Source organism: Pinus tabuliformis, chromosome 4_1, assembly GCF_031772625.1.
Source record: "Pinus tabuliformis cultivar Carrire ecotype Pingquan chromosome 4_1, CPIR1, whole genome shotgun sequence".
Classification (NCBI taxonomy): domain Eukaryota; kingdom Viridiplantae; phylum Streptophyta; class Pinopsida; order Pinales; family Pinaceae; genus Pinus; species Pinus tabuliformis.
In genome coordinates, this window is record NC_142303.1 from 359,166,975 (window position 1) to 359,239,063 (window position 72,089).

General features: G+C 39.5%; 2 pseudogenes; both read right to left on the minus strand.

Moving 5' to 3' along the window:
* Window positions 1–23,781: 23,781 nt before the first annotated feature.
* On the minus strand, window positions 23,782–24,469 carry LOC149175767 (long chain base biosynthesis protein 1 pseudogene; annotated as a pseudogene).
* Window positions 24,470–24,844: 375 nt separating this feature from the next.
* Window positions 24,845–25,744, minus strand: LOC149175768 (ATP-dependent 6-phosphofructokinase 3 pseudogene; annotated as a pseudogene).
* Between the last annotated feature and the right edge of the window lie 46,345 nt (window positions 25,745–72,089).

Here is a 72,089-nt window from a genome sequence, read left to right on the forward strand (position 1 = left end):
TTGTAGAGTGGCCCAGGGTGATATGAAACTTATAACAGAAACGGATCATCTTTTTGGACTTAAAGGCAGTGGCGTTGTCAATGATGATTTTCTCAGGGCAGCCAAATCTGGAAAGAATGTTGCATTCAAGGAATTGGATAATGATGGTATCATTGGCTTGTCTACAAGGAATGGCTTCAACCCACTTGGTGAAATAATCGATGGCTGTTAGGATCCATTTGTGCTGGCCTGAGGAAGAGGGATGAATTTCTCCAATGAAGTCAAGACCCCATTGTTGAAAAGGTCTTTCGGTGGAGATGGGTTTAAGGGGCAGGGGCAACAATTTTCTCTTGCCTTCAAAAATTTGGCACTTGTGACATGTCGTGGAAAACTTTTTTACATCTGCAAAAAGAGTGGGCCAGTAGAAACCAGCCCTCAGGATTTTGCTTGCTGTGGACTTCCAGTAGAGATGTCCTCCACAATCACCTGCATGGAATTCTTTCATGACATTGTTAGTTTCATTCATGGTTAAACAATTTAATAATATACCTTCATGATTTCTCCAAAATAATGCACCATCTATAACACAAAATCGCAAAGCCTTCATTTTTAAAAATCTTTTCTTTGTTCTGGACAATCCTGGGGGAGCACACAGAATACAAAGCAAATATCAGTGTACCAGGGGCATTGCAGAAATATTCCACTGATCTGTGGAGTCGCCAGCTCCGGTTCATTGTCCAGCTGGTTAATGTCTAAGGCCTGAAAGTTTGTTTCGGACATCAGCTTGGCTAAACCTTGTCCCTTTATCATCTTGGTTGGTTTTATTTCAATGTCATATTCGAGGATACTTGCAATCCACTTACCTCTTTTTCCCTCTAATCCGTCTTGAGTCAATATATCTTTAACAGCAGCGTGTGGGACATAGGCAGTCACGTGTGAATATAAAATGTACACTCTGAAATCCTTGATGGCCTTAACAAGTGTGTAGGCCTGCTTTTCCATTGTTGGGTACTTCAGAGGGGCGTCTCTTAAGGCTCGGCTAAAAAAAGCAATTGGCTTTTCAGCTCCCAGATCATCCTTTTGCAACAGGACAACAGCGATTATGTGGTCTGATGCAAACGAAATATGATAAAATCCTTGTCAAACTGTGGACTGGTTAGAACAGGAGTTTGGGTTAATGCAGTTTTGATAATCTCGAATGCCTGCTTGGCCTCAAGGGACCATCTTACCTTGGCATCCTTCTTTAGCATGTTGCTTAACAGTCTTATTACTTTAGCTAAATTTGGAATAAATCTTCTCAAAAAGTTAATTTTCCCAAGGAATGCTTGTAGCTCTTTTATGTTTCTCGGATGTGGAATTTGGAGGATGGCCTGTATTATTTCAGGATCAATTCTGATCCCATCCTTTGATATAATGTGGCCAAGTAATTTTCCTTCTTCCAAGCCAAATAAGGACTTCTTTGGATTCAGGGAAATGCCATATTTCCTGCATGTCATGAAAATTTGTCTGAGATGCTTGAGATGTTCCTTATCAGATTTGGAAAATGGGGTTAAATCATCAAGGTACACAACTAGGAAGTCATGTAATTCTTTGGCGAATGCAATGTCCATTGCTCGTTGAAAGGTAGCACCAGCGTTTTTAAGTCCAAATGGCATCTTTACATATTTAAATGTTCCCCAGGGTGTGGTAAAGGCAGTTTTGTCTTGGTCGTCTAGGTGAACAAGTATCTGGTTAAAACCTGAAAAACCATCTAGTAGGGAAATTCTAGATGCTCCCACTACTCTCTGCAATATGTGGTCCATTTTGGGTAGGGGATAGTGGTCTTTTAAGGAGACTTGATTTAAATTTCTGAGATCTACACAAAGTCTGATTTCGCCTATCTTTTTTCTTGTAGGCACTAGGTTGGACACCCACTCAGAGAATCTGATAGGGGCTATAATGCATGCTTCCCACATCCTTTTTACTTCTTTTTCAATCGGGGGAAGTAGCATAGGGTTGATTCTTCTCAATTTCTATTTGAAGGGCTTCTGATTGGGCTTCAATGGGATCATGTGCTGAATCACTGATGTATCACAGGATTTCAAATCCTCATAGCTCCAAGCAAATACATCTTGAAATTCTTTGAATAAGTCAATGTACTTGGGATTTTGATCAGGTGGCAAATTTTTGGACAGCTTGATCATTTTTGGGTTCTCTGGTGTCCCAATGTTGTGTTCTTCGATTTCTGTGTTTATTGGTTGCAGTTTTGGTTTTCTGGGAACGTCGTTAGAGTCAAACATGCCTTCTAGCGGAGTTAATCCAGCAGGCAAAAAATTATCTTTCAAGTCAATGACCTCTGCCTCTGTTCTGTCTACTTCTTCTGCCTGTGTCTATTTCAGCTGTTCAATGTTTTCATTGTCAAAAATGGTTGGCTTCAGAATCTGTTTCGCTGTTGCAGCGGTTAGAACTTGCTGACTTTCATTTCTCTGCTGTTCAGAATCTGTCATGGCATCCATGTCAATGTTAATATTTGAAAATTCATGCTCGAGGGTAAGGAAATTATTAATCTGAGCATCATTCTTGAATACTTGCCAATCTCTGACATTATTTGGGACGGTGGGCCTATGTTTTATTTCAACTGTGAAGTGATGATTCGGGTCAAAAGGGAGCTTGCATGTACTCGCGAAGGTGGCTAGGCTGTGTGCATGAATGTTGTGATTTCTGGAAATCTTGTCAAGCTTGAATTCAGTGAATGCCTGGAGTATGTTAGTAGCAGCAGTTCTGTAGGCTCTCATTCTGTTGTCATTGGTAAAAAAATTACCTTTCATCTGTTGAATAACTAGATCAGAGTCACCTAAGATAGACACTTTTACATCACCTAGAGTTTTCAGCAGTTTAAGGCCTAACAACAGAGCCTCATACTCTACCATGTTATTTGTGCATTTGAAATTCAGTCTATAGGCATGTCCTTCTGCATGATTATCGTGTGTATTGTGAATCCAGACACCTGCCCCTGCTCCTAACTTGTTGACAGAACCGTCAAACTCTAAGAACCATGTGATTTCTTGCTTATTGACAATGCTAGGAGTGTTATTCGAATCAGGGTTGGGAAGATTTAAAATTTCTGTTTGGGGAGGTTCTTGTAACATGCTGGTTGCATTTACTGTTTTGACAATTTCTTTATTATGGGCAACCGTTTCTTCATTGATGTGCACTTGTTGTTCTAGAGCCATAGGCTCCTTATTAGTGGGCAGATTTGAATCATCATTGAATAAAATGAAAGAATCCATATCGGAATGAATTGAATAAATGGGAAACTTTTCAGGCTTGCTTTCACTACTTATTACATATTTCATCAGCATTTCTCTGTACAGTCTCTTTGGTTGCCCAAAGACTGAAATGGTAGCGTAGGAAAGGTCTAATTGAAGGGATCCTTGGAGCTTTGCTCCCCATGATCTCGAGAGGAGCATACCATACTTTGGTGGGATGTCAGCCACTACTACATCCATGAGGATGGTCTTGTTGGGATATTGGACTAAGGAGACACATAGATCTTTAATGAGACCTAAACATTTCACTTGACTGGAGTCAAATGAGTATAAATCTTTGTAAGGTCTTGTGATGTCGAGATTCAGCTTTTCCATAACTGCTTTGGGCATAAGATTGTGCGATGCCCCTGAGTCAAACATAGTGTTGTGTAAAACTTTGTCATGTATATGCAGACTGACATAAAAGAGTGGGACAGGTCCTTGTGTTGACTTTCCATTAACTTCTGGTCCAAACAATAGTTCAGGGGAATCATCCAAAACATTTACATCATCTTTGTTTTCTGGGAGTTGAAGTGACCTTTGAATCTGTTGCCTATATACATCGTGTTTAGCCAATTCTGAAAGAGGAATGGCTATCTTGAGTTTTCCAATCTCTGTTTCTAAACTAAAAGGCTTCTCCAATGGAGTCTTAGTATTGGCATTGGAAATTTTTTCCTTTTCATTTGAATTTTCAGCGACCTGCTCTTGTTTATCAGTGCTATGGGGAGTATTTGCTTGCAGCTTTGCAACTTCAGGAGTACTTTTTGGGACGCTGTTTGAATTTTCTTTTGAGAAAAGAGGAGGCAAAGGCTGATCTTTGGAAGGCTGTATTTCTGTTATATCCTCTACAGTCACTTGATGTGGGCTTGGGACAGTCATATCAGCTGGTTCTGTTACAACAACTTTGTGTTTAATCTTGTTGGGCTGTTTACTTTCCTTTGTCTTGCTAGGCTCAGAGATGTCAATGGTCCTAGTTCTGAGCTTATACTGTTTGTGTACTTCATACACAGTAGTATCATAACCTTGTTTAAAATCAAAAGACTCACCAGATTTAGTCTGAAATTGATTGCAGTCATGCTCATTTTGGTCTTCTTGTGTCAGGAAAGTTTGATGTTCACCCTTTAGATCCATTAAATTCATATGATCGTCTTCTATGGGTTGACTAGAAGTAGATCCTTCTACATAGTTATCTTGAAAAGGGGGTCTTATATCATGGTCTTGGTTAGACCTACCAGCATTTATGTTCTGCGTTTTTCTGAAATTTGGGTTTCTTATGGGATTAGACTGTTGTCCTTCCCATGATGCCTTTCTCTCAACATTTTCTACCCTCTCTCCTAGTCTTTGCAGGCCATTGATGATAGCATCAAGCTTTTGGTCGAAGGCTGAGGGTTCTTCCTTAAAGGTGGTTCTCTTTTCCATTCGGGCTCTATTTCTTTTGGCAATTAAGTTGGCTTCTACCGTGATAGCAACCTTTTGCGCGTCTTCAAGGGTTTCAGGAGCTCTTTCTTTCAACTGATATGCCATATCAGGGTCAAAGCCATCAGGAAATTTGTACAAGGCAAGGTCGGGTGGAGGCCTTAAGTTCTGTGGTATCGCATTATATACATTGTTGAATCTTGCACAGTATTCTAAAACGGTCTCTTGAGGACCTCGTTTAATTGTATCATATTCAGCTAGTATGTGCAAGGGATCTTTCTTTTTCTCCCATCTGTTGATAAAGGATAGGTAAAGCTCATCAGGAGTGGTTATGGAATTTGCAGCGAGTGATCTGAACCAAGTTCTCACATCACCTGTTAGACTCTGAACAAAAATTCTCATTCTCACACTGTCATCATCTATTTCATAGTTTTCAAAATAGTCTTGCATCTTTTTGGCATGCTGAATGGTTGTGAAAGGACCAGTGGAATGAAAATATGTAATTTTCGATTGGTAATCTTGGGGTAAAGCCGCAGCGTTAGCAGGTAATTGCATGGGTGCATATCTATTAGCCATATTAGCTGGTATAAGTGGAACAACGGGGATGAATGGGACAACGGGGATAACAGGGATAACAATAGTGGTAATGGGAATATGTGCAGTGAATGAAGGTGTGGAAGGAGTGCTATGAGATTTGGATGACGAACAAGGGGAAGCAGGGGTAGACCGGAATAAAACCTTGACAGGGGTTGGAACAGAGCTAGGGTAAGCTGTTTCAGGGGTTTTATCAGCAAAATTTTCTTGTCTTTGTTGCTTCCTAAGGATTTTAGGGATTATGTTAGGGTTTTCAAAAATAGCTGGAGGATCTGGGTCTGGGTTTGACCTTGTATATCGTGAACTTTTCTTGGGAGCCAGCTTCCGAACTTGATTTTTTTTTTTTATTTATTTTTTGGAATATTTTTTGTATTCACAAGGGCCAAATAAGATTTTGGAATGGCTGTGTATATCTTAAAACTAGCATGAAGATTGACTGAAGCAGATTTTATCTAAACCTGTTAATGTAAAACAAAAATAGTTTCAAAGGCTTCCTCGCTGACATTCAGGCTTCATCTGTCGTTTTAAGAAGTATACAGCAATTAGAAAATCGATTTCTACAGGGGATTTTTAACCTTCTTCGTGAAACTTTATAAAATTAACTGAGGAAAGTCCCCAGTGGAGTCACCATTATGTTATCACTCAGGTTGTCCCTGAAGGTTAAGAAAGGGATACGGCCGAGGTAACCACAAACCAACTTTGGACTGCAGGTTCTAGCCAACCTGCAATCAGAGAGGGCTCTCTCTTTTAGATTTAGCTTTGTTTGAAAGGATTTTAGGCTAGGTCTTGGGTACAGCGGGTTTTTGTTTTGTTTTGGTGGGAAAATTGACACTTTCAGGTAGAGAGGCAGAGTATAGTCTGAATGTTTCAAACCATTGGGCGTGGAGTCGAGGAGGGGAACTGCTGGTACGTTTCCTTAATAACAGTGAGGGAACATGGAGCAAGATAGCTTAGCTCGAAGCAATTTTCAGGTTTAAAGGATGAAATGAATGCTAAAGAAATAGAGGCAGTTAAGAATCTCTCCAACAGATTAGCAGAGAAAGTAACAGGGCGCTACCTAGGGGCAGTTAAGAATCCCTAGATAATTGGCCAACACATGTGAATTGGGGTAAACATGAGCCAAAAGGAATTCAATATTCATAACCAATTCATTCAGAGGAAAACATCAAGAAACAACAGAAATTGAGCATAGAGAGTATTTAAACTAATTCTATGCTATTCTTTTTTCCTGCTATTTAGATAATGGCAAACACATAAACAGAGATAAGAGGCACTTATTGCTTCAGGCCGCAGCACAAGAATTCCATCTTCAGTCTCTAAAGCATTTATCAACCACAGTCAGTTCGCTCTCCAAGCTTTCGGCAATCTTTGATTACAGAAAAATTCAGGTATACACAGTGAGTCTCTAGTGAAAAAATCTCAATTTACCAACCCTTAAAACTATACAGAGGGTGGTATATATAGGGAAAAACTTTCTATCTACTGCTTTTATTACATATTGACCTAATCAGGTCATAAAAAATAATTTATTGACCTACTCCTATCTGAAATAAATGCATGAAAATTCTCAGGCTGTACTGGGGCGGCCGTAAAAAGAAAATGAATAAATGATGTAGTCCTGGGTGCCTTGGGGCAATGTCTTCTGAAATAAATATGCATGGGTTTCTACTTCCTTGCTGTCCTGGTGCTTTGAATGCCTTAATGGTGATTTGAAGGCAAGGATGGGCTGATGCTTATTGATTTGACTTTCTGGGGGCTTCATCAATGTTCAGGTGCTTCGAGCCCCTAAACAAATCTTTGCTGATACTCTTTGGCGTCTTTTCTTCCACTGATACTCTTTGACAAAATCTGGACTGCTGATTCGATGTGTCGTGGGTTTAATCACCAGTAAATGGCCACTGTTCGGCCTCTGTATCATCTGGAATTGTCTTCTGCTCCTTCTGGTATGCTCTGTGAAGAAAACGGATCATTTTTGCGCCTTTTCGGGCTTCCTGGGGCCGCATGATGAGAAGATTCCCTAAAGATTCCCTGAAGATTCTCCATTTCGGCCTAAAAAATCCTGCGATGCGCAAATCGCTCATCAAAAACTGCCTCAGAATTGGATTCTGGGGCTCCGAAGTGCGACTTTCGCGCCTCTGCGCCCAAAAAGTGTTGATGACGTCAGCATGATGTGACATTGTACGGCGGGTGACGTCAGCAAGGTGACGTGGTGGGATGACGTCATCACGTACGGATGATGACGTGGTAGGTACGGTGGCAGGGACACGTGGTAGTGACGTGGCAGTAGGCCACGCAGGCAGGTGACTCATCGGGTGATTTGGACAAAGGGGTGACGTAAGCAAGGACTGTGTAGGGGGTGACATGCGGTATGATGTCACGGGTGGTAAGTAGTTTTGTGGCGCACCGCTTATGGGCAAAGGCGGTCTTGGGGGAGGGTGCTCCGCCACAGTCCAACGCCTGACACGTGGCGGGAGTACGACGGCAAAACCGCCGAACTCCCGGACGCTAAAGCCCGGGCGTGTTGCATATAGAAAAGCCTGCCCACCGTAGATCTGTGGCGGGCCAGATCTAACGGCTGGCAATAGATGGGTAGTGACAGCGGGTTAGTGGGTGGGGATATTCGCGGGAATATTCCCTTTTTAATATATCGCGGCGGTGGGTTTAAACATAGTTGATGGCGGGATTTGCGTGTTGTATGAATATTATGAGCGTGGGTTGGCATATTTACACTTGGGTTTTAGGGATAGGGGCGAGATATGGGTTTTTTGCCAAGCGGGATTAGTGTTTTATGCACAGAACTTGGGCAAAAGGTGCAAGAATGGGTTTTTTGAAGGTTTTTGAGGGTTTTTAGGGCTAGGGAAGCGGTTACTAGCTGACCTGATGTCAGACTAGCTCCTTAACGACTCGGATGGGCTAAAGACAGCCCCAGATGGACTGTGATTTCCTGGACTTATAGTAAATATGGCTATATTGCCAGGGAGGGGTATTTACATAGGGGAGTTTTATATACATTATTTTAATAGGGGAAGGGGAAAATTGTTAGGGAGTTATATAATAAAGTTAATAGTTAATATGGAGATGAAAAGAGGGCGCTAAGGTATGAGACCTTAGGCTTTGTTGGGGAAAAGAAGGCTCACAGATGATGAGTGAGTAATCCTTGAGTGAAGTAGATCCTCATCAAAGCGAATGTCATGGAAATGATGAAACTGAGAGGCTCAAGCAGACCTTGACCCCTTGGGGGATGTTAGTAAGTGACTTGGGGGAGATGAGAAGAAGGGGAGGTTAGTGAGTTCTGGCTTGAGTACCTCCTTTGAATGAAAAACTACCTGATAACTATGATCTGAAAGGATAAGACATTATGAGATACAAAATTGATTATCAATTATCATTCTGCCACCAAACAGTTACCTACCCAGCCTACTGTCCTAACATTTTTTCTTCCTTTTGTTTCGGGTGCACTTAGACTTGCAGACCCATGTTTGCAGATTTTTTATTTTTTATTTTATTATTATTTTTTTTTTATTTCTATCTAAATCTACACTTATTTCTGCCAGGGCCTAGATTAAACGGTTGGGTCCCTTAGTTTCTCTACCTATCTACAAATCTGCCAAGCTTAGACTGTTTGGACAGACATCATTCTCTATATTCTACAACAGGAAATTGAAACCTAGGGAGACCAGGATTAGACTGTTTGGACCTCCCTTTAAAAAATTCTTCAAAATTGGAACAACTCATCAAAATGGAATGCAGCAGTGGCATTTGGATCAACACACTTCATGGCTTCTTCTTTGGTCTCTTCTGGAAATATGGAACACTGCAGCTTGCAAAGTATGACATATTTGGCATGTAAAAATGTCAATCATGAAAGATGATACCCTGTTGCAACAGGAGGCTAACACCTGCTCCCAATTTATCAGATTCTTGTTCATAAAGCAAGACCAAGTCACCTTCTGAGAAGACACGGGGTTTGACATTTTTGTCGAACTGCGCTTTGACTCATTTCTTATGGGCTTCGTTAGCCAAAGCGACGTCACGATGGGTTTCATCCAATTGGATTAGTTCTAGGAAACGAGCTTCTTCTTCTGAAGTTCTGGGGAGGAGATCAATTGCGAGTTTGAGGGACGAGATTTCACACTGGATTGGTAAGACTGCTTCCAGGCCATATACCAGTTGGAAAGGTGTAAACCTGGTTGCATTCCTTACTGAAGTTCGGTAAGCCCACAAGGCTGAGTACATGATTAGGTGCCACCTTCTTTTGTGAACTCCAATCATCCTTTGCAGCATGCGCTTCAGGACCTTGTTGATTGCTTCAACTTGTCCGTTGGCTTGCGGGTAATATGGAGTACAGCTGTCGTGAGACAACCCTAGTTTGGCAGCTAATTCGACCATCATGTGATTACGAAAATGCGATCCATGATTTGTGACTATAGCTTGTGGGACGCCGAACTAGCTGGTGACTACATGATTGAAAAAGAAGAGGGCAGCTGTTTCACTAGTATTATCTAATGTAGGCATCGCCTCAGCCCATTTGGTAAAATAGTCAACTGCGACTATGATATACCCATGCCCCCCGGTCAAGGTGGGGTTACATGTCATGAAATCGATGCCCCATTTGGCGAATGGCCCGACAGCAACTATTGGCTGCAGAGGTGCGGGTGGTCTTCTGGTTTTGCTATCGAAAATTTGACAAGCATGGAAACTTCTGACTGCGTTTATGCAATCTTTAAAAATTGTTGGCCAGAAGTATCCTGCTCGTAAGATTTTTTGCACTGTAGCATAACCAGATTGATTCCCCGCACACGCACCTGAATGGTAATCATTCAGGACTTTTTCGGCCTCCTCATGCGTGAGGCACCTTCTCAGAACTGTATCGATACCGCGATGGTAAAGTGTATCACCGACGATCATGTAGTCTTTTGCTTGGTATCGAATACGTTTTCGTTCGAAGCGAGAGGTATTTGGCCTATATTTTTTGGTTTGGAGATAAATGATTATATCCCCATACCATTGATTGCTTGAAGATATCAGAAACAAAATTTCGTCCACGATCGTTTCTTCAGATGTTTCATCGTTGGACGACGATGGGAGATCGCATAATAATTCTGTGAAAACCAGAGCTTACTTTGACTTGGATTTTACAAATTCCAGATCAAACTCTTGTAGGATTGCTATCCATTTTGAATATTTTCCCCCCAGCAACTGTCGCGACAATATATAAGTCATGGGGTTGCAATATGACAGAATGGTAGTTTTTTGAAAGAGGACATAGTGTCGAAATCTCTGTATCGCTTGAACAACTACGAGCGCTAGCTTTTCAACATAAGAATATTTTCTTTCTGTATCATTTAAGTTCTTACTTAAATAATATATAGGATGTTCGATTTCGTCGTCTTCTTGAACTAAAACCATTGCGATGGTCGTATCCACTACAGCCAGATACAGGTTAAAATCTTTTTGATAATCAGGAGCGTACATTAATGATGCTTTCATTAGGGATTCTTTTAAAGCATCAAAGGAAGCTTGCGCAACCTGATCCCAGACAAAGGGTATTTCCTTTTTCAAAAGACGCGTATAACCTTTAGCAAGTTCGACATAATTTGGAATGAACCTCCTCAGAAAGTTTGCTTTCCCTTGGAGTTTCTGAATCTGAAGAAAATTTGAAGGTGGGGGCAAATTTATGATTGCCTAAACCTTACATGGGTCAAGACGAATCCCATCCTTTGAGACTACAAAGCCAAGTAAACGACCAGAACTGACGCAAAATACACATTTGTGTGGATTGAGTCGTATCTTGTAGTGTCGGCAACATAGAAATATCGCTCTTAAATGCTGCGGATGATCAGTCCGCTTTCGTGAATGAGCCGGAAGGTCATCGAGGTATGGTTGAACGATGTTTTTGATGTCATGGAAGACATAATTCATTGCCCTCTGAAATGTTGCCCCTGCATTCTTTAAACCAAAGGGTAATTTTCAATATGCGAATGTGCCCCGCGGACAAATAAATGCAGTCTTTGACTGGTCCTATGGGCGGATATTTATTTGATTATACCCGGAGAATCCATCCATAAATGAAAAGATTTCGCATCTGGCGCATTCATCAATTATCTGGTCGATGAAGGGTGTAGGGTAGTTGTCTTTTGGACAAGCTTGATTTACATCCCTATAATCGATGCACACTCTAATCATTCCTTGTTTTTTCATAACAGGGACAATATTTGACACCCAATCGGTTAGAGGAACCGGGTAAATGAAACCAGCATGGAGAAGTTTCTCAACTTCTACCTTAATGGCAGCGGCTTTCTTGGGGTGCACCTACCGTAGCCGTTGTCGTACTGGTTTGACATCTGGATACATCTTAATTTCGTGTTCAACGATACTCGAGTCAATGCCTGGCATTTCACTATATGACCAAGCAAAGACATCTCTGAATTCACGAAAAAGAGCGTTATATATTTCCAGTTCTGAAGGAGAACAACATTTGCCAACATAAATATTCTCTACAACATCTGTTTTGGTCGAGATATTTATGGCGATAGTCTCTTCAATGTTGGACAAGTTTCACTCGGAATCCACCGTGTTTACAGTATTTGATAGAAAATAAAAAACTGAAGGATGATAAAGGTCATCAGGAGTATCTTCTCCACAATTCGGAAGAAGGGAACGATGGTGGTAATCATCCCATGGTGCCCCTTCAATTACCATTGATTGAACAATTCCTTCGTCAGTGTCATGCACTCTCGACCAAGGATCTGAAGGGGTGCCATATTCCTTAGACCTATCTATCCAAACACTCGATGAGCGTTGATTTGGGTTTGCCACCCAGGCTAGGAACATTGATTGCTACAACATTTCCGTTGGGCTTGGAGGCAAAACCATCGCATGATCCATGTCGATATCGTTTTCTAAGATCTTTTTAGAAGATAACATGTTGCAGGTTCCTACTGACGCTACTTCCGCCAAATTTATTGGAGGTGGAAGGGCAAAAGTTCCCATTAATACAGGGTCTTTTAGTAGGCCTACTCCAATATTTTGAAGCGAATGGGGGCTTCCATGGATCATAGGAATGCTTCCCGTAACTTGAGAACTATTGGGGAGGAAGTTTTGTTGATCGGCGATTGTAATCCCTCCTTGAAAGGGAAATGCAATATTCCTAAAATAGGTCGACACAACGGAAACCATAGCATATATCCATGGTCTTCCTAGTAGGATGTTGTAATCGAGATTTCCATCGATTACTTCAACATCTATTTCTACTGTTTTTCCTCCTAGTTCAACCTTCAAGTTACTTAGAATACCATATGGGGTATATGTTCGTCCGTCAAATTCTTTTAATGTTGTCGAAGATTGCGACAAGGTTGGAGATCCTAAAGTTTTCCAGCAACTCATTGACATAATACATGTAGATGCCCCCTCATCAATAATTGTTCGATGAACAGTTTTGTTGAGGGCTTTCACTTGAACAAGGAAAGCTAGTTGAGCTGGTAATTGAGGATCATATCCTTTATGATCGAAGGATACAAGATTGGAATCCTTTGGGTCTATCCCACCAATGGCTGATAATAAAGCCTGCTTTTGGGATGGGCAATTTTGTAGTACTTCAAGAGTCGAAATAGCGAATGGCGATTGGGCCAAATCTTCCACTATATTATAATGTTGTGCTGCTCTAGCACGAGGATTAAATGTCGATTTGTGTACTACTCCCTTTGGCGGTTTTATTGTCAGTTCAGGAATGATGGGCAGCACAACTTCTGTCGAAGTTGTTGTCGAACTACTAGGTTGATCTTTATCCTTGTTGTTCGATAGCTGTGGATTCCCATAATCTTTGTTCCTTGTCGATATCAAATCCTCATTTTACTGTTTTGAAACCGACAACATTAGCACTTGAGACGGGGAAGCATTTCCACTGTTAACCAGATTTATTCCTGGATTTGGAAACGGATCAATTAACACTGCGGGGGTTTTCGAATTCTTGAAGAATTTTTTAAGCTCAGCTCTGTGTGGACAATCTGGTATCCGATGATCCTCATCGCATATCATGCATGGATATTTTAGTTTCCTATTTCCAGGAGGGTTTGCAGAAGATTTTTCAGGAGATGATTCGTCCTATTTCTTCTTCTTCCCTTTGCCTTTCTTCTTGCCCCCTGGTTGCTTAGTTTCTTTGCCTTTATCTGTTGATACGGCATTTACTTCCGAGGCAAGAAATTCATCTTTTGCATTTTGACCTAAAATCTTACGGGCATTTTTGGATGTAGCCTTTGTAGATTTCGTATCTGTTGCACCAATCACGCCATCGCCGGCATGAGAGTCATTGTTTGATTTAGGAGGAGGAGGAACTGAGAATTCCGGTCTAGGGGCGTCAAGTATTTTATCGTAGAGCGTGCCAGACTGAGTGTAAATCAAGTCCAAATATTGTGCACGAGCGATAACTTGCTCTTCTGTGACGACCCCCCCTTTTGCCACATCTTCCGTGATGGAAGGTAATAATGACTTGATAAACCATTCAGCTAAGAGCTAATCAGGAGCATACGTTTTTACCATTCTACGACGACGTCGCCACTCATGTATATGATCAAATATGTGAGTGGTCGTTGTTTGTTTGAAGTTGGTAAGGGGTTCCGTTCCCATTTCGTACCTTATCAATAATTGAAAATGGGTTAAAAAGGTTGTGGCTAGGGTACTGAAGTTGTCGAATGAAGCACTAGGCAATTCGATGTACCATTTTGCTGCCAGACCAGTTAACATCCTCTGAAAAAGGAGAAGCCTAATCGAATCATCGTTTAGGGTGTTTGATGAGCACCACAGATGAAAGGTCATCACATGATTCGATGGATCTTCACCCAGATTTCCATTAAATTTAGGAATGTCTGATGGAAGTTTACGCGGAATCGCTGGCCACCAAGGGGTGTAAGCGATTGGATCGTTTGTTAACCGATTTAAATCAAGTAACTCTAAAGTCGCCACGAAGGGTAACTGTTGATTCATGTTAGGTGAAGCATACCCAGGATAAGATGGGATTGCTTGAGCAGTTGGTCTTTGCATACCGACATAATGCATTTGATGCTAGTAACTTTGGTAAGGTTGGTGGGCATGACCATTGTAAAATGGTTGATTTTGACCGTTTTGAATATACGGCTGCCCACTATTTGCAAAGATTTGTTGCTCAGAACCTTGGTATACTTGTTGGAATTGCGGTTGTTGGTATTGTACTAGCCATGGTTGTGAAGCCATGTGTTGTTGCCTAATACTAACTGTTTGACCAAGATGAGGGGTAATTGTACCCGTCTGAACCTGTGTCATTCCACCAGTCGGTGATTGTGGTTGAGTCGCATGGTCAAGGGGCTATTGCATTACAACCTGAGAAACTTGAGGTTGGCATACAACAGGCAGCGCTTGAACTTGCGACACCGTCACAATAGCTGGCGTAGTTGGTATATTTGACATAGGTAAGCATTGTTGCATCGAATATACAACTCTTGGTTGTTGATGTAGTATAAGTACCCAACCGCTTGAAGTAATTCCAGCATAACCCGAATTTTGTTGTGAACTCCCATATGGCTGTCCTCCCGGAGGGGATAATGAAAGGGCATACTGCCCCCCATACGGTGGTAATCCAGAACTCAAGGGAATAGTTTGCCCTTGAGGGCCGGACTGCCCAAATTGACCTCCAAATGGATCAATTTGTTGAGACTCAACATAAGAGTTTCTGGATATTAATCCAGATGAACAAACAGGAACAGACAATACTGTCGAAATGGCCCTTGAGTGGGCTCCTTCTAGCGATTGAGAGCTAGTTGGGACAGATGGTATACCGGCGAACATTGTTGGAGTGATAGCAAGGATTTCTGCCGTCACTGTGTTAGACGAAACAGTCTTAGATGTTGACGGTTGTTTAGACATTTCTAGTCTATCCAAAAGATTACCTAGCGATTCTACAGGAGCTTCCGTTGGCAGTAGACTAACTTCTGATGAAGAAGGATACAGAGTGATCCCGACTCCAAATTGCGATGGAGTACTAGATGGAGGATCCTCCACAATCTCTTCTATGGCAATCAGAACAGGTGGAAGGGGTAGACCGTCAGGTCCGTAGAATATTTCTGGTGCCGAAGAAGGTATGGAATCGGCAGCGACAGATGTTTGAGGAGCAAGACTCTCCGAAACGGTTGTAAATGGAACTGATTCGGTAACACAAGTGTTTACCCTCAGACTAGGATTAGTACTATTGTCCTTCTGTGGCTGCTGAACTTCTTCTGTAGAGGCAGGGATACCAGAAATGTTTGGAGTAACCGAAGTCTCTGATGTTGTTGGAACACTTGTTCAAACTTTAATAGGAGATTTGGAACCGGTTAAACGAGTTCGCTTTGTCCGTACTAGCTTCAATTTCGGAGACAAAGACGGTTGACTCGTAAGCCTCCGCGAACGACGGGGTTTCAATTGACTTTCTTCCACGATTGTGGATTACTCAATCAACTAGAAATAAAGGGGAAGTATGTTTCCGAATTAAATGAGTTTTAGACGCTTTGACACAACTTGTTTTTTCAATTTTTAAGAGTTGAGAAAAAACAAAAGATGACTCTAGTCGCCTTCGATTTTTAATGAGCCTGAAGTGACAAGTGCTCAGATGGACCTTTTCCATTAAAGAGTCTGAAAAGGAATGAAAGGGACTGCTCTGGAAATATAGGTAGAGGGATTACCAAACCAATCGCAAAACTGCAGAATAATTTTTACGGTACGGCAGTCAATCTTCCCGAATGTTGTGTTCAGTGCATTGCGATCGATAGGGCGGCAGACACGGCTTCCTATGGATAAAGGATTAAGCCTATTGTGGTCTCCCAAAATATACTCGACGGTACGTGGGAGCACAAGTCCGTACTGGCACTTATCATCTCAAAGTGGAGGAATCAGCCAACCATCAGTGAGAACAACAGTTACCGGGCTTTACGACGCCGGAATACGTCTCTAGCCTAGACTTCTAAATGTTGTACGTTAGGTTCCAAAGCGTTGTTAGATTCATTGAATTTATTTTATAGATGATCTTGTTTATGAAAATGCAATCTAAGATGATAAACAATCTTTTTATCTTCTTTGTGCAATAAAAATCCTAGCTACTAAGGAAAGAAAGATAGAATCCTTTCACAAAGAGCAAAGAGCACACTCTAAATGCACTTTCCTAAATCAAACCAATCAGACTGTCTAAATGTAAATGCACATGCATGTATTTGTTTTCGACTTTCTTAGTATATGAATGATAAAAATAAAGTTGATGCACAAATCTGAATTACTTTTCAAGCGACAGTTATCAACAAGTTTCTTTTTGAAATCAAAAATGGAGGCAATCACAACACCTTACGATTTGGAAATGAATACTTGTTTTTGACACTAGAAAAATTACAAATTCAGACCAAAAACAATAGTAACAAAAATAACTAACTATCAACAGCAATCAAACTCTTTCCTATGATTGAGATCGACACTTGCGACACTTTCTAATCAAAGGACGACAGTGCGATTATGTTACTTTTTGCAAAGGAGAATTGAAAATGACTCAACAAACACACAAAAACATTTACAGTTCTTTTGTACAAAGGAGGCAGAATAACAGCAAGGAAAAGGGGTTTCAAACAGAGATATACTGATCAATGGCAGCAAAATTCATGAATAGAACTGGAAAGAATGAATCACAGAAACCAAAACTGCACAATGCCTAGTCTGATCAGCACACCTGTAACACAGGGAATTTGAAATGCAGCGCACCTACTACACTCGGGAAGTGCGCTGAATTTCAGATTCTCAAAATAGTACCTGTGCTGGGCCAGAAACGAGACTTTGCTTGGGTTCCGGGTCACAGTTTGCAGTTCAGTTCATGGGTTTTGGCCGAGCAAATGGTAATCAGTAATGCAACAATCAGGGGTAGATCTAAGGAGGATCTAAGAGCTACCACAAGGGGCAATCAGAGAGTTTGTGAATCAGTTGTTTAAATCATAAACAGATCCCGGAGATTGACTGAAGCGGCATTTATCTACTTTGCATTTGCATAGCAAATGCAGTTCGAAAGCTACCTGGCATGACTTCAGACTCCATCTGTAAGTTTATGAAATAGACAACAAGGAAGATAAACAAACAAACTAATTCGTCCCCAGTGGAGTCGCCATTTTGTTACAGGGAAAAGTGTCTACTCAGAACTGCTTATCCCACTAAGGTGTGATAGCTGCCTTAGAAACAAACAAAGTAAAGCTACTTTTGTTTTTCCTTTATGAAGTATAGATAGAGAGGAACAAAGAAGACCAACCTCTGTCTTGCGCTAATCTCCTGGTTCGATTCCTCTCTTCCTTGATAGTCTTTCGCTACTTGTTCCCTTGCACGCCCAGCTTCACAGAGTACCTGTAAGATCACAGTAGCATAGCACTATACAAGAACATGGATCTATAATCATAAACAATCTAGGATCATATGTAAATTGACAATACAAATGCAGCAAACATAAATGATACAAGAGTATGGAGGAAAACTTGAATAGCTTTTATTAATAAAAAAGAAAGAGCCAAGAGGAGTAACAACCAGTTGTTCTGACCCAGCATCAACCTCTCAGCAAGGAAGCCCCTCTTCACCTCATACAAATCTTAGATCACCCAACAATCTGATGTTTGTCTCAAGAAACCAACAGCAATTCCTTACAATATGCAAAATTCCAGCCTCTGGATCTCTGGGATGAGGGATCCATATATAGATATCTGTAAGGGAAATGAGTCAGCTTGTGATTTGATTAGTGTCTTCCCTATGATAGTTCTTGCTTCCACTTGGAGATTGATGATCTCTTACTCATCCTTGGTCGAATTCAGAGAGGCAAGTGTCACAGGAGAAGTTTCTGGAAGCTTCGATTGCCTCTCCACCTCGCGGAATGACACTGCCATTTGTCATTTCTCACCCATCACACCCCATATAAGGGCTTTTTGAAATGCAACACACCCACATAGTTTATTTAGGTGAGATGCAACGCACTTGGCCTGTGGAGCAGCTGAAATGATCCTGTTTTGACCAATTCTGAGCAGTTTTTCATGGAGAACTTCTGGGAGAAGCTGTAATCAGCTGACCTTGTTCCTTTAGGGGTTAGAACAACACTTTTAGGGACTTAGGAGCCCTTGGTTTATGGAAATTTCATGCTTGGGGTTGTAGTGCCCAAAAATGTCTATAACATAGTGTACCAAGCATGAGGTGCTTGCTTCAGCCCGTACAAATCTCTCTTGAGTCGGCACACATGCGACTCATGATCGAAGGTCTCAAATCCTTTCAACTGCTCTATGTACACATCTTCCTCAATATTGCCATTGAGAAATTCAGTCTTCACATCCATTTGAGGGATCTTCCAACCCATTTATGTTTATAGTGCCAACATCGTTCTAATAAATGAGTACCTTGCTACAGGAGAAAAGGTCTCATCGTAGTCGATCCCCTCGACCTGTGAGAAACCACGGGCAACAAACCTTACCTTATGCTTCTCCACACTCCCATCAGCTGCCTGCTTTACCTTGTAAAGCCATCAGTAACTCACCACTAACTTGTCCTCTAGTCTTGGGACAACATCCCAAACACTGTTCCAAACTATGGAGTCGTACTCCTCCACCATAGCATCAACCCAGACTGGTTGCTGCACTGCTTCCTCGAAGGAAGATGGTTTGGTATCTACACACTCCCCAACCAAGGCCATGTAACCAGTGTACCACTTGGGTGACCTCCTCTATCTGTGCTAAGAAGATGGTTGTCCCACATTCTCTCTCACATCTAGCATCAATCTATCAGCTTCCCTTGAGAATTTCTGCCCATCTCTAGAAGACTCTACATAAGTGGATGTCTCCACTCCTAGATCATCTACATGCAGCTACTCCCCATTATTTTGAGGCTCCTCCTCCTTAGGAACCAAAAGTTCCTCCTCTGCATGAAACTTGAGCTCCCTCTCAAGGGGAACTTGCATGGATTTCTGCTCGTCAAACTTCAGATCTCTACGTACCACTGTCCTCAAACTGGTAGGAAAGAACACCCAATAGTTGTGGGGTGTATCAATGTACCCCACAAGTATCCCCAACTCAGTTGTTGGCTCTAGCTTCTTCCGGGCATCTTTGGTCACATGGAAATAAACCAATATGATCCAAAGATCCTAAAGTGACTCACATCTGGTCTCTTCCCGGAAAAGGCCTCCACTGGTGTCGTCATCCTCAGTATATGATGCAGGCTTCTATTTTTCAAGTATACTACTGTATTGAATGCCTCAGCCCACAAATGAAGTGGTAGGATTTGGTCATGTAGCATCGCCTGAGCTGCTCCCACAATTTATTTGTTCTTCCTTTCAGCCACCCCATTCTGTTGTGGGTTATGGATTGCCATCAACTCCTGTTTAGTTCCTTCTGCTGCATAGAAGTCCTTAAACTGGTGGGATACATACTCTCCACCATTTTCGCTTCACAAGACCCTTATTTTCTTTCCAGATTCTTTCTCAACCAAGGCTTTGAACTCACAAAACCTTGAGAAGGCTTGATCCTTCTTCTGCATGAAGTAGATTCAACATCTATGAGAAAAATCATCAATAAAAATAACATAGCACCTTTGTTTAGTGGTGGAGGCTGTCGAGAATGGTCCATACACATCTGTATGAACTCGCTGCAGGATTTATCTAGCTCTACTGTCTCGATCCTAAAAGGAAGATTTTGCATACTTACCCAAGGTACAGCCTTTGCATGTATCCACTTGCTCTAATTTACCCTTGGGAAGTCCGGTAGAAATCTGTTGCATGATCTTCAAGGCCCCATGGTGCAAGTGGCCCAATCTTCTATGCCATAGCTCGCTAATATCTTGGCTCTGCACCAACTCTACTTTGGAACTCAATGCAACGTAGTAATCTACCTCCAGATTGTAGAGATTCTTTACTCAAATTCCAATCCTCTTGGTATATCCAGTGCCGATATGCCTCAGGAATGCCTTTCCTTTACTAAAGACTACGTCATAGCCTTTTTCTTCCAGCATAGCGATGGATACAAGGTTCTTCTTCAGACCAGGCACATGCTTTACATCAATCAAGGTGAGAGGAGCTCCATGCTCCATCTAAAACACAACTGTACCTTCACCTAAAACAAGGTACTTTCCATCATTTCCAATCTCTATGCGCATCTGGAGGTCCTTCTCCTCCAAGGTACTGAATAAGTTCTTATCACCAGTCAATGGAGTGAGACTCCACTGTCCAAGTACCAAACACAACCCACCATCGATGAAACCATGCATGTGATGAGGGTGAAATCCAATTCGAAATATGAGGCCAGTGCCTCACCATCTAATCATTTCGACGATCCCTTCTTGGATTTCTTCTATGGACAATTTGTTGCATAATGGCCCACCTCATGACAATGAAAGCATCGCACTTTCGATTTGTCAATATTCTTCCCACCATGGGCAGAACTCGATTTGGAATGGGAAGACTTCCCCTTCCCTTTCCTCACCTTACTCGCTAAGGCTATATTTTCTTCATCATCTTTCTTTGATGAAGATCCATCTCTGGTGCTTCTCCTTATCTCCTCCTGCATCAGATCTGACCACAGTCGTTCCCAATCTCGCAATTTCTCTCTTCCATTTACCGATTCTTGGTAGTTATGCCAACTCTTAGAAAGACTGAGGAGAGCAAGACTCACCATGTCATCATCGGCTGTCATGATTCCTACACTTCCAAGCTCATCCTTGCAGGTGGTGAGCTTATTCAGAAATGTAGAGAATGTGTCGCCCTTTTGACACTTGATTTTCTGAAGCTTGTCTTTCAGCGCCAACTTCCTCTTATCACTGTTGTTCTGATGTAGATCCTTCAATGTTTTCCACATTGAAAATGGTGTCTCCTTTCCATGGACACTCGATACAGTGTGGTCTTGAACTCCCTCCAGAACAATCCTCCTCGCTCTAGCCACACATTTCTTCCATTCCGCCAATTCTTGGGCATTAGCAGCTGCTGGCTTGGGGACTTCCTGATCAATGAATTCCTTCAAACCGTTGTCCTATAATACCGCTTCCATGTGATCCTTCCAGGCTATATAATTCAAACTGCCATCCAGGGCATACTCGAGTCTCAAACCGTTGAACGCCATTGGTGAAATTTGAGATGTGATAAGAATTCAATTTATATAATCAGGAACTTCAAACTTTGAACTTCTTCCTTCTTTGTATATTGTTCTCCGCTGTAATGCCCTATTTAATATTATCCTGCAAATTTTACTAAGTGTTTAAATTTCCTTAAAATATGGACTTATAATTATCAAGAAATATTGGTACATACCTACATTGGTGAAACTGTAAAGCTGGTACTGATATAAATTTTGTTATTTACCTCCCCAAATTTTTAAATTTTGAGAAGGCATAGTCCTCTCCAATTCATTACCAAATTACATATATTCATACCTCATCCCAAAAATGTCCTCTTATATTTACTTGGGATAAGACATGGTCCTCTCCAATTAATTACGAATTTATATATTCATCTCTCATCCCCAAAATGTCCTCTCACATTTACTTGGGAGAAGACATGGTCCTCTCCAATTAATTACCAATTTATATATTCATCTCTCATCCCCAAAATGTCCTCTCACATTTACTTGGGAGAAGACATGGTCCTCTCCAATTAATTACCAATTTATATATTCATCTCTCATCCCCAAAATATTTACTTGGGAGAAAACATGGTCCTTTCCAATTAATTACCCAATTTTATATTCATATCACATTCCCAAATGTCCTCTCATGTTTACTTAGGAGAGGAGAAGTCAAATGTAAGGATGAGGGAGAAGTTATGACATTAATGAGAGGTGGTTGAGGTGGAGAAGGAAAGGGGCATAAAAGGGGAAGGATGAGGGGAGGAAGGGGATGCTTGGTATTTCTTTTGGTTTTGGTTTGGCTGTGGTTTTGGAGGAATTGTTTGAGAGAGAGGAGGGGAGTATTATTCATCTTGGACACACTACATCTGGTTGGACATGGGCTCGGAGGGCTAGGGAATCTATGGAGCTTTCCTCGGCTAGGAATTACTTCCTAGTTGGCTGGGAGGTAAATCCAGTCAGTAGTTAAGAGGAGCGTTCCACCAGGAGCAGCAACACAAAGGCATCTCCACCAGGCTATCGGTACAGGTATTCCTCTATGCATAGATTACTCATGTAAGTGATTGAAATGAAATGTTCACTATTTAAATTGTAGGAATTAGTTTTTAAATGGTAAATTATCATCATTTAAATGTCTTGTCAGAAAATAAATTGTTGCCCTTTTATTGCATTTAAAATTAGAGAATATAGATTTGGTAGAGGATCCTAGGAGGGGACCATACACGTGGTATCAGAGCTAAGTTTCAACTCTTCAGGACTTTATAGGCCATATGCACTTGCTTCAGCATACTAAAATTCATGTCCAACCTCAGCCCCATTGTTGTAGTCTACTGATCCATGTATCATTAATTCTTGAGATGAGGACACCAATTTGGCCCAAGGCTTCTTAGTCCTTGGTGTTGGAAAAGGATTAAGTGCTACAGATGAAGCTACAAATGTCTCAATTTCCCATGGTGAAACCCTCTCTAGTCGAGGGACCACTAATGTTTCATCCCACTGGACCTTAAGTGATCTCCACTTTGAATCTGGCCATCTCACATTATCAACCTCACCCATGCCAATAATTGTACCAGTAAACCTCTGCTCAGGAGACTCTTCTCCTTCAAAATGCATCTTGAACCTCATGCCAATAGAGAGATTGCTATTCACTACCTCCATGTATTTATCATAAGGAATGATAAACTCTGATAGACTTGTCCTACAAAAGAGAGCCATTACTATCTTGCAGACAAGCCAAATAAAAAATATATATGGCAACAGAATATAGTCATAAACAATATCTTCTCATTAAGTCTGCAAGATGCTCATATTAAGCACATCAAACTCGAAAAAAGTAAGGACTAGAACCATATATTATTTCTGATAAGAGGAAATACCCATCAGGTTCAGTATTTGGTAATATGAACTCATCAGCTCTTAAAAACATGGCACATCTATTCTCTTATTATCTCATGACAACATCAAACATTTTCTAGATCAATTTTCACCAAATTATTTAAAAAATATCCATAACAATTATACCTCTGAACTATGAATGGCATTTAAATAGATTAACACTCCACACACCCTTTTTAGCAAGTTCCCAAGGATGACAACTGCGGTAATAAAATAGAATCACATCTAATTTTCAGACAACATACCTAGGTTTGTAATAAATGGTAAAAATAGTCTGAGTTGAAACAACATGTGATGCAGTCGCAATGACACCAAGATGTATGCTATGACTAGATAAAACCAATGATGGCATGTTAGTCTACTGACGCATAGCACACCTAACTCCAACACACAGTTCTTTGTTGGTAGAAATTTAACAACTCATGGGTAGATGCTTGTATAATGTATCTATGTATCAAATAGAGTTTTTTGTGCTATTTTGCCTTTTGGATACTTCAAACAATAGATACACATATTCTGGGTTCACTAACTGCGCTTCCTGCTATCATTGTTGTCCATGAAACCACATCTTTCTGAGACATTTTGTCAAACATTTGAAGCGCATTCTCTAAATTCTCACATTTAGCATACATGTCTATCATTACATTCCCCATATAAACATCAGATTCAAATCCAGCTCCAACATATGATCAAACAATCTCCTGAAGCATCATTGGGTCACTCTTAAATGATCCAGATGTACTCTCCAATTGTAGAAAGACCAACGTTGACAAGGCATTACTCATAAATTTTAGACCCCGTACTTGTGAGAAACTGTTCCATAGAAGAGTAACATTTTCTTGTAATCTGACAAGAAGCTCATGACTTTCTTCCACAACATCAATTGCTCTAATTGCAGAACTTGCTAGACAAGGTGGCAAGGATGCGGAAAAGTAGTAACCTGCACCACAGAGACGCTAGTGATCAACAACTTGTTGCACTTCCTGTACAAAAGCCTCCAGTAGTTGCCAATGCATACCCCATACCAGCAGTTATAATATCAACTTTTTGAATCGGAATTCCATAATGTTCTGTAAGACCTCTTCCAGTTTTACTTAGCACACCAAATGAGTTGCTTTCATCAACCAATACTTTGAACTTATACTTCTCTTTCAATCTTATAATTTCATCCACGGGAACCATTTGACCTAAATTTTGATATTTAGTGACACCCATTAGAAAAGGTACATACAACAATTTCAGTCCATTTGTGGTGACAGTCTCATATTTGGCTTGAGAAATATGATACCAGGAGATAGTACGCAGGCCCAACACTTTATGCTAGCTCCCAATAACTCAAAAAACTCTCCCAGTTGTCATTAGTTCAAATGTCTTGCCCAGATATTGGTCTTTGCTCCGAAAGAATGCCGCATGCCTAGCCAATGAAGAAGGGACTCAACTCCAAGTATGTTTTTGCTATTCTCTTTTGAAATAATACCCAGCAAAGATAGATAAGTGCCCACGACTCCTTCAGCAAAGGTACACAACTACCCCAGCAAGCATAGGGTATTCGACCAGTCAGATAATCTTTGAGTTTTTAGAGAGCCATAAGCCAACATCAAGAAGTAACTGATTTCCTGAGGCATCACATGAATCCATATTTTGCACACTCTCAACAACAAGTTCCTATCCTATGCCTTTGGCTACAACTATAACCATGTGTCCATTTTCCTTCAAGAGTTTTTCAACAAATTCATAAAGGCCACCTTCACCTTCAAGGTAAAATGGTGCTTCCAGTATTAGACAACAATCCACATCCCAGCTTGCAAGTGTGGCATACATGGAAATTTACTCACTGTAGAGACCCATGAACTTGACAAGGCCTATTCAATTCTTAATAATCTCTGCTTCTACATGTGCTACATTTATAGTCCGTTGGGCTTCCTTGTAATATCGTTGTCAATAGTTTTGGGGATTCCCCTGACTGCAACTTTCAAACCAGGCTTCCAGATTTCCTCATAAATAACAACTGCTCCTCTTTGGGTTCCATCCCCTCCAATTATATAAACTTGACCACGGTCTTGAATGCTGTCAACTATTTTTGATGTCGACCACCCCTTGAAGTGCCAAGAATAGTGCCTCCACGTTTGTGAATATCATTCACAGTCTTCGGTGTTAATGGAATGGTATTGTGAGCATAAAACCCTTTGTATCCTCCCTCAATCTTGATGATCTCTTGAACTCCATACATATTATATAATCCACATACAATTTCTCGTATGATAGTATTCAGCCCCGGACATAATCCACCACATGTTACCACACAAGCACGCACTTCATCCATTCTCGAGGACCTGCCCCACAAAAGTGAACTCCTCTTGGGCTGTTCAATCGCACAAAATTATCCTTTGCAACTAAATCATCACGATTGACAAAGTATTGCATGACAGATGAATGAGAAAGATTATCGTGCAAAGGGTTTGGATTTTAGTTTTTCTAGGTGTAATAATTAAGAATATGTGTTTTCGGTTATAGATTTGAATACAAAAAGAATATTAGAGTATGTACACATCATTGCTTGACAAATTATTTAATAAAATGCATCTCTTTAGAACCTTGTCATATGCATTTGGATCGAATAGGAGTCCTCATTCATGAAAGACGCTGATGGCTTCCTTGAAGCATTAGGTTCATTATAAACTATGCATTTTGTGAGTTTAAATTAGTTAGAGTTGAGGATAAAGAGTACAGAATGCAATGGCATTGACATGGTAATGGAGTTTAAATTTTTGGGATGTTAATGTTTTCCTCCTTGTAACTAGAGGAATTTGGTAAATGGTCTCATTCATACTCTAAAATATACTCATATAATATGGAATCCAATGCATTGCAAAACAAATAATTCTCTTTTCTCTCAGTAGATTTTAATACATTGAAGTTGTCAAATGTGAACAACAATAGATTGGTATGTTAGAATCACATACAATATATGACACTATTATCTTAAAAGCATGTAGCACTAGCCATTCTATATACATGAATTGGATAGTATACATCTAACAATAATGTCAATATTGAGTTGATTAAGACAGCTAGGCATCCACTTTGAAAACTAATCTAACATTGTTGATGGAATTTAAAAAGGGCACCTAGTTATAATAATGTAAGTTAATGTTTATGTGAATGCTCAAAATGAATAAGATGGATTTAGTATGATTGTTTCGGGATATCTAAGGATATTTGAGGGTGACTAGCAATGCGTGGTAGCACTTGGTTAGATAGCAATGGGGGAGGATTTAGTAGACCAACAGTTATCATCTCTATATTAGAAATAGTTGTTTACAAGTATAACAAAAGGAAAATTTTCATCTATCATTATGCAAAACATGTGTGAGCCTAGTAAGAATTGAGGAGGTACTAAGTTGTGCTAATAAGTCTTATGTATCATACATATATTTCAACAATTCAAAATGGTGAGGATGTGAAGAAATCAAGGTCAAGGAGATTCATTACAAGGACATCCTATGAATAACCCATCACCTTCACCGGAGTTGACTCTCATCTTGTGTTCCTTAGAAGCAATTAATGAGACCTTAAAAGGGCGCTAAACAAATGAAGTGGAAATGGAGCACCCTCCCTCTGGGTAAGGAAATCTCGAGGGATCAAGATACTCTGATAGAGGACCTCCAATCGAGGACATTACTAGGGAGCTCCAGAAGATTAAGCTCCTGGAGTTTGCAGGAGGCCATGCCAGTGAACGTGCAGAATCTTGGTTAGAAGGAATGAGAGGGTGCTTCGGATTAAGGGATTACAATTTCAATTAAAAAGTTAAAATAGCAATATTCCAACTCAAAGATAGTGCTCTGAATTGGTGGGGTAACTTGGAGCATCAACTACACCTCACTCCATACACAGTTACTTGGGAATTATTTGAGGAGAGATTCAGGAAAATGTACCTACTAGCATATTATGAAGAACAATAGGTAGGAGCCTTCCATGCCCTGGTACAGGGAAATCGTACAGTAGAAGAATATGAAATTCGATTCATGGAATTGGTCAAGTATGTCTCCTACATGGATACTAACCAGTGCCAAGCAGATTGTTTTATTTATGGATTGAACCCTAAGATTAGGGAAATGGTGCGGATGTGGAAACCATCCTCAGTTGCAGAAGCTGTAGAACAGGCTCATTATGTCGAAGAACACTTAGACTTAAAAGGTGGAGGCAAAGCCATTTTTCCACGCCAACCAGGGTTTATGGGGAAGGCCCCTCATACCTTCCCCAGGGGAGGAAATCTGAGGCCATCACCATATGGAAACATGGTTGTACCTAGAGCACCAATAGTGGGGATTTCAATGGTTACTAGTGCAGCTTCACCCACAGCTTCAAAGGCATGTACAAATCAAAGTCATACGCAAGGAGCAACAAGTGGGGGCAAGGGTACTAGGGGAAGGTACTCTTTCCAAAGAACTCCACAACATTCGGTTCAAAGTCTACCACACATCACTTGTTGGGGATGTAGAGGACCTCATTACTAGCAGGACTGCCCTGAGTTACAAGCTGGTAACAACCGTAGAGAAGGAAAAGCACCAGTGGGGGGGCAAGTAGCCACCATCGAATCTATGCAGTAGTTGATAACCAACAAGTTGAACACCAGTCTGTCGTGGTAGAAACCTCAGGTATGATAAACAAAGTAAAAGTTAAAATTTTGTTTGATTCTGGTGCTACATATAGTTTCATTTCACCAGTTGCATTAGAAAAATGTGGGTTGGCAGCCTATGAGCATGATGACTTTAAACAAGTTGAGATGGATTCTGGGATAAAACAAGTAGTAGGACCTAGTGTTGACCAATGTCAAGTAAACCTCGGGGTGTGTATGACTAAGTTGAAGGCATACATCACAACATTGGGGACGTATGATGTAATTATTGGAATGGACTGGCTAGAAGCTCATCGAACTTTAGTAGACTGTTTCAAGAAGAAGGTGTTTTGTTTAGATGATGAGGGTAGGCCAATTGAGATTTTTGGAATCAAGAGGGGAGTGTCGCTACGATCCATATCCATGATGAAGGTAAAGCATTGTCTCCAACAAGGTTGCAAGCTATATGTGGTCGAGGCTGTAAGTGACCAGAAAGGACCCTTCCTAGATCAACATCCAATTTTGTCATAATTCAAGGATGCTTTTCCTAAGGAATTGCCTGGATTACCTCCTGTAAGGGAGATTGATTTCACAATCGACCTAAAACTTGGTGCTGAACCAATATCTAAGACACCTTATAGGATGACAACTCCAGAAATTTGTGAGTCGCAGATGCAGTTAAAAGATATCTTAGACTTGGTATTTATGAAACCTAGTATTTCACCTTAGGGTGCACCAATGATTTTTGTCAAGAATAAGGATGGTTCCTTGTGGCTATGCATAGATTATAGGGACTTAAATAAAGCCACAATAAAGAATAGGTACCCAATACCTCGAATAGATGACCTATTTGATCAAATGAAAGGAGCAATAGTTCTCTCAAAGATTGATCTATGATTTGGATACCACTAATTGAGGATTAAGGAAGAGGACATCTCAAAAACTGCATTTCGAACTCGGTTTGGGCACTATGAGTTCATATTTGTTCCATTTGGTTTAACCAATGCATCAGCAATGTTCATGAGCCTCATTAATGTGTGTTCAGGAAGTATTTGGACCAATTTGTGCAAGTCTTTCTTGACAACATTCTTGTGTATTCCAAGAATGAAAAGGAGCATGAAAAGCACCTAAGGGTTGTCTTGACTTGCTTAAGGGAAAATCAATTGTATGGAAAATTGTCAAAATGTTCCTTCTTTCAAAAGAAAGCTCATTACCTTGGGTACATCATTTCAGGAGAAGGGATTTCAGTTGACCTGGAAAAGGTGAAGGCCATAATGGATTGGCGAGTACCAAAAAATTCCCATGAGGTATGTAGTTTTATGGGGCTAGTAGGGTATTATTGCAGGTTTGTGGAAGGGTTTTCAAGGATTGCAAAACCCATCACCACAGAACTAAAGAGGTTACTAACTAGTGCACTGATCCTTCGAGTACCAGACATGGAAAAAGACTTCACTGTCTGCACCGATGGTTCGATGCAAGGATTGGGTGCAGTATTGATGCAAGAATGCGGAGTAATAGCTTATGCATCTAGAAAATTGAAGAAACATGAAGAGTTGTATGCTACCCATGAATTAGAATTAGTAATGATGTTAGCCTTGAAACTATGGAGACACTACCTCATTAGGAGAAGATTTGAGTTAAGAACAAATCATCAAATCTTGAAGCATCTCTTCACTCAAAGAGATTTGAATGCCAGACAAAGGTGGTGGAGTGAATTCATGAGTGAGTATGATTTTGAGATCTCATACATCAAGGGAAAGGAGAATGTGGTGGCGGATGCACTAAGTAGGAGACCACGAACCTTCTCCCTAGTAGCCTTAAAGGTAAATTTAAGGGAACGTGTGTTGGAGAAACTCTTTGAAGATAGTTGGTATCTAAAGGTCATCTCAACACTCCAGAGTGGGAAGCAGATAGAACCAAAGTTTGAGGGATATGTCCTTGAACCAGATGGGCTATTGAGATTTCAAGGGAGAATGTACATACCTAAGGAAGGGGGTATAAGAAGAACCATCCTCGAAGAGTCACATAGAGCACTCTATTGTGCACATCCTGGAGTAAAGAAGATGTACGCAGACATGAAGAAACTCTTCTTTTGGGTAGGCATGAAGCACGACATAGTCCAGTTTGTCGCCAAATGTCTTGAATGTCAATGAGTGAAGGCTGATCATTGCCATCCAGCAGGACTCCTACAACCACATGACATCCCTATATCTAAATGGGAGGTAATTTCCATGGATTTTGTTGTGGGTTTTCCACTCACTTCACAGAGGCACAATGATATATTGGTTATAGTTGATAAATTGACCAAAAGTGCCCATTTCATTCTAGTAAGAGACACTTATGATGTTACTGATGTGGCACAAGTGTTTATAAGTGAAGTTATTCGACTACACGGGTTACCCAGAAAGATCATTTCTGATAGAGACTCTCGATTTACATGTAGGTTTTGGACAAGTTTGCAATCAGCACTAGGGACTCAGTTGAACCTGATCACTGCATATCATCCAGAAACAGATGGGCAGACTGAAAGAGTAAATCAGGTTCTGGAAGACATGCTTAGGATGTACGTCATGGATAATCAAACTCAGTGGGAAACGTACTTAGCATTGGTAGAGTTTGCCTATAATAAAATTACCACAGTTCAATCAGGATGCCTCCTTATCAAGCTCTATATGGAAGGCCATGTAGGATGTCATTGAGTTGGGAAAAGTTGGAGGACCGAGTAATAGTTAGCCCGGAATTAGTTCAGGAAATGGAGGAATAGGTAAAGCAAATTTTACAAAGGTTAAAGGAAGCACAAGATAGATAGAAGATTTATGCTGATTCACATAGGATTGATCGCAGTTATGAAGTAGGGGACCAAGTGTTTATTCGTATCCGACCCAACAAAAGCACCATTCGATTTGGGAAGGGGACGAAATTGTCACCTCGGTTCGTAGGACCTTTTAGGATCAAGGAGAAGATTGGACCAGTTGCCTATCGTCTTGTACTGCCACACCATTTACATAAAACTCATGATGTTTTTCATGTATCTGTTTTACGACATTATGATTCTGATGAATCTCACAAACTGGATTGGAGGGAATTGTAGGTCTTGGACATGGGAACCGTAGTGGCCGAACCATTACGCATATTGGACCGTAGAGTTAGAAAGCTCAGACGTCACACGGTGGACCAAGTTAAGGTCCAGTGGGACAAGTATAGCCCAAGATCTGCTACCTGGGAGGATGTAGAGACTATACGTCGGGACTACCCCTCACTTTTTGAGCATCTGTGATGCCCATTTTTTTTTTACTTAGACAACTACCTATGTTAAGGTTCTATTTTGCAGTTCCATGTTATTTATTTATGAACATTATGTAATATTGATGCATTTGGTTGGACACATGAAACTACTTATATAAATCAATTGATGGATTTGGTATTGATGATGGAAATGGTTGATGTATGGCCTAAATATATGACTCACTTAGTGATGAGTTATCTAGTGCGTGACTTATCATAATTATGTTGTTTCATATATGGCTCAAGTGGATATGATTTGTTTAAATGAATGACTTAGTGAATTTATGATTTATTTCCAGTATGAACTACAAGATTGACACATGGATACTAGACTTAATAACATGATGATTAAAGATCACTTATATATCTTGTTGTTATACAAATTCATGAATGAGAGCTAACCCGTAGGTTGGAAAGAACTATATGATAGTCGAGATCTACTCTTCCATTGAAGGAAGGTATAATGTACATTGTTCTATTACATTTGGTATCTACTTGATATGCAATCTTATGACATGAGTAAAATGAAAACGACAGGTGGCAAGTGTTATATTCCTAATTAGCTATGGCTAATTGGAATATTCGATTTTGTTCGTTTTTGCTTTCTATAGTTATTTGTAAATAAAAAGTGAGGAAGGGGGAACATAACTCACTTTAGAATAAAAAGTCACTTCCTAGGTAGCACAACATTGTGACTTAAGGGGGGAACCAAGGGGGCGAAAGGGGGATGCAAAAATGGGGCCCATGTAGACACATGGAGGGACTGCGCAGGAGGGAAGGAACACATGGCAAGAAGGGGATCACGCAGGAGAAAGTGAGCCTAGGGATTGTGAGAGGTAGAGGCTATAAAATAGAGAGGAACCCCCTCATTTGGGGTCATTCTGGTTATGAGCATTTGTGATAGTCATTTCGACTTAGAGCACGCTGGTTGTTTAGCTAGTCTGTAGCACTATTTAGTGCATTGAGTGTCTCCGTTCGGAGATCTCAGCCTTAGCCCAGGGGGACTTCGAGTGCCTGCTCGGGAAAGGTATTTCCATTGGCATTCCAGCAATAGATTCATCAGTATTTCAGTAGCAATTTCATTAGCATTTCAGCAGCAGTTTCATCAGCATCTTTGAGGAACTGCGCAGAACCCCAAGGGGGTGATTTTCGAGGGTCAGCCATTTCAGAAAAGCTTTTTGGGTTTTTCTGGGTTTTTTGAGTAGAGTTTGATCCCAGAGTTTTAGCCTTTCTTGAGGAGGGGAGTAGCCCCAAATCCTCATTCTATTTCCAGTAGCAATATCAGCAACAGGGCAATTTCCTAGCAGCTGGGACGTAGATCAGTGTGAGGCCATTCCAAGAAAGCTTTCTGGGTTTTTCTGGGTTTCTTGAGTAGAGCTCGAATCTAGAGTTTCAACTTTTTCCGAGGAGGGGAGCAGCCCCAAATCATCATTTGTTTTCTAGCAGCAGTAATAGCATAGCAGCAACATCCACACAGAGAGGCCATTCTTGTCATTCTAAGAGTATTTCTTCACTTTCCTTGTGCAAGTCGAGGTGCCATCTGTCTAATCACCTCTTTTACTCATTTATTGCTCAGTATAATAAAATGGCTTAGCATTTCTTGCTACATTTCTTTTGTATCTAGTTATATTTCTGGTTTACATTATTATATGTTGTTCCACTGTTATTTTATCACTTCTGGGTTATTATATCATTTGCACATATTTGGTTGGAGTTTTTGTTGGGGTTTGAGGAATATTCTGGGTTAGGAATATTACAGTGGTATCAGAGCATAGATCTGGCTCAGCCTGTGGAGCTAGAAATCTATGACACCGGGGGAAAAACCCTATATCTGTTACAAAGGTCAGAGATACAGAGACACTGGGCATAGGTTGGAGAATACCTACGGAGAGGGAGATTGTGTTCCTGTGGCAGACGCAGAACAAGAGGAATCTGTGGTAGACGCAGAACAGAGAGAGCCAGTAGTGGATGCAAAGCAGATGGCAGATGAGGACGGGAAGAGATTTGCAGATATGCTCCTCAAATCAGTGCAGGATCTGTCAAGGCAGATTGAGGTGATGGGGCAGAGATTCATGGCAGTAGAGGCCAGACAGCGGGAGAGCCCACGAGTTTTTCAGATCGGTGAGGGATCAGGTGCATCCCATCACTTGCCAGAGCAGCGTGATACTGCGCAGCAGGGGGCCTCACATGCCCCTACACGCTCTACCATGCCCACCTTCTTAGGAGTAGACACGGGGGCCGCAGCCCAGCAGGAGGCAGAGCCCGGGCATATGGGTGATTATTTTGCAGAGTACTAGGCCTATGGGCAGGAGTTCAGGGAAGCCCTCTCATTCAGAGATTTTGTTCAGCTCCAGTAGGATAGCAAACCCTGCGATCATCACAGAGGGTACCGACATTACCATGATGGCGACACCCACCGTGCAGCGAGCAGATTCCACTTGCCTACGTTTGATGGCTCATGAAATAGTTCGGAAAAGTCTTGGGTAGAGAAGCTAGACATTTATTTCCAGCTTAACTAGATGTCAGAGGTAGAGGCCATCAAGGTGGCAATGTTGCATTTTGATGGCGAGGCCTAGGATTCGTGGTTTCATGGGATGGTTACATTGGGGCACTCCACAGTGATGTCATATACTGAGTTTACCGGGATACTGATGGAGTGATTTGATCAGAGGGATCCAGAGCAGCATTTCGTTGAGCTGACGAGGCTCAAACAGACAGGGAGCCCAGAGGCCTACATTACAGATTTCTTGAGGGTCTCCATGATGGTGCCAGACCTCTCCATGGCACAGAGGGTCTATATGTATGTTGAGGGGTTAGCAGAGCCACTTCGGGGTCTAGTCCGATCCACTAGACCAGCTACGCTCCAGGACGCTATCAGCAGGACCCGGGACTTATAGGATGTCTTACCTAGGGCTCGGACACCTTACCCCCAGAGACAAACTTTCCAGTATAAGGGGAAGGATGTGAGGATTCCACCTCCAAAGGGGAATCTAGGATGAGTACAACTTGATGATGATGCCAGGAGGGAGTTGAAGAAGAAGCGATTGTGCTTCACTTGTCAGGAGCCATGGGCACTAGAACATAGATGTGCTGTTGGTAAAGCACATTTTGTTGAGGTCTTCTCCGAGAGCAGTGGAGAAAAGGATGACGAGGAGGATGTGGAGGCAGGAGATAGCCATGCCACACAGGGACCTTTGCCACCTCCACCAGCAGCAGCAGGTGGAGCATCTTTTGCACCCACTAGAGGGGCCCTTGCAGCATTGCGGGGAGTTCCCAAGTATCTGACGCTACGCGTACAAGGGACAGTACATGGCCAGCGCGTATCAGCTTTGGTTGATTGTGGGGCAACCCACAACTTCATTGATGCCCAGATGGTTGAGTGGAGAGGTATACAGACAGAGAGCTTTGATGGGTTTTCAGTCTTGGTCCCAGGAGATCAGACCATGACGTGTGCTCGTTATGTTCCAGAACTTTTAGTGACGATGGGCACCTACACATTGACTGACCACTTTTTCGTGGTCGATATTCCGGACACCAACATGATACTGGGTGTTCAAGGGCTTATTACTCTAGGGAATGCCACGACAGATTGGAAGACCCTGGAGATGGAGTGGGATGATGAGAAGAAAGGGAGGCATGAGAAGATACAGGGATAGCACACATATCTGCCTCAGACTATCTCGGCTCATCGGATGGAGGAAGTCTTCCGAAAGGGATACATAGAGTGGGCAGTGGAGTTGCGTGCATTAGAGGCAAGAACTACATGGTAGACGGTACACCCAGAGATACAGTCTATCCTTGATCAGTATGCCATACTGTTTGGGGAGATTCCACCAAGACATCCACCAGATCGGGGGTTTAAGCACACCATCGAGCTTGAGCAAGGCATACAGGCCATGATTACCACCCGCTATAGGCACCCCAAGGCCTATCGAGATGAGATTGAGTGGGCTATCTAGGAGTTGCTTGCATTTCCAGATTTCACGCAGCCATTTGTTTTGGAGTGTGATGCGTTGGGAGAGGGGATCGGTGCAGTATTGATGCAGGGAGGTCACCCTATAGAATTTGAGAGCTGGAAGCTCCTTTCGCACGAGAGGTTGTATTCCATATATGACAAGGAGATGCTGGCCATCATGCATGCATTGGCTAAGTACCGACAGTATTTGGTAGGCAACAGGTTCAGGGTGAGGACTGATCACAATAGCCTCAAGTTCTTTTTGGAGCAGAAGCAGCTACAGGAGAGGCAGCAGAAGTGGATCAGTAAGATCCAAGCATATGACTTTGACATTGAGTATGTCAAAGGTAAGAACAATGTGGTAGCATATGCCCTTTCACGTAGACCAGCCACGTCATCTCTTATGAGCTTGGATACAGATTGGAGGGCTCGACTCTTAGTAGAGTACTCCAAGGACAGATTTGCATGTGAGGTTCTGGATGGGCAGGTGGCAGATGATAGGTACAGGGTGGTCGATGAGATCATCTACTATAGGGACCAGATCTTCTTGACTGAGGGATCTCAGCTCAAGAAGAAGATACTCCAGGCATCACATGATTCCCCATTGGCAAGACATCAAGGTTTTACCAAAACCTACAGGGCCATTAGGGAGAGGTTCTCATGGAAGGGCCTCAAGGAGGACGTACTCCAACACATCCAGGAGTGTGATGTTTGCCAGAGGAACAAGGGAGAGATGAGCCATCCCGCGGGATTATTGCAACCTCTTCCCATTCCGGAGGGGAAATGGGAGAGTATTTCGATGAATTTCATCATAGGGTTGCCCATGGTACAGGGCAAGGATTGTAGCTTTGTCGTCATTGATCGACTGATGAAGTACACACATTTCTTTGCCATATCTGCACACTATACAACAGCACAGGTGGCTGAGCTGTTCTTCAGGGAGATCTTCAGGCTACATGGTCTTCCTAAGACCATCGTCAGTGACAGGGACAGCTGTTTCATGGGTGGGTTTTGGTAGGAGCTTTTCCAATTGGTGGGGATGGAGTTGACACCGAGTACCAACTATCACCCATAGACGGACGGACAGGCAAAGATAGTTAACAAGTGGCTGGAGGGTTACTTGCGTAACTATGTCAGTGGGCAGCAGTGAGCATGGCTGAAGTGGTTGCATCTGGGGGAGTACTGCTACAATACTTCGCATCACATGTCCATTGGTATGTCACCATTCTATGCCTTATATGGGTATCGTCTTTTTTCTTTTGTCGACGTGATGTTTGGTGATAGCAGGGCTCCTAGAGCCAAGATTTGGATCCAAGAGAGTTAGGATATCCTCCGAGCTCTCAAGGATAACATGGCTACAGCGTAGAACCAACAGAAGCTGTATGCCGACAGGGGTCGGGTGGAGAGGCAGTTCGAGGTAGGGGACATGGTCTACCTACGATTACAGCCATACCGACAGTCATCGCTGAAGCAGAAGGGGGCTGAGAAGCTCAAGCCCCACTTTTATGGGCCATACAGGGTGATACGCAGGATTGGATAGGTTGCATATGAGTTGGAGTTGCCCCAAGGCAGCAAGATTCATAACATTTTTCATGTATCATGCTTGAAGAAGGAATTGGCGCAATAGGTGACCGTGACAGATGAGCTACCACCATGGATGATGAGGGGCATTTGGTATTGTAGCCGGAGGCTATCATTAACTCTAGGGAGAGATGGTTGCGGAGCAGGACGGTTGGGGAATTCTTGGTGAGGTGGAAGAATTTGCTGGATGAGGATGCCGCTTGGGAGAGTGAGGAGATCTTACAGCACCCATCACTTCAGTTGCTTGAGGACAAGCAACCTTTTTGCCAGGGGAGACTGTAATATTCCTAATTAGCTATGGCTAATTGAAAATTCAATTTTGTTCGATTTTTGCTTTTTATAGTTATTTATAAATAGAAAGTGAGGAAGGGGGAACATAACTCACTTTAGAATAAAAAGTCACTTCCTAGATAGCACAAATTTGTGACTTAAAGGGGGAACCAAGGGAGCCAAAGGGGGACGCAAAAATGGGGCCCACGCAGACACATGGAGGGACTGCGCAGGAGAGAAGGAACATGTGGCAAGAAGGGGATCACGTAGGAGAAAGTGAGCCTAGGGATTGTGAGAGGCAGAGGTTATAAAATAGAGAGGAACCCCCTCTTTTGGGATCATTCTGGTTGTGAGCATTTGTGATAGTCATTTCGACTTAGAGCACGCTGGTTGTTTAGCTAGTCTACAGCACTGTTTAGTGCATTGAGTGTCTCTGTTTGGAGATCTCACCCTTAGCCCAGGGGGACTTCGAGTGCCTGCTCGGGCAAGGTATTTCCATTGGAATTCTAGCAGTAGATTCATCAGCATTTCAGCAGCAGTTTCATCAGCATTTCAGTAGTAGTTTCATTAGCGTCTTTGAGGAACTTCACAGAACCCCAAGGGGGTGATTTTCGGGGGTCGGCCATTTCAGAAAAGCATTCTGGGTTTTTTTGGGTTTTTTGAGTAGATTCTGATTCCAGAGTTTTAGCCTTTCCTGAGGAGGTGAGCAGCCCCAAATGCTCATTCGATTTCCAGTAGCAACAGTAGCACAACAGTTTTCTAGCAGCTGGGACACAGATCAATGTGAGGCCATTCCAGGAAAACTTTCTGGGTTTTTTTGGGTTTCTTGAGTAGAGCTCGAATTCAGAGTTTCAAATTTTTCAGAGGAGGGGAGCAGCCCCAAATCATCATTTGTTTTCTAGCAGCAGTAGCAGCACAATAGCAGCATCCACGCAAAGAGGCCATTATTGTCATTCTAAGAGTATTTCTTCACTTGCCTTGTGCAAGTCGAGGTGCCATCTATCTAATCACCTCTTGTACTCATTTATTGCTCAGTATAATAAAATGGCTTAGCATTTCTCACTGCATTTCTTGTGTATCTACTTATATTTCCGGTTTACATTATTATATGTTGTTTCACTGTTATTTTATCACTTCTGGGTGATTATATCATTTGCACATATTTGGTTGGAGTTTTTGTTGGGGTTTGAGGAATATTCTGGGTTAGGAATATTACATCAAGACAACTTGACTGGATTATTCGATGACAAGTCCAACCAGCACTATAGTGTGGTCCATATTAGGGTGTTGACCATAGTTGTGAGGGGTGGAGGTATTTCCCACTGTGTAACCTCCAAACTTGGAATTGTGGGAGGGTAGTGGTGGACACACTTCCCTAGATGTGTGATGACGATTGCCAATTGCCTGCTGGGGAAGTTAGGTCGATATAGTCGACGCTTTTGCCATGTTGGATTTATCAGTGGTTAGATTGGTATAGTCGATGCCACCGTATATAGCAGCAGAGGATGGATAGGGTGGGAACGAAAGTAGGTCAGGAGAGATAGGAGGATATAAATTAGTTGTAGACTCTTGATGGGAAGGAATGTCATTGTCTGACTTATCAAATTTTACTACTATAACTCTCTCTCCATTTGTTATGCCTTATTGCCAAACTGCTTCAAACTCTTGTATCTTTTACACTCTAACTTTGGGACGAAGTTTTTTGAAAGATGAGTGTATGTAATGCCATATTTAATCTTATCCTACAAATTTTACTAAGTGTTTAAATTTCCTTAAAATATGGACTTATAACTATCAAGAAATATTGGTACATACCTACATTGGTGAAACTATAAATTTGGTACTCATATAAATTTTGTTATTTACCTCCCCAAATTTTTAAATTTTGAGAAGACATAGTCCTCTCCAATTCATTACCAAATTATATATATATTCATACCTCATCCCCAAAATGTCCTCTCACATTTACTTGGGAGAAGAAACGGTCCTCTCTAATTAATTACTAATTTATACATTCATCTCTCATCCCCAAAATGTCCTCTCACGATTGCATGGGAGAAGACATGGTCCTCTCCAATTAATTACCCAATTTTATATTCATATCACATTCCCAAATGTCATCTTAGATTTACTTGGGAGAAGGCATGGTCCTCTCCAATTAATTACCAATTTATATATTCATCTCTCATCCCCAAAATATCCTCTCACATTTACTTGGGAAAAGACATGGTCCTCCCCAATTAATTACCAATTTATATATTCATCTCTCATCCCCAAAATATTTACTTGGGAGAAGACATGGTCCTCTCTAATTAATCACCCAATTTTATATTCATATCACATTGCCAAATGTCCTCTCATGTTTACTTAGGAGAAGAGAAGTCAAATGTAAGGATGAGGGAGAATTTATGACATTAATGAGAGGTGGTTGAGGTGGAGACGAGAAGGGGGCATAAAAGGGGAAGGATGAGGGGAGGAAGGGGAAGTTTGGTCTTGCTTTTGGTTTTGGTTTGGCTGTGGTTTTGGAGGAATTGTTTGAGAGAGAGGAGGGGAGTATTATTCATCTTGGACACACTACATCTGGTTGGACTTGGTCTCGGAGGGCTAGGGAACCTGTGGAGGTTTCCTGGGCTAGGAATTACTTCCTAGTTGGTTGGGATGTAAATCCAGTTGGTAGTCAAGAGGAACATTCCAGCAGGAGTATCAGCTCAAGGGCATCTCCACTGGGCTATCAGTACAAGTATTCCTCTATGCATAGATTACTCATGTAAGTGATTGAAATGAAATTTTCACTATTTAAATTGTAGGAATTAGATTTTAAATGGTAAATTATCATCATTTAAATGTCTTGTCAAAAAATAAATTATTGCCCTTTTATTGCATTTAAAATTAGAGAATATAGATCTGGTAGAGGACCTTAGGAGGGGACCTTACATCCACTTTGATTACCTTTGCTCTAATACCATGTAGAATTTCTCACTGTAGATCACCTGATAATGCAATATACTAAAGCAAAATACTTGATCTACTTCTACAAAGAAACTTGCGGAAGCTTAATCAATTTTGAGTAAGATCAAATAGAACACATATAACAGATAATGATAAATCAATCACACATGAACATAGAAGAATACTCTGGGGAAAGCCTCAGCTGAAAACCTCGCTATCTGTATTATTATACAAGTGGAAATATATCTGGATTACACAAATATTTAGCTCACAAGTTATCCAGCTCTAAGTACAGTCCCTCAATGTTACTCATAGACTGAACAGACACAACATATGCCTTCCCTCAGTCCTCCAAGCTTCCTATTTCCTTGCGCAGTTTCTCTTAGGTCCTCTGGCTGCCACCTGTGTGAATTCACCTATCACACAACTCACTAAACTCAAAAGTAATTGCGCAATCTCCAAGGAATGAATTCCTTCTACATGCAAGAGATAGCCTCAATGGAATATTCCTGCAACTGATAGTACACTGTCCCATCCTCTGATCTCAACTGGGTCTCTGACTGAACTGACACATGAGTTATTTATGAGAGAATATTCTATTATCTGAAGTACAGTAGTTACATGCATGCATTCATTAACTAACTAAACTCACAATTAGTTCCACAAATTGTTGGAACTAATCTAACTGGACTTCACTCACTTAACTGAGATAACTAATTACAACTCAAAGTACAACTCATCCTGTTCACTTTAATTAAAGGATAACTTCTTCAATCAAAGGGAAAACTATTGCATGTCTTCACATAGAGTTCATGTTTGATTTTCTCCAACTAATTAACTCAAGATAAATTAATTAATTATTTTTCAAACAGTTGCTAAGATCAAATTCGAATTTTAATTCCCAATTTTAGTTCAGGGACTAACTAAAAATGGAATGTATCCCAGAATGCTATTTATAGCAATGCTATTTTTAGAGCTTATATATTTAGCATTCCTTGTTGCTATTTTCAACACCATATATATCGCTATCTCCCTTTTTCTCTCTATATCACCCCCAAAAAATACACTCTCTTTCTCCAATCTATCTATCTATCCCCTATCCCTCCCTCCTCCTCCTCCTCCTCCTCTCTCTCTCTCTCTCTCTCTCCTGCTTCCATCTCTCTTCCCTCCTGTTGTCCTGTCTCCCTCTCTATCCATCTTCCTTATCTCTCCCTCTCTCTCTCTCCACCTATTTTTCTCTATTTATTTCTTCTTACCTCCCTCTCTCTCCTCCCTATAACTCCATATAACTTTCTCTCCCTTTCTCCACTCTCTCACATCCTCTCTCTCTTCCTTCCTCTCTCTCCATTTCTCTCACACCTCTCTCTCTCTCTCTCTCTCTCTCTCTCTCTCTCTCTCTCTCTTCACCCTCCAACTTTGTTACTATATCCCTCCATCTCTCCTCTATCCTTCTCTATCCCATTCTCTCCATCTCTCCTTCTTTGTCTCTTTATCTCACCCCCAAACATACACACTCTCTCTCCATCTCTCCCTTGCCATTCCCTCTCTCTCTCCACTTATCAGTCTTTATGTATTTCTTGTTCCCTCTCTCTCCCCCTTCAACTCCATATCCCTATCCCTCCCTCTCTCTCCCTCCAACTCCATCTCCCTATCCTTCACTGTCTCCTCCTATCCCCCTCCCTCTTTCCTCCTCCCTCTCACGTTTTCTCTCTCATAATTCCTCTCTCTCCCTTTCTATCCTACCTCCCTCTCTCTTCCCCCATCACTCTCTCTCTCTATCTCAAACTATGTTACTATATCCTTCTATCTCTCCTTCTTTGTCTCTTTATCTCACCCCTAAACATACACACTCTCTCTCGATCTCTCCCTTGCCACTCCCTCTCTCTCTCCACTTATCACTCTCTATGTCTTTATTCTTCCCTCCCTCTCTCCTCCTCCAACTCCATCTTTCTATCCCTCCCTCTCTCCTCCTCTCTCGCAAGTCCTCTCTCTCATTCTTCCTCTCTCTGCCTTTATCTCCTACCTTACTCTCTATTCCCCCATCTCTCTCTCTCTCTCTCTCTCTGCCCTCCAATCCTCTCACTATCTCCCTCCCTCGCTCCTTCTCTCTCTCACCTCCATATTTGTGTCTCCCTCTCTTACCCTTATCTACCTCTCTCACTCCTCTCCCTCTCTCTCTCTTCATTCCTCCTCTCCCCTCTCCTTTAGTTTATATCCATCTCTCCCTTGTCACACCCCCTATCTCGCTACCTCTATCACTCTATGTCTTTGTTCTTCCCTCCAATATATATATAGAGAGAGTTAATATATATCATGATATATTAATATACATGAGGATATAACAAACTTAATATTGTATTAATCCAAAGTTATTAAATTTAACAATATTAATGTTATAATATTAATATGAATATTAGATTTAATAATAATAATAATAATAATATTTTAATATTAATATTAGGGTTGATTATATTTTTTTGCATGGTATTAATAATAATGGCCCATGGTATTTGGCCCATAGGCTTCACCTAAATAAAAAAATGAGTTTTCATAAATATAAAGCGGTTTATGGAGTAAATATTAAAATATGTTTTATTCATTTAACATACCTCTAGTTTATTTATATTTTTGTTTATTTACTAGACCTCGAGTAAATATATTTCTTTGTTTATTTATTTATTTACCATACCTCTTTTTTGAATGTTCGTAAACCTCTTTATATTTTAAATATTAAAATATGTTTTATTTATCTAACATACCTGTAGTTTATTTATATTTTTGTTTATTTACCATACCTCTTGAGTAAATATATTTATTTGTTTATTTATTTATTTATTTATTTACCATACCTCTTTTTTGAATGTTCGTAAACCTCTTTATATTTTAAATTTATATTGTTTTTATACATAATAATAATTAGATTTATTTTTAAATAGGGTCAACATTAGATTAAAAATGTTAAATGTTAAACATTACATTTACGTTTACTTTTACATGTTTATCATATTGGCCTATAGAATGCAATAAAGACTCCACTTGCCTTAACCTTCATCCCTTAAAATAAGGTTATCATTTTTAGTCTGTTCCCATGAAAGTTCAACTTTTTATTTGGTCTTACAAAAAATTTAATTGATTTCTTTAATAATGAATACAAATTACATTTTAAATAATTTAAAGCTTAAAGACAACTTAAATTTAAAAGAATTAACTATAATAATTATATATTAATGACATAGTCCAACTTAACAAAATAGGTTTTTTCACTAGAATCTGGCAAAATAATTTCAAGAAAGAATGTGATTTTTTGTTGTTTAAAATCCATTTTTGAATGCATAAATGTATTAGCACCTTGAAAACCCCCCTGGGGACTGGAATTCTACAAATTAAACATTTTTTTTTTAATCTTTGTCAAATTTTGGTTAAAATTAACTTGAAAAAAATAATTTAACATAGTGTGCATGTACTAATGTATCTATAAACATGTCATTTTGTTGGTTATGTATAATCTCTAAATAATTTGAACATTACTATGTTTAAAATTATATTTAGAAAAATGAAATAATAGTTAGATTTTAATTAAATATCCTAGATCCATATTAAATATGGAGCAGCTATCAAGCATAAAGAGGGATCAAATCTCTTGAGATGCAAACTTTTTTTTAGAGTGAAAAGAGATTTGATCAATCTCGGTGCTTGGTAGATCCAGAATTAGAATGGATCTAGGCTAGTTTAGTATCTAGTCATTTTTGAATGGTATGACTATTTTTCATTTTCACTCTGCAATAGAAAAATGTGACAATCAACCACAATAATATAGCATCCATTATTGAGTCTCACACACTTTTAAGAAGAAATAATTACTTTTTAGAAACCTAGATTCATGCTCCAATAATGCCATGAGTTTTCTATATTTTCATAATAATAATAATTTATGTATCATTTTCCAATATGGAGAATTTGATGTTAGTTTATAAGCCTCATTAACCTAATTAAAAATGAATTATGTACTAATGCCATCAAATCGTTTAAAGGATCCGCTGCCAATTTATTAAGGTTTGTGGGAGGAGCATTCAACCATTATTTTCCTTTTTCTTTACTTCCTCCTCCACCTACAACTCTTAGAGTTGCACCTATCACAGATATGAAAGGTTACGATTAATGGTTTTCACTTCAAGGATTTGGTGATTTGCCAAAATAATACTTCGACATTGGCTAAGTTCTAATTTTGAAAGCAAGAATAAATAGTTGAGCCCTTTAACAACCATCTTGCTACTGAAAATAGTCTTCTTGCAATGGATTATGTATGTAAGAAAATGTACAATAGTAAAAAAATTTGTTCAATGATTGAAACTAGGTTCGAGCCAAACATTTGGTCCATATTTAGTCATATGGAGTGTCTATCAAGGACAATATCTCACTTCCTTACCTTCAAACATTTTAAATTTGAAGAAACATATAAGAATAAAAAATTCAATTTTCAATTGGATGCTTGTAAAATATCTGCCATGTCAAATGTGACATCCAACCTAGAAGATACGCATACACCTTATCCATATCCATTTCTAGGCTTTTCTAGATGTGCTTTCTCAAAAGAATAATTATCATGGTTAGGCCACATACCTGGAATGTAGTGAATTTGACTAGGTCTAAACATTTTTACATCACTCCCCCATAGTTACATTACTTGTCCCATAAACTAAGAAACAGAGTTCACCAAATCACCTTTCTTGATTTTGTATCCATTTACAACAATATCCACATACTCAATGTATATTATATCCTACAGATTATTTTTGTCCAACTATAATTAGCCATCTTTAATATTAGTGTAGTGACTTCCAACATGCAATTTAATTGACCGAAAATCTCTTTAGAAACATTGAAAAATAGAACTACATGCAACAAGAAATATATTTTGGTTAAAATGCATTCCTTCTTGCTATCATGCAACTCACTGAATGAAGAAAGAAATTGTTAGATTTATATGAGGTTCTATCTATCTAAAAATATTACATACCTTCCTCCAAACCTACCCACTAAAGATAATACTTGTAAAATTTATATTATATTTTCTTTGTATTGTTATTATTTTTATAGCACTGCCCAATTAAGGCAATAGAGATTCATAGTTTTTATTAAATATTATGGTTAATCGATTGAGTTTCATGATGATGAAAATAAATTTGAAAAATCCATAACATTTCACTCTATTTAGTTTTATCTTTAATAAATATGAATGTAAATTATGAAATTAGAGGAGTATTTTTTTTCAAATATAATAATATACAAATAGAGTGATCTTATAGATGATTAATATTTTTGAATCTTATAAAACTAACGATTAAGAAGTGTTATTAAAGAAAAGAGAGTCTAACAAATAGACAAAATGGTTCTTTTGACTATAATCTGACAACACAATTTCAAGCAAGATTGTGATTTCTTCTCACGGGTGGTAGGATGGGGAGGCATGCTCTATGACCCCAAGGAAGTCAATGTGTTAGAGTATTCATGGAGTTTAGGCCATCAAACAAATAATCAAGAATAAGCCTATAGTCATTATCAAGGTATTCAAATGGCTAATGACCAACCTAGGTCCATCTAAACTCCAGATCTATCAAGTGCCGAAAGGGATCAAATATCTCAAAGTGCAAACATATTTTTTGAGTGCAAAACTTGAGGAAGGGTTTGAAACTCGAGAGATTTGATCCCTCAGGGTGCTTGATAGATCCGGAGTAAAGATGGACCTAAGCTGGTTTCAATCGTGTGTAGCCAAAGACAATCTAATGAACATATGATTAATGTTATTAAGAATATGTACATTCATATAATATTAATATAATCATTTTAAATATGCTAAATATGTATTTCACAAATTATGTTCCATTAATTAACATTAACATTTGATACATCATATTATACTTGTATTTAAACATATATATATATATATATATATTCACATTATTATATTATCATTTTAAAATATTTATCATAGTCATAAAACCTTATGGGAATTTTACATACTTTGACAATTCTTTCATTATTAAATGAATCTCATAAATCTTTCATCAAATATCATTTATAGGTTTAAATCAATTAATCATCATTGTAACATTATTAAACATCATTTAAGATATATCTATATATATCTATATATATATATATATATATATATATATATATATATATATATATATATATATATATATATATATATATATATCATTATCTTATCATCATTTATAAAAATAAAATAAAATATTAGTTTTCAATCTTATAATTAAATATTTATCATAATCTAAAAAAATATGAAATTTATGAATTATAATAACTATTTAATTATTATTTTATAATTTTTTTCATATCATTAGAATCTCTAACTTAATTTACAATACTTTCTTTCTTCATCACTAATGATTAGATTTGCAAATTTAGGGTTATTGTCTGCTTTTATTCCTACCTCCTTTTACCTATTTATCCAAACTTGGTGGATCAATATTTCATATATCTTTTAATCCTGAAGATGAACCAATTTCTGGTTCGAAACATCAATTTTAAAAACCATTTTTTGATTCGAAACATCGATTATAAAATATTGAATGCGATATGGATCCGAAAATTTGTTTTCAACATAATGCTAAATATGTCTTAGATTAATCTGCTCATTTTAATTTTAAATTTGCTTAGTTACCTCAGTTTTTTTAGATGATAAATATTGTTAATAACTTTAATGATAAAAAATGATGAAATAAAAATTTTGAATGTAAAGTGACAATGTAATAGTGTTGAAAGATAGAAAATGTGAATGATAATAGTATACTCAATTACAAATAGTCTTCATTGTGATTAATCTCAAACTATATTGTTCTACTATTCTTATTGTCACCCTTGTTACTTTTGTCGTCTTTTCATATTGATTTTCATATTTTCATATCAATTATATGAAAAGGACAAGTTAAATCGTAAACCATTTAAATTTTTAGCTCGAGCTATTGTACTAAACATCATACCTTTTCTCTCTTTCTCTCTAATATTAATAGGTTGAATTACTATAACACAAAAATCAATGAAAATTGTCAATAATTATGTGTGCTTACATTGAAATCAATGAACAATGTTAATCCAATCACTTGAAGATTATCATACATCCAATTACATCAAATCAGGAATCAACATCTACACTAAAATCAATGCATCTAATGCAAGCAATCAAATAATATTAGAAAACAACATTTACACTGAAATCAATTCATCTAATGCAAGCAATAAAATATGATTATAAATCAACATTTACAGCATCAAAAATAACGTCTCCCTGCATAGCCATAATCCAGAGTGGCAACTTCGGAATTTTGAGGAGGAATTTAAAAAGTGGTGGATAAAACATGGCAAAGTCATGATATTCTTCGACGGAGCCTCCAACGGAAACCTAGGGATACTAGGGGTAAGAGGAATAATTTACTCCACAGATGGGCACAAAAAGGACAAGTTCAGTTGGGGTCTAGGACAAAGCACAAATAACTAGGCTGAGATTCTTGGACTGCTCAAAGCGTGCTAGCTGGCTCAGAGGAACAGAGTGGAAAATCTTCAAATCTTCGGTGGCTCCAAAATCCTGATAAAAACCATAAATACTAGTGACCAACTCAATAGCTCTGCTCTAAACAAGACCCTTGAAAGAATAAGAAAGATTACTCAAAATTTCACTACCTGCTCATTCTACCATGTCCTAAGAACTCTTAACATGGAAGCTAACATAATGGCTAATAAAGGGTGTCTTCTAGCTCAAGGAATGCTGGCGAAGAATGAAGAAGAAGTTGAAATGCACCTAATTCCTTAAAAAAACAGGTGAGCGGTACAAGGAAAGGTTAGACAAGGCAGTGGGCCTTAGTCCCAATGATTTTACTCAATTCCACTTTGAGGGCAGAAGAATTATGAAAATTCAAGGCTCTGGCACAAGGAAACAAATCGTGGGATGGTTCACTGCATATGGTTTCATGCACGGACCATTGAAGGTATGGGGATTAATCAGGGCATAGAACAGAAGGCAATCAGATAACAGGTGCTTTTTTGACGCAGTGAGTGGTAAGAGATCTTATCACACCACTTATGAAGGCTAGGCAGTATTCCTCACTTGGACGTGATGAGCCCTTTTCGCATGCTTCAGAGGTGCTAAGGGTCGGACAACGAGGGATGTGAAAATTGTTCGATATGGGCAGACGAAGATCTGACGATTATCGCGCATGGAACATAGTGGGGTGTTAATGAAGCGGGAGAGGTTTACAGTTTTCATCGCACCGCTTATGGTTGTTGGGCAGTTTTTTTCTCAATTAAACGCAATATAGCTGAGGGCTCGATGCGTGGAGGGACAAAACTGACCATATCATGCATTTCCGAGGTGATAGGGGCTGGACAGTAAAGGACGCGATAAGCATTGAATCCTGGCAGGTGAAGATCTGACAGTCATGGCGCGAGTATCATGGTGGGGAGTTAATACCACGCAGAGTGGTAAGAGGATTTCATCTTCCCGCTTTCGGTTGTTGGGCAATTTTTATGAATCAACGCGATATACCTGAGGGCTCGAAGTGTGGCAGTATAAAACCGCCCATATCGCATGGTCCTAAGGAGTTAAGAGCCGAATAGTGAAGGATGTGATAAGCGTCAGATCTAGGCAGGGGAAGATCTACGGTTATCACACATGAACATGGAGGGAAGTTATCCCTGACGTGGGGTCAGGAATGGAAGATTATCCCAGCTTATTGGCAGTGGGGCTAGGTTATCTAACAATATAGTTTTAATTGGGTGGGCAAGTATAGGCTTCAGACATAATTTATCCAGGAATTATTACAAGGTAGGCAATATTCAAATTACCAAAGGAAAGCAGAAATGTAAGAAAGGAAACTTAGAATCCTATAGAAAATCAAGGAATACTCAACCATCCTAAAAGAATCAAAAGCAATAGCTAAGCTCTAATACAAAAGCTAGAATAGGAGGACTCTAAAAACTAGAATCTCTCAAATGACGGTAATCAAGGTTGATCACCCATGCCCAACCTTTTCTTATAAATAAAACTCAACCGTTTCTATTAAAAAAAAAAAATCAACATTTACACTCAAATCAATACATCTAGTACAACTAAGAAAATAGGATTATAAATCAACATCTACACTGAAATCAATGCATCTAGTGCAGGTAAGAAAAAAGGATTATAAACCAACATCTACATTGAAATTAATGCATCTAGTGCAAGCAATCAAATAGGATTAGAAATCACCATCTACACTGAAATCAATGAATTTAGTGCAAGCAATCAAATAGGATTAGAAATCATCTACATTGAAATCAATGCATCTAGTACAAGCAATCAAATATTATTAGAAATCAACATCTACATTGAAATCAATGCATCTAGTGCAAGCAATCAAATAGTATTAGAAATCACCATCTACTTTGAAATTAATGCATTCAGTGCAAGCAATCAAATAAGATTAGAAATCATCTACTTTGAAATCAATGCATCTAGTTCAAGCACCTATTGCAATTATATGAATGTGATTAATCCGAAAGACTGATATCTACAATTAAAAATCATTAGAAATCAACATCTACACTAAAATAAACGCATCTAGTGAAAGCAATAAAATAGGATTAGAAATCACTGTCTACACTGAAATTAATGCATCTAGTGCAAAAAATATTATTCCCTCTCTCGCCCCTCCATCTATGCCTATATCTCCCTCCATCTCCCATTATTTGTCTGTCTATCTCAACCCCCCAAACACACACGCTCTCTTACTCCATATCTATCAATCTCTCTATCCCTCTTTCTCTCTCTCCATATCTCTCTTCTTCCCTCTCTTCACTTTCCATCTATATATCCATCTCCCTTTGTCTCTCTATATCAACCCCAAAAAATACACTCTCTTTATCCAATCTATATATCTATCCATCCATCCTCCTCTCCCCCTTTCTCTCTCTCTCAACCTTTCTCTCTCTATTTATTTATTCTTACTTCCCTCTCTCCCCCTCTCTAACTCCCTCTCTATTTCCCTCCTTCTTTCCACTCTCTCACATCCTCTCTCTCTCTCTCTCTCTCTCTCTCTCTCTCTCTCTCTTCACCCTCCAACTCTATTACTATATCCCTCCCTCTCTTCTCTCTCCTTCTCTACCCCATTCTCTCCATATCTCCTTCTTTGTCTCTTTATCTCATCCCCAAACATACACACTCTCTCTCCATTTCTCACTCTTTATGTATTTCTTCTTCCCACTGCCTCTTCCCCTCCAACTCCATCTCCATATCCCTCCCTCTCTCCTCCTCTCTCCCTTCCTCTTTCCTCCTCTCTCTCAAGTCTGCTCTCTCATAATTCCTCTCTCTCATTTTCTCTCCTACCTCCCTCTCTCTTCCCACATCTCTCTCTCTCTCTCTCTCTCTCTCTCTCTCTCTCTCTGCCCTCTAATCCTCTCTCTTCCCCCATCATTCTCCTCTTCTCTCCCACGTCTTGTCTCTTGTTCTTCCTCTCTCTCTCTCTCTCTCTCTCTCTCTCTCTCTCTCGCTGCCCTCTAATCCTCTCTCTTCCCCCATCATTCTCCTCTTCTCTCCCACATCTTGTCTCTTGTTCTTCCTCTCTCTCCCTTTCTCTCCTACCTCCCTCTCTCTTCCCCATCTCTCTCTCTCTCTCTCTGTGTCTCCAACTATGTTACTATATCCCTCCCTATCTCCTTCTTTGTCTCTTTATCTCACCCCTTAACATGCACTCTCTCTCTCCATCTCTCCCTTGTCACTCCCTCTCTCTCTCTGCTTATCACTCTCTATGTCTTTCTTCTTCCCTCCCTCTCTCGTCCTCCAACTCCATCTATCTATCCCTCCCACTCTCCTCTTCTCTTGGAAGTCCTCTATCTCTTCCTTCCTCTCTCTCCCTTTATCTCCTACCTTCCTCTCTATTTCCCCATCGCTCTCTCTCTCTCTCTCTCTCTCTCTCTCTCTCTCTCTCTACCCTCCAATCCTCTCACTATCTCCCTCCCTCTCTCCTTCTCTCTTTACCCCCTCCATCTTTGTGTCTCCCTCTCTTACCCTTCTCTACCTCTCTAACTCCTCTCCCTCTCTCTCTATTCATTCCTCCTCTCCCCTCTCCTTTAGTTTATATCCATCTCTCCCTTACCATTCACCCTATCTCTCTACCTCTATCACTCTATATCTTTGTTCTTCCCTCCCATATATATCTAGAGTTAATATATATCATGATATATTAATATATATTATAATATAACAAATTTAATATTGTATTAATCCAAAGTTATTAATTTTAATAATATTAATGTTATAATATTAATATGAATGTTAGATTTAATGATAATAATAATAATCTTTTAATATTAATATTAGGGTTAATAATATTTTTTTTGCATGGTATTAATAATAATTTGGCCCATGGTATTTGGCCCATAGGCTTCAGTAAATAAAACCTATTTTTTGAGTGTTAGTAAGAACAAAGAGTTTATGGAGTAAATATAAAAAGAGCTTTTATTTATTTACCATATGTATATTTTTATTTTTATTTATTTATCATATATCTTTTATTTACCATGGTATTTGGGTCATAGGCTTGGTATATAATTAGATTTTGATTTATAATCCTATTTGATATATTTTTATTTATTTACCATATCTCTTTATACCTCTTTTATATTTATTTATTTACCATACGTCTTTTATAAATATGGTATTTAGCCCATGGTATTAATAATTATTTGTCCCATGGTATTTGGCCCATTGGCTTCACCTAAATACTTTTTTTTTTGAGTTTTCATGAATATAAAGAGGTTTATGAAGTAAATATAAAAAGACAATTTTATTTATTTAGCATACCTCTAGTTTATTTATAATTTTTTTTATTTACCATGCCTCTGGAGTAAATATAAAAAAAAAGTTTTATTTATTTACCATACCTCTTTTTTGAGTGTTCGTAAACCTCTTTATATTTAAATTTATATCGTGTTTATACATAATAATAATTACATTTATTTTTAAATAGGGCCGACATTAGATTAAAAACGTTGAATGTTAAACATTACATTTACATTTACTTTTATGTGTTTACATTTTTACGTGAGATCTACCCCCATATTGGGCTATAGAGCACCTCTGAGTGAAAAAATAAAGTCAAGATGCTTAACGTATTGGGATATTTTCTCCTATTTACATTACATTTACATTTACTTTTATGTGTTTACATTTTTACGTGAGATCTACCCCCATATTGGGCTATAGAGCACCTCTGAGTGAAAAAATAAAGTCAAGATGCTTAACATATTGGGATATTTTCTCCTATTTCTTCACATCTCATCGAGTGCTCCTCCCTAAAGGATAAATTTCTAGAGAACATTATGAAATAAATTAGAGGAGATTCCAAACAATTATGCTCAATAGCATACCTTCATGTCCTAATAGACTTGAATAAAGAAGTGGATCTTTGTGCAAATAAGGGGTGAAAAATGAATATGGGTGATTTGAATAGGAATATCAATATAAGGCCATCACTAATTCCCTATAATTTCATGGAGTTAATTATTAAAAATGAAAATAAAATATCTTAAAGATACTAATCATTAAATCAAAAAATAGGTGGACCATGCTAGAATTTGGTAGCCCCTTTGAAATGATGCCATGAAAAGTATTCTAGCATTTATTCCTATATCATGTAACTAGTTGTGAATATCATGAAGGTAATCCTTTACAAAAATCAAAGTACAGAGTACCCCTCATCCCAAAGCATGCTTCCTTAGGTTACTACTATCTGGCATGGTAGGATAATAATGAAGTGTAATGTAATTTTGTTACTCTGTGAGTGTGAGAATATGATGAAGGAATAGCTTGAGCCAATCCTACTAACACACTTATTTTCATATGATGGTCATGAGCATTTTAATTCCAAAGTGAGAAGGAAAATTCATTGTGCATAGTTCACGAAAGTTTCCATTGTGAGTAGTGAGTTTGGGGTGAAGGGGTTCCTATTTCTGTTTGACCCAAGGACATCATATTGTGATGGTTAGGGAACCATGTATCTCTTATATGTGTTGATCTCTAGTGCATATGGAGATAGGTGTGAACTTTATTGAGGTTGGTTTTTTGTTTGGTCCTGAGTTGGTTAATTTCCAAATTCAATTTATCATTGTGGTGAGTTACTCTCTGAGAAATTTCAAAAGTATACTACATAGCATGCTCAATGTTTCCCTAGGAAAGTAGTGCATGTCAAAGTATGATGTTGGAAATGTCTTGTTTGTCTTAGAGAATATGTTTTTGTGGAAGTGGTATATTTTCTCTATTGTGTATTCCATGTTAACAACAAAACACTTAAATTTGGTTAAAATTTGGGATTTCTATGTGAATTTCTAGATACAAGGTTATATTCGTAGCCTCATGTGCACTATGGATAGGGGTTTCTTAATTTTCATCTATTATATTGTTCAACTCTAAACAAATAACTGTTGTACAATTCATATTGTTAGGATGGTAGGTGGCATCAAGTGTGTTGGCATTGATGTCAACTGGGCTATCATTGATGTGCATAGAGTGTCAATCTTGGCTGGAGTCCTATGGTTGTTGTAGGATTTAGTGGAGAACCATCATAGTAGTGGGTCAATTGAAGAAGTTATAAATATTATAGCTATGGTGGTGAAGTGGCTCTGATTTCGAAAGCATTTCTACTCAAGGAAATCAATGTAGATAATTATCTTGGAAGTAGCACAATTTGATAGTCCTCAGAAAGAGATTTCAAAAAGTGCATGGCACTCTGAAAAATACCTCCATAATCCAAAGCTATGGAAAATCAAAGTTCATAAGAGAGAGGATCAAGGTTTAGGGTTTTGGGTCTCAAGGTTCCACACAAATCATGCATTTGGGAAAATTTCCTTTGTTAAAGAAATTTTAGACTTCAAGTGGAATTAAAAAGGAGGGTGCAACTTAGGCATAGTTAGTCCTAGTCACAAGTTGGACTTAATCAGTGGTCAACCATAGTCAAGGGAAAGCGTAGGTACACAACACGAAAATGGGTCAACCCCCCTAACCTTGATCTATATGGGACCCAGTACAAGCAGACAAGAGGTAAGTGTCTATTGGATGGCAAGGATGATAGGTGGTACCACTTGGAGGTGGCCACATGGTCATAATGAAATCAGCACAAGGTAAGGTGGAAGCATGGGAAGGGGATATACGGCATGTGTTTTTGGTATTTTCAGGTTGCAAAGTTCGCCAAATCCAAGTGACATGTGTCACCACCCAGGAGGCACCACATGACCCTAATGAAATCAACATGATGTAGGCATGACATATGTAGGATGATGTGGCAAGAGATCAAGGTTTGCATCAAGAGGTCATTTTCTTAAGTTTTTCTATGTATTTGTTTTATCGGTTCTTTCGTAAAATTAGAAATAAAATGGCCCTAATTTAGGCATTCGAGCTATTCAAGCCTCCAAGCTAGTTGGGAAAAAATGTTCACACTTAGCAGGAAAATTGGGTCCAACTTCAACCTCCCAAGCAGCATTAATGGGCATTCCTAAATATTTGTTTTGTGGTGTTTTTCATGTGTTAAGTGACCAAGGACCTTCAGACCTATTATAATAAAAAAAATGGCGTGGGGAGTTCAAAAGGGTCATCGAGATATATGATGAAAAGTGTTATATGTACATATAAAAGGTCTTAAGTGTTGAGGGCCTAACTTGAAGCTCTACGTGTGTGAACGGGTTAGAAGCAAAATTTGGAAAATATTTCCATACTTGGAGAAGATCGCCATATTTGGCACCTAACCAAAGATAGGGTTGTAGTGCATCATAGGTGTTTCTAAAGTTAATGGCGATTAAAATTAATAGAGAAACAAGGACCACGATTCTTAGAGCTAATTAATGGAGCTCTACCCATAGCATGGGTGATCGTACCTGAGCACACGATCTATATAATAGATCAACTACAAGAAAGAATAGTTATATTAAGAACTTAAGAAGGTTAACTATGTCTTACATTTCTTCTCCATGAGGAGATAAATTAGAGAGTACTGATGATTAAACCATAGCTCAGTGAGACCTGATGAAGTACATCTATATCTCTATGATTCTTAAATAGAAACAAAGGAGATCTATGTTTATTAAACAAGATAAATTTAATGGTGGTACTCCTTGAGTGTGTAGGTTGTACTAAGATTCAATTCTCAGCACAAGAAAACACTCAAAAAGCCCATTCTTTGATTAATGTAGCTACAATTACTAAGAAACATAATGTAACAATAAAATGGTTAACCATGTTGGAATTACTCCTTTAGGTAATGAGGAGTTGAGAGTTCAAGCATCGATGCCTATGTAAAAATTAAACAAAACTTGGGATCATAGTTTTTCAATAGGAGGGAATGCAACATAGTTATGTGTGTTGTTGGGAACAATAAAGAGTGGCATGGAGAGATCAGTGTGAAAACTCATTGTTGCGAACAATAGAGAGTGGTGTGGAGAGCTTAGTGTGCAAACTCATTGTTGTGAAAGGTCATGAGGGCCTCTGAAATAGGTAAGGTTGAGAGTGAGTATGCTACTATGAGATGTCGAGTGTGCCTATGTAGAAGAGAAGGTAGAGAGTAGAATGTGTTGATTGTATGTGGATCGATAACAGTGTAGTGTTATGTATTTTGTGAACAAGAATAAAATAGTGAGTTCTTGTAGAGTGGTATAAATAAGATAAGAGGACGAGAATAGTATGCAACTAGAGACTGGGAAAATGAGTAGAGAGAAGATGAGTATGAATAAAGGTTGCTAATGAGAACAAAGGGAAAAGTTAGTGATTGCGGAGCTAAAACGAGGGAAAGTGAGTGCCAACAACAGAGTGTATAAATTTCCTTATTAAGTGTAGGTTATTGCCTATAAAATAGGGAGTTGAGGATTCCATCGTAGTAGGTGTTTCAAGATAACTTGGAGGCTTGGGCCTCCTATAAGTTGGTGCTTTCAAAAATCTTGAATTTGGTCCTTTCACAAATATTGAAGTTGGTACTTCAAGTAAGCTAAGTAGGTGTCTACAAAGAAAGGAGTTGGGGCTTCTTGCTAGTAGTGACTAGCAAAGATAATCTAAGGGAGTTGTTGCTTCCTGTGAATGATAACTTAAAAACATATTGATGTAATAGAGTAGGAGTGCATATTTACATCATAAAATAAAGATTTGTGGATTTTCCCTTGATCTAGGTGGATCTTCCAAAAGTACCAGTGGCATGGTAAAAGGCTCAAAAACTCAAAGTGGCAGAAATTAGATAAACTTAGCATCGGATCGAAGTACTCATCCTCTCGATTCTGATGTTGTGCATGGAACTCAAATCCGAGTTCATATGAATAAGTTAGAGCAAGTCAAAGTTTATGTTTGACTTGGATAGATGGTAGGAGGAGATTTCATGGCAGACACTCTCAGCAAATGGGGAAGCACCAAGTGGCTGGCTTCCATTGGTCCCACATATCGTAGATTGCAGAAGGAATAGGCCGTGGATCAAAGAAAATCGGCCCCAAGAAAGACATGGTTACGATGTGATCAAATTGCAACTATCCATCGCAAAAGGAGAAGGTGAAAGAATCAACCCTGATGCAAGTCCTAGTTGAAATGTGATATATCACAATCACAGAATTATGTTGTGATTTGCAATATCACAATCACATTTCGCAAAGGGGAAGCAATTGTATGTTGTACTAAACTTGGTTTCCACCAATTTCCATTTGCGATATGGACTCCCGGACTTGATATATTATATATCATGGTTAATAGTTTGTTAAGTTTGTGGTTATCACAGGGTGCCTGATGTATGGGCTTTTAGTCTATCCGTTGATTAGAAATGCTGATGGGAAAAAGATCGATAGTAAAAGACTACCAGGTTAAATGCATGGTTAAGAGTTTTTCCATATTTATGAGGTTTGTTGTTGCATATTATGTGGAACCCGAGATCCTCTATATTAAAGAAAACAAACCCACTTGCTAAACTTGTCATTGGTTTAGAACTTCTCGAGAATTGAGAGATTTACCACCAGCATATATAAAGGACTATCCGTGTCAGAGAAAGGGAGAGAGCAGCTACGGGATTTCTCAGAATACCATTACAGAGTAGTGAGACCTACTCATGGCAGGTGACCAGAACTTTGCCTCAAGTATCTAAAGGTTCTGAGAGGTGCAGGAAGCTTGATTATCAGAATTGGGCATTTAGATAGGCATTTTTGCACGATTTGTTGCTAAGATTTCAGTGATGCTATCTCTTTCTACAGCTGGGCTCTCCATTTGTCAACTATCTTCCAGATTGGAGGTATAAGGGTGTTTATGTAAAATATACTTGTACTTCTTCTCTTTTCATGCCACTTAATGAAATAAGGCCTCCCCACTCTTGAGCCAAGCCCGGAGACGTAGTCCAAATTGGATAAAATCCATAATCAAATCTTGGTGTCTTGATCTCATGCAAGAATATGGCTTTACTCTTCATTTATAAGCTTATGTTTCATGATTTTTAATAAGCTTAGTTACATGTAATTTCGATGCATCTATAAGAAAAAAAATCCTAGATCAAATGGTATCAGAGCAGGTCTTAGTTGATGCAAGTTGCATGAGTGATATGATATCGATCCAAGACAATTAATAAGGTATTACACACTCATGTGCATGGATTTTCCTATGTTATTTTATGTAATGGATCGATAAGATTGCGAAATACACAGGCAATGAAGCAGTTAAAGAAAACATAACAGGCAAACATATAAACACAACAAGTTTAATAAGGAGTTCACCTAATACTCCTGGACTATGTCTCCTGGTCCAGCCTTTAGTGGTGGCCTCTCTATTATGTTTCCAAAGTAGAGTTTTTACAACAATGAGCTCAATTTGAGTCTCATTCAACATATAAAAATTAGTAAGACTATACTTGGATTCCCCAAGTCTCTAGAGTACATAGACTCTCCTCACTGAACTCTTGACCTCTATTGGTCATAGTAGTATGAGCCCAATCTGAGACTCATACATGACAGGCATTACAGAGGAGTGTGCTTGAACCTCTCAAGCCTTCTCTGGAGTACACAGACTCTCTGACTCTCTCTATCTCTGTCTTAACTCTAGCTCGATGCTGCCTTTGCTTCTGTAGGTTAGCTTGGCTTCTTCTCTATGCTTTCGGCTTACTGCCTACTACTCTCTTCACTTACCTCTCTCTCTGTCAGTTTGTGGCTTTTAAGCCAATCTGCTTCCTGATTGTTCATTTCTGCTTCCCAGCTTTCTGGTTCCCCTGCCTCTGTCCGTTTGAATCCCTCTATCCTATGTAATCAGTCACTATATAATGCCTCATAGGGAGGTGGCCACATATTTCATAACAGATGAGTGTCAGTTCTCTTGGACATATTTGAAACGACCATTTTTTCCGTAAAATCCAAGAATGCCCACGAAACATGACCTTCTGCCAATGCATCGTCCATATCGGACTTCAAATCCTATGTGACCTCGCTTCATAACCTTGTCAAATTTGGTCATCCATCGGAACGCGTCTCCACCATTAATCTAGAGGCCCCAGATCCTACGGTCATCATTCATATCAGGCGGCTAAATAGCATGATGTTTACCTGTCCGATGTGAGCGGTTCTCTCTCTCTTCCCCGGGATGCGTGGCAATCGTTGTATGGCATTGGGTGGAACTCGATCGAAACCGCTTATCACTCGAAGCCCCTTCGATATTCTACCAGTTTTGTGGAATCTCACTCTGACAAAACCCAAACAATATTCTCCATGTTTTATAATTATTTTGGATTCGGGTGCTTGGGGCTTCTCTTCACTGAGAGGTTCGCCCTACAATATGTGATTAGCGAGTCACTAATCGCATATCGGAAACTACCTCCACTGCTTAAAATTATCCCTGCATTTGCTGGTTGGGGTCAGTGAGCATTACCATGGTCCACCACTCTGCACGCTAGATCGATGGCTCTCGATGATCTACGCTGATCGCCATTGCAACTGTGTGAGGATTCCCTCTAATAGCTTCATCTTTATAAGACTTTGAATCTTTGGCATAATTTTTAGAGAGTTCATGAAAACTTAGAGAGTGTTCTAGGATCCATTTTGGATCACACCTTCCCACTGAATAATATTTTCGACCACCAAAAGTTGGTTTTTAAGCATCAATCAAGTGAGGATATAGATTCCTCACTTGCCAAATTTCTATCCATCTTGCACTACTTGGTTTTGAAACTTTGAGTCCAATCCTGAGGTGCTCAACATCCCCTCTGCACATAGTTCTCACCTTCTTGTCCAGAACTATGTCTTCCTGCAATTCATTGAGGTATTCAGGCAATAGATCATCAATAGAAGGAAATTGACTCTGCTCTTCGGGATCTTCAATTAACGAAGGTTCAAATAGTCTTAAGATTTCTTCATTAACTACTAAATAGATGTGCATGTAAGCTAGAAAATCAAGGCAAAAAGCATTCTCATCGATTTTCTCAAGTATCTTGAAAGGTCCATACCTTATTGGTTTCAGCTTCTTACCTTCACCTTGCATTCTGTCTTTGCTGATATATAGCCAGAATTGATCACCAACTTGGAAACTATGCTCAGTCCAATGCTTATCATGCCTTGCCTTGTACTTGGCTTGGCTCTTTTCCAACTATTCCTGTACTTCCTGGTGAATCTCTTAGATTTGTTCAATAAACTTGGTTGCCTTGTCCACATCACTGTGTCCATCAACCGCTATGTATTTACCAAAGACAAAATCCAAGGGAGACCTTGGTATGAAACCAAAAGAGGTCTCAAAAGGAGATCTCTGTGTAGAAGAATGTTTAGCCTGTTTGTAAGCATGTTGCACATAACACAAATGTTCATCCCAAAACTTGGGATGCTTGCTGTAATAGCCTCTAAGCAACTTAATCACTGTTTGGTTGACCACCTCTATTTGGCCATCTGTTTGTGGATGAAAATTTGTGCTCTTCTTCAGTTTGGTGTCCATCAATTCCCACAGACTTGACCAAAACTTCCCAACAAATTGGGAATCTCGATAAGATACAATGGAAGTGGGTAATCCAAAATGAACCCATACATGCTGAAAGAACAACTTTGTTGTTTTTTCAGCTGTAATATGTTTGTTACGGGGTATTAAAATACACATTTTGCTAAACCTATCCACAATAACATATAAATAGTCATGACCTTTTCTAGATTTAGGCAGTCCCCCAACAAAATCCATGGAAACACTTTCCCAAGTATGAGAAGGAACTAGTAGTGGAGTGTACAGTCCTAGTTTTCTATTGTTGGGCTTGCCTTTAGCACACATGGTACACCCTCTTACATATCTAGAAACTATTTCATTCATTTTTGGCCAATAACAAAATCTTTGCAACAGTGCAATTGTTTTACTTACACCAAAATGACCTGATATTAGAGAAGTGTGTGGTTCTCGAATTATCTTTACTCTTTCGGTTTGAGGAATGCATAACTTTCCAAAATGATACAAGAGTTGGTCCTTAACATGAGAATCCAATTCTTCTACTTGTTTGCCATTACTTAAAGTTGCATATACATCTTTGAAATCTATATCTTAAGCATACTGTTCAATGTAGCTTTCATGCAATACTGAATTATGTTTAAGTATAGTAGATGGATTTATGATTGGTTTGGACAACATATCTGCAACTTTATTGTGTATGCCTTTCTTATATCTGATGACAAGATGGAACTATTGTAGAAAACCCATCCACCTATAGTGTCTTGATTGTTGCAACTTAGTTTGTGACTATAAATATTGAAGTGGTTGATGATCAATATGTATAACTGTCTCTTTTCCCATTAAATAATGTTTCCACTTTTTCACACTCTGTACTAATGCATACAATTCTTTATCATATGTGGGATAATTAACTACTACAGAATTAAATGTCTCAGAATGATAACATATGGGTTTACCATTTTGCATCAACACTGCTCCCATGGCATAGTCACTGGCATCTGTTTCAATCTCAAAGGGTCTTTGAAGATTGGGTAGTGCTAGTACTGGTGTTGTACTAATATTTTCTTTTAAGGTGTTGAAGGCTTCTACTATTTGCCTCCCCACTGAAACACCTTATTCAATCATGTTTTGCCAAATTCACATTTTTATAGCTTAACATAAATATTTTCTCTTTTCAAAACATCTAGACTCTACTTTACATGTTTCAAATGTTCTTCCCATGTTTGACTAAATATAAGAATGTCATCTAGATATACAATGAAAAAATCATCAATAAAAGGCCCGAGTACATCATTCATTACTCTCATGAAAGTAGCAGGAGCATTAGTTAAGCCAAAAAGCATAACTAACCACTCATAGAATCCCTGCTTTGTTTTGAAAGTAGTCTTCCATGCATCTTTCTCTGCAACTCTGACCTGATGGTAGCCACTATGCAAGTCTAACTTAGAAACGTAAACAACTTCTTTCAACTGATATATTATATCATCTATGCGAGGAAGAGGATAACGATTTTTTATTATTATCTTATTTGGTGCTCAGAAATCAATGCACATTCTCCATGAGCCATCTTTCTTTCTCACCAAGACAACTGGAGACCCACATGGTGATGTGCTAGGTCTTATGAACTCTTTCTCGAGAAGCTCCTGTACCTGCTTCTTGATTTCATCATTCTCTAAAGCAGATAACCTGTACATTCCGATGTTAGGTAATGGAGCAACTTGCTGCAAATTAATATCATGTACTATTTCCTTTTTGGGTGGCAGACCTTTAGGTTCTTGAAATAGCATATCATATTTTGAAACAACTTTTTCTAAATCAGCTTGCTTTTTAGCATCACATCCTTCAAATACATTGGTTTTATCAGGTTTCTTTTCCTTCACAACCATCAGTAAAAATTGTTTGCATGAATTTACAATTCTTTTCATTTGCCATGGGTTTATGAGAGTATAATTATTCTTGAGTTTATGAGCTCTTATAATATATTCGATTCCATCCTTAACGAGTTGATACTTGTTTTTAGCTCTATAGAAAATTGTTATCGGGAAATCTAGTGTCCACTCGGAGCTGCTAGTCCCACTAAGACTGGTAGCTATCTTAGAAACAAAAAAACTAAAACTACTTTCGCTTTCCTTTATGAGAAGTAGATAAGAGGGGAACAAAGGACACCAACCTCAGTCTTGTGCTTGGTTCCTTGCTTGGTTCCTCTCCCTTCTGACAGATCCTTGCCGCTTTCCCCTCATCTACCCAGCTTCAAATAGCACCTCTGGAATCAAAGCAGCATAATACTATCGAAGAACAGAGATCTACAATCATAAACAATATAGGACTAGATATATATTGACCACACAAATGCATATATCATCAAACATACAAGAATGTGGAGGAGAACTTGAATAGCTTTATTGATATAAAGATTAGAAGAGAGGATTACAACCCATTGATCTGACCCAACATCATCCTCCCAGCATGAAAGCCCTTCTTCACCTCATGAAAAGCTTAGATCACCCAACACTATGATATTCCACCAAGAAACCAACAGCACTTCCTTACAACATACAAAATTCCAGCCCCTAGATCTCTGTGATGAGGGATCCATATATAAATGATTGCAAGGGGATGAGTCAGCTTCTAGGATTTTGATTAGTGTCCTCTCTCTGATAGTTCTCGATTCCACTTGGAGATTGATGATCTCTTACTCATCCCTGGGTGAATTCAGAGAGGCAAGTGTCACAGGAGAAGTTTCTGGAAGATTCCATGACGATCCACCTTGCAAACTGTCTCTGCCATTTGTCTACTCTCACCCATCGCACCCTACAGAAGGGCTTTCCCGTATGCATCGCACCCTTTACACTGAGCAGGTGGGATGCATCACACTCTCTACACTGGGTAGTTTGTATGGTCCAACTTTGACCAGTTCTAAGCAGTTTTCTATGGAGAACTTCTGGGAGATTATGTAATTAGCTGACCTTGTTCTTTTAGGGTGTGAAGCAACACTTTTAGGGACTTAGGAGCCCTTGGTTTATGGACATGTATGATTGGGGTTGTAGTGACCAAAAATGTCTATAACAGTTGCCCCCTAAAGCATGAGGTCGTTAATCTTTTGATGTCGGGTGAAATGCTTTATCATGAGGATCTGAAGTTTTTTTGAGCTGGAAGGTGACTTGTAATAAGATACAATACAATACATTATCTTCATAATATTTTTCATGATCTAGCTGAGGTGGGCATTCCCATGCTCAACTTTATAAATTCATTTTCATGTACATAAGACAGACAACCGTCTATTGTGGTAGACTGATGATTCTGATAGAGCCATCATCTTTTGATTCAGATGATCATCTGTGCAGCAATGATGTACATTTGATATCTTTATTTTCCTGAATATATCGCAACCCGGATGGATGAAACTAGATCTGGGGTCTTCAAACTCATCCAATCTTCACTAGGATTATAGGTCAATCCATGTGAAAGATGTTCTGGAGTCGAACATGGAAATACATCGTCTGATTACCAGCAAATGATGTAAGTTGTTAACAGGTGCGAGAGGAATCACCGATAATGATGATGACCCTCAAGGTACTACAATACAATTTGCGTTGTGTGAAAAAAGGACTTGGCGTCGAACACCATGCAAAATCTTTCGATCGAAGGCCATTGATGTAAACCTGTCGCTGGAAGTGAAAAACTTGCCATTGAGGCATGCAAGCTTCAAAGTACTGAAAGGGTTGTTCCTAAGTCGACTTCTTGGATAATGCGCCGATGTCGACAAGAAGCGACCCGTCGTAGGAGGGCCTTAATGAATCCCACATCTACGACATGGAACAGAGTAAATGATTTTGGAGTTGAAAATGATCTGATGATACAGGGTTCAGGGCGACAGTCATGAAAGAATGGAGCGTGAATGTATTGCAGCGGATGAGACACAGGTGAATTCTCTGAGCGACTTCTCTTGAACATACCGGCGACACTGACATGGATTGGTAGCATTAACCCCAAATATGGATGGTGCGATGGACCAATGGTGACATGACCGGTGAATGGAATAACCCAACCTGACTCAGACGTGGAGTGAAAGTGTCATGTTCAAGAGCGACTTGCTACCAATAAAGTTTCTTCAAGTTTTCTTCCCAATTTTTCCCCAGTCATTGCTGACCAATACCTCTTTATTTTTATCAAGCTTGAGGAGGATAACATATGCTTGTTCTATAATTTTCCCTTCAGGCAAACCCATCGCTATGTTTTAACGAGCCTAGCGACAGTGAAACTCGTTCTTGTCTATATGGACAAGTTTGTCGCTATTGGTTTTAACGAGTTTAATGACAAAGATAACTCGGTTCTTTTCAATTTTAGAGAGTCTGAAAGGGACGTAAAGGAAACTCTAATAATCCTTTTTCGTCATATAATCCCTTAAGTCTGAAAAAGTATAAAATAATATGAAATGGATGAATTTTCAATAATTTTAACGAGCCAAACAAGACAAGCGCTCGATATTTTTGTGTAATAATCCCTCAGGTCCAAAAAGATTAAAATCTATGGGAGGGATAGCACTCTCGCTAGTTTTAACGAGCTGGAGAGGCAAACTACTCGGCAATCTTTTCATATTTTACGAGTCAGACAAAAAGAGCTTAAAGGAGACTCATTTTTTGAGGAACGAGTGATATTCTCGAGTAGCTGCTAATTTTAGGTAAGGCTTGGAATTTTCCAATCACGGTAGTGTCACAAGGATGGCTAACAGGATCACTCTTTGCAGTTGTTCCTCAAAATGGGTAAAAAATGAAACAGAGGTGAATGATCGGCTAAAATAGAGTGGAGGTGATGATGAGAACACGACCAAGGCTCAAAAGCTAATGATAATGCATTCACAATGGTTATTTACCAGAAATTGGTTCATTTTTTAATGATCTTAAACTCTTGAGAAAACATTTTCTCATTGCTTAGGTTTAATTTTTAACGAGCTTGAACTTCACATGAAAACTGCTCGTGCCAGTCGTATAATAAGGATGTCTCATTGATAGGTTCAATTTTTAGGGAGTTTGCACCATTCGAAACTTTGCTCCGGATCCTTTCATTATGCAATCTAGGAACGACCAATCCTACAAGTTTAAAGGGTTGAGAAACTACAAACTAAGAAAATAAATGGTCGCTCTTTACTTTCAAGCAAAAAGGTTTGCATGCCCCAAAGCATAGCAAAGTATAGTTTCCAAGTTACCATATGAAAGCTCTCACATTTGCAAGATTGCTCCATCTGTGTTGCAGACAAAACACTTCCTTGGCGATGTCCACCGAAATAGACAAAGGTGAGTGGTGCGGTCGCCTCCACTCACATAACTTTGACGAGGGAATCTTATTCTAGTCTAATCCCATTTTCCTAAATGGATGGGTGTGTCAGACTAGTCATATATCCTCCATGGAAACCTACCCTATACCCAAGGTTTTCCTGCCAAAACAGACCAGGGTGCATGTCCCCTGGGTTTCAGTCGTGGCCACCGAATTACTCGCATTCTTCAAGTGCACGGACCGGAGATTGATGAGACATTCCTTGCATGAAAAGACCATTTAGGGATGGCATTTGACTATTAGCCATGTGTGAGCCAAGGAATGAAAGCTGGTCTACGAGCTGGACCACTCGGCCTTCATGCGGAAAACACATTACTCTAAAGAGGGAGGAGACAATGGCTCCCATGCTATAAATATAGTCGCGCCCAAGGAGTAGATTATAATATATAAGTCCTTGGACTACCATTATGTTCATATAAATGGTTTTCCTTCTCAATGTTATGGGCACATTGGGAAGGATCCCTAACGATCGACTGGTTCTTTTATCAAAGCCTGTCAGATTTCTCATTTCAGGTAGAAGCGATGGCGAACCAAGCACTTTCCAAGCAGTCAAGGAAATGATACTCATAGAAGCCCCTTCATCTATGATAGTACCGACCATGACCATTTTGTAAGCTTGTACAATGATTTGGAATGGTACACTAGCCATTAAACGGGGTTTGCCTAGTAGATTCCAATCGAAGGAAACGACTAGGTTGCTTGGAGGTGGGACCGAATAGGCGGCCGGATATGACTCTGACAAACTTCCTTCCTGCAGTAAAGGAACGGATAGATTGCCCCCACGTTCATCAGAGTCTGTGTTTACGAAAAGAATTTGAACGGTATCGTTCTCATTCTCTTCAGTGACTGTATCATCTGAAGATGGACCTTCTGAAGGCAAGACCGAGTCGACTGCCAACTATACCTTTTGAATTTCGTCTAGTATGGATTCAGCGGGTTTATCTTCAACGATAGATGCTTTGACCGACCACAATGGTGTGTCAATCAGATTTTCAACTAGTGATGGACTCGGCAAGAGTTTCTTGTATCCAGGAGGAAGCCATAGCGGTGAAGCAGGATGGTTATCCAAGACTCTTTTAGCTTCATCTAGGAAGGGACAATGGTGGACGATGTGATCGCCTTCACACAGGTTACAAGGAAATTTACATTTCCTTTTCTGTCCAAATGCTGTGCTTTCACTAGTTGATGGTGTACTTTCAACATGATCTTCAGAGGTTGATGACACCAGATTGTGCAATCGAGGAGACCAGTCCCTTAAGATCCGAAGGATGCAAGGACAATCTCGATGATAGTGGTCTCCTTTGCAAATGACACATGGAGATTTAGGCTTGGACGGTGCGGTGTGTGGATTTTCAGTAGACAATGCCCGGTTACCCCTTTTCACCTTTGGCTCCTTCTTCTTCTTCTCTTTCTTTTCCTTCCCCTTATTCTCCTTCTTAGTTACTTGATTTTTGGCTTTACCAGCTTCATCAAGCGAAGAGGAAGGAGGAGAGGGAGAATCGGACGAAGTAGAAGGTTGGGGGGTAGCTTTAGTATCATCTAGTTGCTGACTTGATTGTTCAAGAATCACAGTGTTCTAAATGACGGAAGTCGAGAAGAGCCATATTGGCAAGCCAATCGTCAATCCTGGAAGCAACAATGTGGCCATATGAGGTGCACCAACATCTCCCCAAGAGGAGAAAGGACTAGGATTTCCTCCAAGGGGAAATCCTTGGTTGGTGGACTCCATTTTCCTCAACCTAAGACCAACGTGGGAATGGTGATATTATTCCGATTAAAATAAATTTTAGACACTTTGACACAACTTCTTTTTTCAATTTTTAAGAGTCGAGAAAACACAAAAGATGACTCTAGTCGCCTTCGATTTTTAATGAGCCTGAAGTGACAAGTGCTCAGATGGACCTTTTCCTTTAAGGGGTCTGAAAAGGAATGAAAGAGACTACTTTGGAAATCTAGAGAGAGGGATTACCAAACCAATCGCAAAACTACAGAATACTTTTTACGGTACAGCAGTCAATCTTCCCGAATGCTGTGTTTAGTGCATTGCGATCGATAGGGTGGTAGACACGGCTTCCTATGGATAAAGGATATAGCCTATTGTGGTCTCCCAATATATACTCGATGGTATGTGGGAGCATAAGTCCGTACTGGCACTTGTCATCTCAAAGAGGAGGAATCACCCAACCAACAATGAAAGCGACAGTTACCAGGCTTTACGACATCGGAATACGTCTCTAGCCTAGACTTCTAGATGTTGTGCGTTAGGTTCGAAAGCGTTTTTATGTTCATTGAATTTATTTTACAGTTGATCTTTCTTAAGAAATTTTCCTTTCAGGTTCCCCACGTGATGTAGATATACAATTCCTAAAATGCAATCTAAGATGATAAACAATCATTTAATCTTCTTTTTGCAATGAAAATCCTAGCTACTAAAGAAAGAGAGATGATATTCTTTCAACATAGAGCAGAGAGCACACATTAGATGCACTGTCCTAAATGAAACCAACAAGCAGTCTAAATGCAAATGCACATGCATGTATTTGTTTTCAGCTTTCTTAATGTGTGAATGACAAGAAGAATGCTAAGTACAAATCTGAATTATCTTTTCAAAGCGACAGTACTAACAAATTTCTCTTCAAAAATGAAAGGAAGATAATGACGACACTTTTCTATTTTGAATTGAAAACTGCTTTTGACACTTGAAAAACTACTAATTCAAATCAAATACAAGAGTAACTATATAATCAACCATCAAGAACAATAGAATTCTTTTCTTTGACTGAAAACAACACTTGCGACACTTTCAAATCAAAAGGCGACAGTTTGAGTATGCTACCTTTTATAAAAGAGAACTGTAAATGGTGCACAATACATAAAAACATTCACAATTCTTTGTACTATGGAGGCAGAATCATGCAAAGGAAGGGAGTTTCCATAGTGGTATACTGATCATAGACATCAAAACTCCTGAATAAAACTGAAGAGAGCGAACACAAAACCAAAATCTGAGAGCAGAAGAGGTCTTATCTGATCAGCACACTTGCAACACAGGGAAAGTGTGATGCAGTGCACCTACTGCACACGGGAGGTGCGATGCATCCAGCTTCCCAAGAGAAGAAAGTGTGATGGTCCAGGGACGAGACTTCAACTTGGTTCTGGGTCACAGTTTGCAGCTTAGTTCAAGGATTTAGGCCGAGCTAATGATAGTCAGTAAATAGAAATCACAAGGGCTGATCTAATGAGGTTACTAGAGCCACCACTAGGGAAATTAGGATGTTTGCAAATCAATTGTTCAGTTTATAAACAAAACCCGGAGATAGACTGAAGCAGCATTGATCTACTTTGCACTTGCATAGCAAATGCAGTTTGAAGGCTAGCTGGCTTAACTTCAGGCTCCGTCTATAAGTTTATAAAGAAAACAAATATAGACAATCAAACAATCTATTCATTCCCTAGTGGAATCGCCATTTTGTTATCGGGAAATCTAGTGTCCACTCGGAGCTGCTAGTCCCACTAATACCGGTAGCTATCTTAGAAAAAAAAAAACTAAAACTACTTTCTCTTTCCTTTATGAGAAGTAGATAAGAAGGGAATAAAGGACACCAATCTCAGTCTCGCGCTTGGTTCCTTGCTTGGTTCCTCTCCCTTCTGACAGATCCTTGCCACTTTCCCCTCGTCTACCCAGCTTCAAAGAGCACCTGTGGAATCAAAGCAGCATAATACTATCGAAGAATAGAGATCTACAATCATAAACAATATAGGACCAGATATATATTGACCACACAAATGCATATATCATCAAACATACAAGAATGTGGAGGAAAACTTGAATAGCTTTATTGATATAAAGATTAGAAGAGAGGATTACAACCCATTGATCTAACCCAGCGTCATCCTCCCAGCATGAAAGCCCTTCTTCACCTCATGAAAAGCTTAGATCACCCAACACTATGATATTCCACCAAGAAGCCAACAACACTTCCTTACAAGATACAAAATTCCAGCCCCTGGATCTCTGTGATGAGGGATCCATATATAGATGATTGCATGGGGGTGAGTCAGCTTCTGGGATTTTGGTTAGTGTCCTCTCTCTGATAGTTCTTGATTCCACTTGGAGATTGATGATCTCTTACTCATCCCTGGGCGAATTCAGAGAGGCAAGTGTCACAGGAGAAGTTTCTGGAATATTCCATGATGATCCACCTTGCAAACTGTCTCTGCCATTTGTCTACTCTCGCCCATCACACCCTACATAAGGGCTTTCTAGTATGCATAGTACCCTTTACACTGAGCAGGTGGGATGCATCGCACCCTCTGCACTGGGCAGTTTATATGGTCCAGCTTTGACCAGTTCTGAGCAGTTTTCTGTGGAGAACTTCTGGGAGATGATGTAATCAACTGACCTTGTTCTTTGAGGGTGTGAAGCAAAAATTTTAGGGACTTAGGAGCCCTTGGTTTATGGACATGTATGATTGGGGTTGTAGTGCCCAAAAATTTATATAACAAAAATGGCTTTTCTATCATACAACTAAGGACTTCCTAAAACAATTCCACATATATCCAAGGGAACAATATCTAACTCAACCTCATCTACAAATGCTGACCCAAAAGAAAACCTAAGTTTACATTGTCTAGTCACTCGTAGCTTTGCTTTCTCACATAACCAACCCAATGGATATGGCTTCTTGTGAGGTGTGGTTAGTAATCCCAGTTTCTTTACAATTGATTCAGAAATTAAGTTTACTTGTGAGCCACTATCAATCAAAGTATCAATCTTTTGATGCTTGGAAACAACTGTAATATGAAAAAGCTCATGTCCTTTCCTCTCATTTTCTTCATTATCAATAGATTGTGCAGAATTACTAGTAGATGCTTCAGAATTTTTACCTTTTATACCTGTGGCTGTGATTGTTGTTTCATCCCCTGAGTCTAACCCCAAATCCTTCTGAATAGCTGCAACAGTCTTCTTCTTTTTGTCATCGTACTTCTTGTGTTTCAGCTCCGGATGAAAAATCCAGCAGTGTTCATCATCATGCCCATCCTTCTTGCAATGAGTGCACAAAGGTTTGGTCTTTTGTACAGCATTTGTCTTTCTCTGTTTCCATTTATGCTTTCTCTTTTCCTTGTTCTTGATTGCAGTGGGTTTTGATGATCCCCCAATCTCTGGGTTCACATTCTTGCCTCTAGCCTCTAGATGTGTAGTTTGAATAGATACCTCATCTATGCTAGTGGGATTAAACATGAGAATGGTATGTCTCAAATAACTATGTAGACCACCTATATACTTCAGCAAAATTTGATGTGAGTCTAAAGAAATGCCTAGAATGAAAGCTCTTTTTCCAAATTCTTGGGTGTAGCTTTGTACACTTTGCCCTTTTAATTGGCGAAGATTTTTCCAATTCATCCTAACCTTCTGCATGTAAGCTAGTGGATAGAATTTTTTTTTAATGGCAGAAACAAATTCATTCTAGGTAGAAAGAATTTTACCATGCTTCTTCAAATCAGCTTGTGTCCTACCTTCCCACCATACCAGGGCAGTGCCTCCAAGGCATAGGCTAGCCAGCTGAATCTTTCTCCTTTCTAAATCGATGTTCTACACTCTGCAATATACATCAATTTGTCTAATCCAGTTATCTAGCTTTTCTGCATTCAATTCTCCGTCATAAATTGGAAAATCAAACTTCACATATAATTTAATCAAAGAAGGTTTCTTCTTTTTATTTTCATGTCTTTCTTTATGTGAAGAAGATGATGATGAAGGTGATGATGTGGGAGATGGTGGAGAGGGCTTTATTCTTTTCCTTTGCCTTCTGGGTTGGCAAATAGAAGAGGTTATTCTACTCCTTTATCTTGTTTGGTGGTTGATGACTCTTCAACTCTACCTCGCTTAAATTCTCTATACATTTCTTCTACCATGGCTCTCATGGTCATGAAACTATCCATGAACTAGGAGTCTGATTCCAAGGGACTTCTGAAATTTTCCTCCTAGTATAGACTCTACCAATTTCTGGGTTAAACTCAACCAATTCTCCTCCTCCTAGTTTAAGCTTTGATCTAGTTATCATTCACAAATAGTCCAGCACAAGTTTGTCTAACCTTAGCAACCTAAAGCTCTGATACCACTTGATTTGATATTGATTCAACACAATTAATAAGGTATTACAGACTCATGTGCATGGATGCGCCTATGTTATTTTATGCAATGGATCGATAAGATTGTGAAATACACAGTCAATGAAGCAGTTAAAGAAAACATAATAGGAAAAAATATAAACACAACAAGTTTAATAAGGAGTTCACGCAATACTCCTAGGCTACGTCTCCCGGTCCAGACTTTAGTGGTGGCTTCTCTATTATGTTTCCAAAGCAGAGTTTTTACAACAATGAGCTCAATTTGAGTCTCACTCAATAGATACAGATCAGTAAGACTGTACTTGGATTCCCCAAGTCTCTAGAGTACACAGAATCTCCTCACTGAAATCTTGACCTCTATTGGTCACAATAGTATGAGTCCAATCTGAGACTCATACATGATAGGCATTATGGAGGAGTGTGCTTGAACCTCTCAAGCCTTCTCTGGAGTACACAAACTCTCTGACTCTCTTTGTCTCTGTCTTAACTCTAGCTCGATGCTGCCTTTGCTTCTGTAGGTTAGCTCAGTTTCTTCTATATGCTTTCGACTTACTTCCTACTGCTCTCTTCGCTTACCTCTCTCTCTGTCAGTTTGTGGCTTTTAAGCCAATCTGCTTCCTGACTATTCGTTTCCGCTTCCTGGCTTTCCAGTTCCCCTACCTCTGTCTGTTTGAATCCCTCTGTCCTACGTAATCAGTCACTATAT